The following is a 60,948-nucleotide window of genomic DNA, read 5'->3' as shown; positions in this document are numbered from 1 at the left end:
TCAACATCCATATATGCTGTTAAGGAATGAGAATATCTTGAATAATTTTTAATGCATTTTAAATTAATAAAATGCTATATTGTATTGATTTTTTATTTTTTGTGGTAGCAAACATAAAATAAAAAATAAAATAAAAAATTATGAAAAACATTTTTTTTTTTATAAATAAAATCATAAAAAACAAATGGACATTAAATGTGACTGAAAGAGGTTGAATTAAGTATCTATATTTCCATGATTCCATCCTTATCGAAAATATATATATATATATATACACACACATACATTTCCGTCCAAATACAATGTTATTTACTTAGCCATCATTTGCAAGCTATATAATGCCAAAGTAAAGTAGACATTTAAGACAAATCACCTTTGGACTTGGTTTAACATTGAGCCAATCCTATAACTATCAATCTCCAAAAACATTATCCGTTAAGTTGTCAAAGATTCAGACCATAAACTCACACCGATATTGCCCTCAAGCATTCAAGCATCAAACTTAAGCATCCATCGTTTCATGCAAGTCTAATGTTATTTACCTACAGGGCCATTCCTCAATACTATATGATCAAAGTATTCCTAAATGTCTAAGTACTTACATTAGTCAAAGAAGATTATACTAAAAATTTCAAGGGTAATCTCAATCAAAATTCATTATATTCAATGTAAAAGACCTTAAAATTAGTCTCAATTAAATTATAGAACAAGTTAGTGAATTTTATAAAGGACAAAGTTTAGCTACAAAATTGGTTATAACCTTACTTCATATCTTTTTATTGAATGCGAATTTTGACAAATCCACTATTGGATTACATTTCCTTCTTATATCCTTCATACTTATAAAATTTCTAGAAAATTAAAGATCAATAGATATGTCATCAATAAATTGTTTAAATTGCAAATTTTTGTAATTTAAAATTATGCATAAAATATAATTTTATGGATCATATAGTAAATAATATCTAATTGACACAAAATTTGACATGTGTATTAAGAGTGTAAAGAATATGCAATTCAACAGTTAGATTTTCAAAATATGTAATAATATTTATTTTATTGAGTGAATTTGTAACCTTGGTCTACAACCAATTTTGTAGCTAAACTTTGTCCTTTTATAAGTTACACTATTTGCAAAGGACTAAGTTAGACCTACTCTTAAGAAAAAAGAAGATAATTTGTTGATTTGCAGTGGAAAATCCTTCTTTATGGGTAGTCTTTCTCTTTATATAGATTATAGAAAAAAAAAATGTAGTTTTCTCCGCTAATTTGTAATTAGTTCACAAAGCAATTTGTCCTTTTATAAGTTACACTATTTGCAAAGGACTAAGTTAGACCTACTCTTAAGAAAAAAGAAGATAATTTGTTGATTTGCAGTGGAAAATCCTTCTTTATGGGTAGTCTTTCTCTTTATATAGATTATAGAAGAAAAAAAATGTAGTTTTCTCCGCTAATTTGTAATTAGTTCACAAAGCAATGTGATAGTTTGTTCTTATCATACAACCCCTACACAAGAGAAGTAGTTTTTAATTAACTTCTTAAAGCTAGAGCTACTTCACAATGCGAGGAGAAGGTAATCTTTGCTTGTACAAGGGGAGTTAAACATTTATCTCTCTATAATACTCTGTCATTACTGGAAAATAAAAATTAGTATGTCAATAGCCATTTTGGGAAATGATCCAGCCAAAATGGTGGAATGGTTTCTTGAAAAAAAAAAAAAAAAAGACTAACTTACAAAATCAGTCTTTCTACTTTACACCATATTTTAATTTGGTCTCTAATTTTTCAATTGTGTTAATATGGTCATTAATCTTTTTAGTATTGTGTCAATTTTGTCTTTACTGTTATCTTTTGGATGGAAAAAACTGATGTGTAAAATGAAATAATAAAAAATCATTTTTCAAGCTACGTCAACTGCTAATTGTGCCGTTACGTTAGAAAAAACTCAAATTAAATTGAGACACGTGAGAGGTTTGCTTCTCTCTATTTTGTGATTTCTCTCTCTATATCATTATTTCTCTCTCTCTAGAGATTTTGGAAAGGTCTTGTGCAGTTGTGCACGAATAATTGTGCAGTTGTGCACGAATAATTAAAATAAGGGCTAATATCAGAGCTGCCGTGTAGCCAGTAAAAGAGACCTGAAGTTTTTACAAAGACCAAATTCAAAGGAAAGAAATTGATATCAGAATTGGTCCCAATTATCTGTTAAGAAGTTTAAAGATAGTATAAATAAAAGATGTTACCTGTGAAAAATGTTGTCCTATGTCTTTTTCTCATTACCTTTGGTGCAGTTAGAATTAGATAAATGTTTGATGGATGTAGTGTCAATTCTTTTCATAAGTTTGGTTATCTGCAATGGCATATGGCATATCGGATTAGAAGGAAGGCACTTGACAATTGACATAGCAACCCTTTTGTAAGCAAAGCCTAGAGGTTGCGTAGTTTTTTTTTTTTTTTTTTTTTGAGAAATAATTACAACATGCTGCTAACCCCGTAGCTCGAACCCTTTCCCCCCCCCTAAACCCCCAAGCACTTTGTACATGGGGAGGTTGCGTAGTTTTGAGAATGAATGATCTGGTCTCCCCTTTATTTCTGGTACTTTGCTTATAAATAGAGAAATTTTACCTCATCAGAGATGGAGTAGTGATTTTAGAATCTATTTAGTTTTCCCAAACTTATCTTACGTGGGCAGATTTTAATTTTTTTTTTTAATTGATGTGGTGGCACAGTTAGCAGTTAAGATGACATTAAAAATAAATTTTTATTGTTCCATTTGACACGTCAGTTTTTTCCATCTAATAGATAATTGTAGAAACTAAATTGACATGACACTAAAAAGGGTAAGGATCAAATTGACACAATTGAAAGGTTATGGACTAAATTGAAATATGGTGTAAAAAATAGGAATCAACTTTATAATTTATTCAAAAAATAATTAATTACACGTGAAATAATGCCAACTCAACATTACCTAATAAGCACAACAAGAATGTGACGACTTTCTCCCTTGAAATCGCATTTTCAAAAGATGACTTTACGCACACATAAAAATCCTAAATAACTTGAAAAGAATGTTATTTAACAGAAAAAAAAAAAAAAAAAAAAAAAAAAAAGTTAAAAAAAAAAAAGTATTTTCCTGAAAAAACATATGCTTAAGTGTGTGTGAAGTCAAGCATGCACAAATAAATTTTTTTTTATTTTCCTACTTTTATTTTCCTACTTATATTCTTATGAAAAAGGCAGCAGCTATGGGTGATCTCAGAGGGGTTTCATTATGCCGAAATGGACCTAAACTAACCCATCTTTTATTTGCCGATGATAGTTTTATTTTTTGCAGGGCTGATCAGCATGATTGTCATCACTTATTGGCCATTTTATTAGCTTATGAGAGAGCAACAGGTCAGCAAGTTAATCCGGAAAAAACCTCTCTATTTTTTAGCAAATCCACACCACAACATGTTCAAGAAGCAATCAAAGATAGCATTGGGGTTCAAGTTGTCCACCAGTATGAAAAGTACTTAGGCCTCCCTGCCTTGGTGGGCAGAAACAAAAAAGAGAGCTTTGACAGTATTAAGCAAAAGGTCTAGAAAAAATTACAAGGGTGGGAGGGTTAACTACTTTCACAGGCCGGAAGGGAAGTACTTATCAAAGCCGTGGCACAAGCTTTGCCAACCTACACAATGTCTTGTTTCAAACTACCAGCAGGGTTATGCCAAGATATTGAAGCTCTTATTCGACGTTTCTTTTGGGGACAGAGAGGGGAGAACAGAAAAATCCATTGGGTGAAGTGGAGGGATTTGTGCAAGTCAAAATCTCAAGGGGGCATGAGATTTAAAGATCTCTCAATGTACAATGATGCTATGTTGGATAAACAGGCATGGCGGCTACTCCATGATACAAACTCACTGCTCTATCGGGTGTTCAAGCCTAAATTTTTCCCGGATTGCTCTATAATGGAAGCTAAGGTCCCAAACTCTGCTTCTCATGCTTGGAAAAGCATAATTAAAGGGAGAGAGGTCATTCGAAAGGGTGGACTTTGGAGAATTGGGGATGGGAGGTCAATAAACTTCTGGACTGATAACTGGGTACCACTGAAGTACAAACCAAAGCTAATTTCCCCAGTGCAGAATCAAAACACATCCACTAAGGTGGGTGAGTTTATCTGTCAAGAAACTCAGACCTGGAGAGAAGTTGGACTCATGTTTACTTGAATTTGAAGCAGATGTAGTTAAAAAAATCCCCCTTTGTCATACTCAACAACAAGACATCATCACATGGCCCTTTACTGCAGATGGGGAATATACAGTGAAGTCAGGCTACCAATTTCTCATGAATGAGCTTCACAAGGCAGATTCGGGTCCCTCGAGTACAGTAGCAGCAAAAGAACTTTGGCATGCTGTTTGGCATTTGCAGGTTCCCAGCAAAGTCAAAAATCTGGTATGGAGGGCATGCCGCAACTCCCTGCCCACAAAGATGAACCTGGTTAGGCGCAAAATCATCACAGATGGTACATGTGACCTGTGTCAAACCTTGCAGGAGGATGTACAGCATGCTCTTTATCTCTGCCCAAAGCTTACAGAACTATGGCAGTCAGTTCCTCTCTAGAATCATAGCAAACTAAAACAATGTGCTAATTTTTTAGATTTGCTTGAATGTATATTTGCAGATAACCGGGACCCCAGGCTCTTCTCTATGGTGGTTTGGGCACTTTGGAATAGAAGAAATAACATTCGGTTGGCCAAAGAAGCAATTGCAATAGGACAACTACTTCAACAAGCACAGGAGCGGCTCCAAGAATTTTCAGTGCAGCAACCATCAACACTCCCCACCAGGAACAATGTAGTTGTATCTTGGCATCCCCCAGCCAGATCGTGGTACAAAGTAAATTTTGATTGCGCCCTCTTTGAAAAAGACCAGTGTGCTGGAATAGGTGTGGTGATACGGAACGATCAAGGACTTGTAATGGCATCCCTTTCCCAACGGATACCACTACCATTCACAGTCATTGAAGCTGAAGCACTTGCAGCGCGCAGAGCCATCGAATTTGCTGCAGAAATCGGGTTGGATCAAGTGATAATGGAAGGTGACTCGAAGGTGCTCATTAACACCCTCAGAAGTGAACGTCTGTCTCTAGCTCAGTTTGGTCATATAGTCAAGGACGTGCAGAACATGGCCGCTCATTTCTTCAAGGACTTTAATTTCTCTCATGTCTGTAGGCTTGGTAACAAAGTTGCACATTCATTAGCACGTAGAGCTAATAAGTCTTCTCAATTAAGTCTTCTCAATTAGTAGTCTGGATGGAAGATGTTCAACCAGACGTTGCATCTGTACTTCAGGCTGATTTAGACAGCCTCCCTTAATAATATGACGCTATGTCTTTTCCCTCAGAAAAAAAAATATTGTCCTTGTATAGTAATTATGTGCTGTCCTTGGTTAAAAAAGTTTCCATTGATCCAAATGCAAATTTTATTAACATAGGGTTGTCTGGTTTTGCTTTTGGAGAGGACAGAAAGTGTCTTAAAGGGCGTTAAAACTTTTTTAACTGAAATTGCTTGGCAATTTCATTAAAGAGCTCTTTAATGGTTCTTAAAGTTAAAATTTAAAATTTTTAGGAAAAATTCTGGGACAAAAAAATAGGGGCGTTTGGCAACTTACAAAAACTGAAGTGTTGAGCTTCTAATAAAAGATGAAAAATCTACAATTTACTGTTCATATTTTATAAGATCATAACGACTCACTGTAATTTGTCAAAATACTGAGATACTCGAAACACTTGGAAAACTTTTCAATTAAAGCTCTATATTATTGCAAAAGCACAGCTACTAAGTAAGTGTTTGGATACAACTTATAATTCCTGCATTTGCATTTGTGTTTTTGCGTTTCTTTTTATTTTTATTTTTTGCTTGCCATTATTTTTGACTTTTCAACCCGATTATTGTTCACTTTTCATCAACCCGTGCACTATTCACAGCAAAATAAGCGGTGGAGTGCACACTAGTGGGTCCGTGCACTGTTCACGAACCCACAAATCTAACTTTTCAATCATTTTTTCATTAAAAATGGTCCCACGGTACTATTCACCCATTTAAAAATTATTTTGCTACAGTGTTTTTAGTTTTTGACTTTTCAACCCGTTTATTGTTCACTTTTCATCAACCCGTGCACTGTTCACGGATCCACAAATCTCACTTTTCAACCATTTTTTAATTAAAAATGGGTTTTACGGTACTATTCATCCATTTAAAAATTATTTTGCTACAGTGTTTTCAGTTTTCAACAAAAATAAATTGTATCCAAACAAATCCTAAATATCTACAGTTAAAGGTTGACTTCCAACAACGATGTCAAACGAATAGATTACAATGGCTTTATTTCTAAAACTCTACTGTTAAAGCTATACTTCCTAAGACAATGTCAAATGGTCACATATTGCGGAAGAACTCCATATGCATGGTCCTTACTCCTCAGTAAGGAGATTGTACTATGGTGCAATCTAAAAGGTTAAGGAAAGTGACAAGGCATTATTGCATATGGCATTATATTTATTGGACACATATGTAGGTATACTATGATTCTATGAATGATTAACAAGATGAGGGCATAGTTTATTATGTGTTGTATAATGGCTTTGGGGATGTATGGTATGGTGGGCTTGCCTAGCTGGAAGGAAGTCTTTGGTTGCGTGGCTTGTAGTGGCAAACCATGAGAGGGGACAAAACCGGCAATTTTGTCATCTAGCAAGGAGCCAATGACTTTGTAGTTGTGGACCAATTTTGGGCTGATTCTGGGCCATGCCTGTCTTTAAGATTCCTCTTCGGATTTATAATGTCGAGAGAATTGTACAACCGTTGAGATATAAACAATGTTTGCTTTATATGCTAAACTATTACCAGTATCCTTGAAATTACCCAAATACCCAAAGATCTATTTGATGAATATTTATTTATGGTGATCACCACGTTCTTTTAATATATAGATTGAGCATTAAGTTAGAGAGTTGGGATCCACCTTCAAATACTCAATTTTATTATTTGTTATCGATTATTTATTGCACAAGTTTCTGCATAGAATAGTACTACAATATATATATATATATATATTTGTTTTTTTTCATTACAAACTTCTTTAATAACTAATTATAATTATTGTGTATCTTGTTAATTCAATTAATAAAGGTTCTTGTTGTCAATTAAAAAATTTGAGGTTCAAACTCTCTTACATCATAAAACCAATTGATATTTTGGCTTAATGGTAAAAAACAAGTCTCATAGAACAGATCCATCCTCACTTCCTTCTATTTATCTAAGAAAAAAAAATCTTTGTAATGTCACTTAATGTTTAATTCACTGTAAACCCAATTAATAAAACAACCCAACATGCAAATCAAGATCAAGCTCATGATCATTTTTATTTTATCCTATCCCATGTGATCCAAGCACACTTAAAGGGATCTCTTTAGGGGGAAATTACCCCAATATCCAAGATCTATTGCATGAACATATTTAGGGTTCGTTTGGATACAGCTGAAAACTGAAAACTGAAAACTAAAAAACACTATAGCAAAATAATTTTTAAATGTGTAAATAGTATTATGAGACCCATTTTTAATGAAAAAGTTGTTAAAAAGTGAAATTTGTGGGTCCGTGAACAGTACACGGACCCACATGTGGCTGAAAATCTGTTGAAAAGTCAAACTTTTCGGCAAAAAAAAGAAAAAAGAAAGAAGAAGAAGGCAGAAACGCAAATGCGTCTGGGAAGCGCAAAACGCGCTTCCCAAACGCACTCTTAATTTTGCATGAATGTTTATTCATCACCATTAAATGCTCATCGACATAATCCTCCAAATCCATAACTCCCAGCAACCTACAAATCTATAAGGGAAGCAAAACAATTAACCTCCATAGAATAGATTAACCAGAATCGACTTTGAACCAAACCAATTTCACCTCCTTACGAGACTCATAGCTTAAGACTACAAAAACTCAAAAGTTTTATCAGTTAAGAGTAGCCCCTTAGGAATTTTAGACATCCTAAAAATCTCTATAAAAGTGAAGTAGTTGAAAACAAAGGGGGGGGGGGGGGGGTTTAGGGACCCTCATCTCAGCCTTATTTGTTATGTTGGTTGGATAAAACTCGTACATCAAGGGCGGGTGAGGCGGGTATCCACAGGTGCGAGTTTAAATTACCATCCCTAGTGAAGCTTATTTAAACTTCACTAGGGATGGTAATGTGGCTAGATGGGTACCAACGGGCACCCGCAGGTATCCGCTATAACAGGGCGAAGAAATAAAGTCTACACTGAAGTGGAAGCGGCCGGGGGGGGGGGGTGCTGGGGAATAGGAAACCCGCCTTGTTGCCATTCCTAAGCTTCACTAACCTTAAATATTTTTATTTACTATTGTCTCACAAAATACAACATTTTTGTGCCAAAAATAATAGAAGTTGAAACAAGTTTCTTAGGTTCATGATCACATGTGGAGAATCCTCTTCCTAATCCTCTTCATCTTCACTGTCACATCACTCTAAAATTTTCTCCTTCGGTCATATTTTAAGGCTCGATGCCTTTGCTTATTGTATTCATTGTCTAACCCCATTTTATTTGTAAATTAACGTTTTTGTGTGCATCTCCTAGGATAATACTACTAGCCTTCATCACAATATGTGTTGATGAGAGTAACAAATTCAACCCTCGTCTAAAAGTAGAGTCAATCCAAACACAACACTTGACAATACAAAGAAAAATGCCCCAAAATTAGACAATAAGCTATTGTAAATCTTAATCAAGACTAATCCTCCATTTTATTTTATACTTTTTCCTTTGAGGGGTTTATAAATAAATAAATAAATTAAACCTTAGCTTCTAAAATCAAATGGAAAATTACAAATTTATTGGCTGATTTATTTATTTTTGTTGGCTAATTTGGTTGAGACATAATATTTATTAGGTGACAATAATTTTTTTTTTTTTTTTTGAGAAGGTGACAACCAATCAGTTGAGTTAAAAAACCCTACTAAGTAAATGATACAAAAGTTTAGAACCTGTTTGGTACACATGTTCAAATATATGTTTTCAGTTTTTAAATAACATTACACTTTTTTACCCACACATATTTTCAAAAAAACTGAAAACCGTTTAAAACTCTTAAATGTTGAAATTTTCTTAAAAAAAAAAAAAAATAGATGATGACAAAGTTTGTTAATAAGTCACAATTTGTTTCATTTTAGGCTAAGAAAGTAAAAACCCAAGTAGAGAGAAAAAACAAATCCCACCAACTAGATCCTAGATCCATCATCTATCCTGGGCCTCAAACAAAGAACGCCGCACAACAACATTATAAAATTTCAAAAATCCAAAATCAAAATTTAAACAAAAGTCCAAAAAAAAAAAAAATCGGCACTCTCACTGTCTCACACTTCCCTCTCCCACACACGCAAACGCAAACGCAAACGCAAACAAACACAAACACAAACACAAACACAAACACACAATCCACTTTCCTTCTTCTTCGAACTCTCCGACCACCACTACCACACACAAAAAACCGCAGCGTTTTTCATCGAGCTCCCACATGTCTATACTGTAATAATGACCCGGACCCGTTTGTTCCGTTCTCGGAGCTCCGAAGAAAAAGAAGAAGAACAACAACAACAACATTACAGCAAGCACAATATCACAACAAGCACAGGCATGAGAGTTATAGTGCCTCTACAAGGCGTGGTTCAAGGACGAGGTGGCCTTTTCTTAGGCTCTGTAATTCCTTGCGCTCTCTTTTACTTTTTTCAGCTCTACCTCAAACGCCACCGTTCTCAGCCGAACCCTCCGCCTCCGCAGCCACCGCCGGAGAATTCGGGGGGACAATTGGCTGAGGTGTCTGTGTCCGTGCTGCCACGCTCGCTCTCTCGGGTCCACCTCCCACCGAGGAGCCCCGGTGGACCCGCTTACGTGTCGGGTCGTGCTAATTCAATTGTTAAGGGTGGTGACTCGCCACACGACATCGGTTTGAGGAAGGCCTTGGAGGATCCGTATCACCAGTCGGGTAACCCGGATGGGGTTATCCAGCTTGGCTTGGCTGAAAACAAAGTGGGTTTTGCCCTTTTTTGTTCATTTCAATGATTGCTTGGAAAATTCAATATTGTTTTTTGTAAACTAGTTTTGATTATTGGGGTTTTTTTTTTTTTTTTTCTTAATGTTTTGGTGGGTTATAGCTATCATTGGACTTGGTTGGAGAATGGCTTGCGAAGAATGCTATATTTGGTGAAGAGCTGAGTATTGGTGGGATTGCTAGTTACCAGCCATTTGATGGGTTGATGGAGCTCAAAGTGGTAATTTGATACCTATAAATCTATCTTTGTGATATGAGCTTTTTGTCTCTGTGTAAATTGTAATTGGTTTGAATGTTTTTGGGTTGTTGCATGCAAGGAGTAGAACTGCGGCTGTGTTTTATTTGGCTGGTGATGTTTTTTTTTATTCCAGTTCTGTATTGCTTAGATAGTGTGGTGGAATCCAAGTTTTTATTTGTATGAATTGGTTTTGATTGGAATTTTTACAAAATTGTATTTCTTGGTAAATGTGATTGATTGGCAGTGACAATGTCGTGGACTGTTCTAGGCTGCTGACATAGAAGTTGTGTATTATAGTGATTTTTCTGATTTATAATTGGTAATGTTTTTATGATTTCTGAAGCTGAGTTCAGATCCTGAATTCCATACCTTGCTGAAGGCAATTCATGAGAGAGTTCCATATCCACTACTTAAAAAAAAAAAAAAAAAAAAAAAATCTTAACTAATTCAATGTGTCTGTAAGCACTAAAAGAATTGCACTAAATGAAGTACATGTAATTTTCTTCTTGTAATTGTTGGATATGTCCAGAAACAAGTCCTACTTCACTGGACTAGGATGTATAGCAGGTTTATTAGTCTTAACTCTGTCTAGGGCCTCGGCAGGCTCAACTTTCTGTGGCTGATAAATATTCTCCTATTAATCTAACATTTCAGCTGTGGGTTCCTCATCTATAGATTCCTGGCATCTTGAGAATGACTTGTTTCCAGCCAAAGGAATCTACTAATCCTTTGCAGTTTAAAGCAAATGGATGTTCTTCTAGCTGTTGATCTTAAACAGCCCTGGCAGAGATCATTTTGTGTGCTTGTTCTGTCAAGATAAAACTTAAAGAATGATAGCACTCTCTTTAGGTATTACATAACAGATGCTGAGCCCAATTAAATTTCAGTATGATTAGCTATTATTTGTTGCCATTGCAGCAGTTGACCTTTCAAGCATGCTCTTAGACTAGATTATAGATGGTAGAGTGGAATATACAATATTTTTGAGCTAATTATTGATACCTTCTTGATCTGGTGGCTTCTGTCTTAACTATATCTGATTTGGATTTAACACAGAATGGATGGACAGTTGCTACCATGTTTGGCAATACACAATTATGTTCAAGTATAGATATAAATTGTTCAATGTTTTGTATATTCCCAACTTTTTGTAAAAGTGCCCATTTTAAGTTATTCAAGACTAAGAGCTGACATTCTCTGGCATGACTAGTTGGCCATACAGTACTCTGGGATTTTAGTACTGCCACTTTAGAACTTCGTTTTTGTTTTATGTCATAGTTTATTGTTCACATTATTTCCTATAGATAATTGGAAATTTGAATAATTAGGGTGATGTTTATAACTCTGTGTACTTAATTTACCTATAGAAAAGACACATGATTCCATTTGATTAGAAGAGTTATGTAAGTAATGATTATTAGTTTGGGGCAACCTTTCTCTCCTCTCTTTGATAAAAGCCTGGTTCTCTGGATGGACATTAATCCCTTCATGGATGCCAACATCATATTTTGGCAGAGTTATGACCTTTCATTTATGTGGCACTTAATAATTCAAACATATAGTGCTTTTACTCCCGTGGACTATGTATGTAGCTTTCTTGTATGTGTAGTATAGACTACAATTACTCTTGTTATCTTATCAACATTCTCTTGTTCTGCAGGCAGTGGCAGGGTTCATGTCTCAAGTCATGAAAAAGTCAGTTTTCTTCAACCCCTCGCAAATAATATTAACTGCTGGTGCAACCCCTGCAATTGAGATGCTTAGCTTCTGCCTAGCTGACACTGGAAATGCATTTCTTGTTCCCACCCCATATTACCCTTGGTAATTACTTATTCAGTGTTTCAAAAGTTATCTTTAGGCTGCCAGCTATCCGGTGAGAATACTGAGAATTTGAACATGCTATGCAGTTTTGACAGGGATGTAAAATGGCGAACTGGGGTGGAAATAATACCTGTTCCCTGCCGCAGTGCTGACAATTTCAGCTTAAGTATTACAGCTCTTGATCGAGCATTCAACCAGGCAAAGAAACGTGGTACAAAAGTTCGTGGGATTATCATATCAAACCCCTCAAATCCTGTGGGCAGTCTGCTTGATCGGGAAACACTGTACAGCCTTCTAGACTTTGCTAGAGAGAAGAACATACATATTGTCTCAAATGAATTATTTGCTGGATCCACTCATGGAAATGAAGAGTTCGTGAGCATGGCTGAAATCATTGATTTGGAAGATTTAGACAGGAACAGGGTTCATATTGTATATGGTCTATCAAAAGACCTCTCTCTTCCAGGTTTTAGGGTGGGCATTATCTACTCCTTCAATGATAATGTACTGGCTGCTGCTAAAAAATTGACAAGGTTCTCCTCTATCTCAGCACTATCGCAGCGTTTGCTTGTCTTTATGCTTTCAGATTCAAACTTTATTCAACAACTCATTGAGATCAATCGAGAGAGGCTCCGAAGAATGTACATAAAATTTGTGGCAGGGTTAAAGCAATTGGAAATAGAGTGCATAAAGAGCCATGGGGGTTTCTACTGTTGGGCTGACATGCGTGGGTATATCCCCTCTTACAGTGAGAAAGGGGAGCTTGAGCTCTGGGATAAGTTGTTGAATATAGCTAAGGTTAATGTAACTCCTGGATCTTGTTGTCACTGTATTGAACCTGGATGGTTTCGGTTCTGTTTTACTACATTGACCGAAAAAGATATTCCTGTTGTTATGGATCGAATTCGGAAAATTACCGAAACCTGTAAATCTCATAGTTGAAATATCAAACAGGGTTACATTTAATTTTACAAGCTGTTGCTGTAGCTTTAGGGTCACAGTTGTAGAAGGCAGAAGCATACCTCAACTCTGAATCAACCAAGTGCAATGCAATGGATTAAGTTGCCTTATACTTAATGTGCTGGGACTTGTGCTTAAGATTTGGAATATGGATCTGGAGGTTATTAAAAGAAACTTGGTTACCTGGACTGTGTAGATATAAACAAACCAGGTTCATTGTAAAAATTCTGGCCTCTATGCCCATATTTGCATGGCCCAAAGGAAAAGGCAGAAGGTCACCTTCTATTTTCTGCCACTTGGCATTCTAGAGTGCACTTTTACGCCTTCAATATCAATGATTTGCAGACAGCTAGAAACATTTTTGATTCTTCTTGCGGTTTAGCGGCCCTATTTGAAATGATGCAGCGGTAGTTGTGACTTGTGATTAGACAAACTTGGCTAAAAATGATTCTACAAGGGTACATTTTTAGAAAATTAATCAATGGCAATCCGTGAAAGCTACATGCTTTTCTTTTAAAACATCACAAACTGATTCCTTAAATGTAGTTATAGATACTTCAAACAGAAACTTCCAGGGAGAGGGTCCCCATGGCAATCTTCTTCTGATTGAATTATTTTAGTTTGTACGAATTCAACTCTTAGTGGCCTTCTAGTCACAGGCCACTATAGCTTTACATAATTGAAACACCCTTTCCCCTCTGAAGTCCTTATGGAATCCACTCCATCAAGATTACCCGAGCTGAAAGAAACAATAAGTGGTACACTCAAGAATCTCTCCCAGGCTGTTTCTTGTGGTAGTGTTAAAATGAGTCCCTCCATTGATACACCCTGACATAATGCAGTTTCCTAACCACAGTCATAATAGATTTATAGTAGAAAATAGTAAAAGAGCTGCAGCATATAAGGAGCTTGCTAGCTGCTGCTGCTTGTCTCAGCTTGTCTAAATTTCTTTCCTTCACATTTCCTTTTTTTCTTACTTGATCTTAGTAGCTAATCTACCTACCATTCCACTCAGGTGTGTCCATCAGTGTGTGAGCGCGTGCACATGCGCTGAAGGAAAAAAAAAAAGGTCATATCCAATGTACAAAGATTTTGTGGGGGTATGAGAGAGGTTATGGTAAGTAACCTTACCCCAAATATTTTTTTGAGAGGCTGATTCCTGGGCACATGCACTAAAGAGAAGATTAAAAATTGAGAGAAATGTTTAGTATTGATCTGCAAATGAGATACAATAAACGAATGATTTTATTGCAAAAAATTGTAAGTCATGAACAATTGATGATGGTAACTGGAGAACAAATACAAAAGAATCAATTTCTATTTCTTATATATGTCAAATAAGCAACTCTTTTGTCCCCTCTGCACAACTAAACAATGTCCCCTTTGCAGCTAGACTACTTGCTTTGATCTCTGCTCCAAAAATATACTGCTACTCTAACTTGGAGGCTGTCCAATATATCCTGTAATGTACACATAATCATATTACCCCAATCCATTTCTGATAGACTCAAGAACCTGAACAACCTCTGCCATGCTTGGCCTCCTTGAAGGAACCTCAGATGTACAAATGAGCCCCAACTTCATAACCTGAATAAGCTCATTCTCTGCAAAACCTCGCAAACTTCTATCAAAGCAATCTGAAGCAGAGCCACTTTCCAACAACTCCCGAACATATTCACACAAGACAACCACCTCATTTGCTCTTGGACTCTCTACTGGTTTCCTCCCTGTAACCAACTCTAAAAGGATAACTCCAAAGCTATAAACATCACATTTCTCACTCAGTCTCAAACTTTGAGCTAACTCTGGCGCAACATACCCAACTGCAGTGTGGAATTTAGTTAAACCATAATTATCCAAAATGGGAAGCAGTTTCCCCAACCCATAATCTGACAGCTTAGCCTCATACTTCTCATCTAAGAGTATGTTTGTTGATTTGATGTTGAGATGAAGAATTGGAGGCCGACAGTCATGATGAAGGTAAGCTAGGGCCCTCGCTGTTCCAAGAGCAATGTAAAACCTCCTAGACCAAAACAACGCATTATTGCTGCCACCAGAGCTGGTGCCTTCATAATTAAGTCCATGTAGATTTTCATACAGATTCCCATTTGTGACAAATTCAGATAGAACCAACTGCATTGTTGAGGACCAGTAGTAACCCTGAAAAGCAACCAGATTCGGGTGTTGAAGGTTGCCTAGGCGTCCAATTTCTTGCTCAAATTCATCTTGGCTTCTGATCCTTCCCAGAGTCTCAAGCTTCTTCACTGCAATTGAGATCCCACCTTCAAAGTTAGTCCTGTAGACTGAACCAATGGACCCACCACCAATCAGACACTCCTTGTCAAGCAAAGCTTTGGTGCCAGCTTCCCAATCTTCATACTTGGATGGCAAACTTTTGCTGAAGAGAACCAGCTTCCCAATTATAACATTTGATTCCGTGGAACCTAGTGGTGTGCTCTCAACAACCATTGCTTCATCAACTTTTTTCCTTCTGCTAGCCCTGATGTTCATGATGTATACCACACAAACACCAGCAAAGATCACTGCAGCAGCAACAATTGCGACAATGACAGAATTACTCAGCTCCTTGGTTTTCCTTCGTGTAGAACTTGTACCGTTGCCCTTTGCTGAGCAAGGTGTGTCCAAAGGGGCGCCACAGAGTAGGGGATTGTTAAAAAATGCATATGGACCAAAATGCTGTATGGATGGAGGAATGGTGCCAGAGAGCTTGTTGTAGGAGACGTTTAAATGTGTTAAATTCGTCAGATTTCCAAGAGAAGGGGGGATGGACCCAGAAAGTGAATTATTTGACAAATCCAGAAATTGGATTTTTAAATTGTTCCCTAGGCTCGGAGGAATGCTGCCATTGAGGCGGTTTTGATGCAAGTCAAGAACTTCTAAGGAAGTTATGTTGTAAAGGGTATCAGGAATTTCTCCCTCTAAAGCATTACCAGAAACATCCCTGCATAAACAAATTAGAATTTCTTCAGTTTTGAATTAAAGAAGTTTGATTGGAGTGTAGAATAATTTAAAAAGGCGATTGAACTCACAGCTCACGAAGAAACCTGCAGTTGCTTATATCATCAGGAATATGGCCAACAAGGTGGAGATTGTGCAAATCCAGAATGAGAAGCAGCTCTATGCTTCCCAACTCCTTTGGAATTGTCCCACCTATTGAATTATTACCCAATCGAACCACATTTAGATTCTCCATATTTCCAATCCCTACTGGGATACTCCCATTCAGCTTGTTAAACCCCAAGTCCAAAACCTTGAGACTTCTACAATTTGTAATGCTAAGTGGAATTTCCCCATCCAAATTATTGCCTGAAGCATCAAAAAACTCCATGCTCTCACTACAGGCTATCTCAGGAATCTCCCCATGAAACCCATTATAGGATACATTGAACAAAGAAATATTTTTGGATCCAAGAACCCCAAATGGTGCCAGCCCTGTAAACAAATTGCTAGCAAGGTCCAAAACTATCAAGCTCTGGCATGCTGAAATCTCCTCTTGAACACTTCCTGATAGCACATTGCTTCTTAAAATCAGATACTCTAACATAGGAATACCACAAACCCCCGAAGGAATGCCACCACTAAGATTATTAAAAGAGAAATCAAACCCTGCAAGGTTCCTGCAATTCAAAATTGAGACAGGAATCGAGCCCGAAAGCTTGTTACTAGAGAGAGAAACATACTTGGTTTTATAACAATACTTGAATAAAGCTGATGGTATCTCCCCGGAAAAACCATTCTTTGACAAATCTAGAAACCGAATGCTCGGTAAATCACCAATAAACTCTGGGATTGACCCGGATAATGCATTAGAACTCACATTGATCTTCCACAATGTCTTAATGTTAGCATAATCTTGTGGGATATTGCCTGAAAACCGATTCCCAAACAATGTCAAAATCCTCAAATATTTCAAACCTGACAAGGCCGGTGACAACACCCCACCAAGACTAGTGTTCCACAAAAGAATCCTTTCTACAAATCCAGCCGAGTTACAGAACACACCACTGTAATCTTGGCAAGGGTCAGCACTCAAAACCCATGAATTTAAGCTACTCTTCGGATCACTGGTGATATTTCCCTTGAATTGAAGCAAAATCTCCTTCTCAGTTGCTGGTGACACTGTAGCAATCCCAATAAAGCAGGAAAGAAAGCATAAAAGAGCATGAGAAAGACGAAATTGATAAAGTCTTCTCATGCTCGCAACACTGTGCTGGTCAGAGTGTCTATCCGTTTGGCATTATGGTAGTTGGATCCAATTGACAGAAGATCCGAGCTTTCTAGCTACTGTGCTTTGAATGTAACACTTCTTTTCCAGAATGAAAAAAATACAACAAAAAAATACATTTTTTTTTCTCACTGGAATTGAAAAGGAAAGTACTCTGACAATCTAAACGCATTAATTCAAACAGAAAATGGAAATGCAAGTACCTATTGAAATATCTTCTTCTTTTGCTTCGGGGTTCTCTCAGTCTAGCCTGAACAACAGAGATCTGGGACTTTTTGTGTTCTGGGTTTGCATCAAATCAAATAAAAGTACCAAAAATCTAGGCTTGCAAAGAGAAAGAGAGAGAATGAATGGAGGGCAGGCAGGTAGGCATGGGAGTGATTGCAATGAAAATGGTGAAATAGTGACTGTCTTGGCTGGAAAGAAAGCAGGTGAGAGTGAGTGAGCCAAATTTAATACTTAACTGCTTCAAAAAAAAAAAACCATGTATTAGCAGTTGCCATCAACAGAAGCTGAACCACGTGCATGTGAATCTCTTACACACATACACTATCTCTCTCTCTCTCTCTCTCTTTTGTTTCAAAAACTTTCTTTTTAACAATGATTCATATGCATCAAATATGAAATCCAACCTGTCTTGCTCTTTCTCTTTCTAGTAACTCATATAAGCACCGTGTAGGCCCTTTTGTTTACTCAAACCCAGCATTTACTCTCTCCCACCAACCTCGCCACCACTGCCATAATCAACCACCACCCACAAGACCACCATCACTATCAACTATTTACTACTCTACCACCCAGAACACATAAAGACACATAAAGACAAAGTGTAGTAAAAGGAAAACTAAAAAAAAAAAAAAAAAAGAAGAGGAAGAGAAGCTTTTGCCTTCTTTGTCTGTCTGTACTGTTTGACCAAGAGAGGGGGGCTTTTGCTTTGCTTTGTTTGCTTTTTGGCTTTGAACTTTCTTTCTAGTTTCTATCCGTTTCGATCGTGACTTTGGTTGTTTTATCTATTGTTTTTTATTTATTGAAAGTTTTACTAATATTAATTTCAGCAGATGATACGTCACAGTTTTTTTTTTTTTTTTTCAAAACTTTTCTAAAGCTCTACTCTAACTGAATGAAGAAAAAAAATGTTAAATTTCTTCCAATTCATGATTTGGAAAAGGATTTGACATAGCCATAACTGCTATGAGTTTTTTTCCCCCACATCTAAAGTTAAATCTTGTATTTCCAACCACCCATAAAAAAATACATTTACCTAATCGCTCATTTGTTTTTTTGTCGGTGGGAAATCATTAGCAAAATGTAAAAATATGATATGACTGAGAACTTTCTTGGAAAGCTGAATCCAATTGCCACACATGTTGATCAAGGTAGCATAATTTCTCTCATTTGATTGAGTTGGATGGATAAGACCCTTTCAATTTTGATTTATGCAATTATGCTTAATGTCAATAATCAACATGGCTTTTGTTCGCTTATGTACTTAGCGTGATTATCAGTTTTCTCTTTGATTATGGAAGATGCATGTAACAAGGCTTATGAGGTCACTCTCATAAAACGGTGCCTATTGTTATTTTTTAATTGGAAAATTCTGGTGACACAACTATTGGCACAACTTTGTACACAACTCGTCCACGTGGCGAGTTGTGATTGGTGGAGGGATGACCCACCATCATCCATCCACCAACCACAACTTGCCACGTGGACGAGTTGTGCACAAAGTTGTGCCAATAGTTGTGTCACCAGAACTACTCTTTTTAATTAATCACATAAAAGTATTTAATAAGTATGAAACATCATTTTTTTTAAAATTTATTTTATAATTCAATAGTCATCAAAATGATGATTTGAGCTTTAGATGTCTCCCTTAAAAACAAAGGCCTACAATAAGTTGAGTTAAGCTAAGTAAAAAATAACATTTTTCACACATAATATGTCATGATTAGTGTTTTATAAAAATAATGTTATTAGTAAAACCAAATAAAATTGATGTTTATTTATTTATTAAAAATTCGACAATTTTGGGAGATGATATTTAATTCTTGAGTGTCTCCATTAGAAACACCTGAATGTGTTAATCAGTTGAACTATAAAGTTTTTGACAAATAAAAGTATTGTTATTTCAATCACAACAAAATCATGTTAAAAAGTAATGTTACTATGGTTTTTTAGTGAAGTTTGTGGTGTGCCTTTGTGTTAGAATCTCTTTCCCTCTCCCTTGTGTGTTTTTGTTTATTTCCAAAATAAAAGTAATTGTCTCACATTATTTAAGAGAGTGTGTTGTGTGAACGTAATATAACTTGTCCTACACCTTCTTAAAAGTTACCATGATTTTTTAGTAGAGTTTGTGACGTGCCTTTATGTTAGAATTCATTTCCTTCTCCCTTTTGTGTGTGTGTTTGTTTCTTAAAAAAAAATGTTAATATGGTAAAAAATACTATTTCCCTAATCTATTTTTTCAAACATGATGCGTACAAAATAGTGTACCTAATCTAACTCAAAAGTATTTTATATTTACATTGGTTTTTCATATGTTAGAGCATCCACAGTAGATGTGCCAAATGCCAAATATTTGGCACACCAAACACAAAAAACCCCCCTTTATGAGATGTTCCAAATCTCATAATTTTTATCACATGTAAACAGTACCATTCTATTTTGGAACAGTATGGATAAGAATTATAAAAAAGAAAAAAGTTTTTTATTAATTTCTCTCTTATTCTTTTTTACTTTCTCTCTTCTCTCTCTTTTTTGGTGTTTGGTGGGAGGAGTTAATATATTATTTTAATATGTAGTAAATATTATTTTAATGTATAGAATTGAATGATAAAATATCTGATAAATGAAATGTTGTAAAATAATATGGTAAAATAATAAAGTAGGTTTTTGACGTGTCAAATTTTTTTATAGAATATATGCTGTGATGCTCTTATAGGGTTACACCGACAGGATCATCTAGGTGACTGGGTCTATGACTCTTTTGTGCCCTGAAGGCCAATTGTGTTAAGGGCTATTCCTTTTCATATGTTTTTTTCAAAGGTTTGATTTAGTCTTAAAATTGGGCCGTTTTAACCTTATTTTCCCTTTCAAACTTTTTGTCCGTTTACATTGACTAAAGGGAATAAGAAGAATCAATGGTCAAGAAAAGTACAATAGCAGAAGCCAATAACATTAAGCTATTAATGACCGTCCGATTTATTGCGGCATTACTATCAGAAGGTCCTCATCCAGGTTTCTATGCCGTGTTTGGCTGGTCTATGAAATGCTTTTAATACGTTCATAACAGTTGGCATTTTTATTTGTGGTCCACAAACAGTGACCCATAAGGCCATAACACTATTTATGAATTTTTCTTTTTAATTTTCTCTGCTCCCAATATCAACGTCACAAAGCACTTTTTTAGGCAAAAACACTGCTGCGAAGCACTTTAATATGGCTCCAAAATGGTGCATTGGCCAAGTCTAACTCTAAGTACACGCAACATTAAGGTGCGTGTATATCACCCTCCAGTTAAATATCATTAGTTGTGTGCTAAATAAATTTGGGTCCTATTAAAGGTAAGAGAATTGTTAATAACTTATTTTAAGAAAATTTTGACATTATTTTTATAAAAATGTAAAAAATTTTTAAAAAAATAAACTCATTTTTTCTTTTTTCATAAAATTTTTCTAACTCGATGCTCTTAAAGCATCCATTAATTTTTCTTAACAAATTTAACAGCGCGTGCTAAACATTAATCACAAAATTAGTAGTATGGGTTAATTGTAATCAGCAAGCACTGTACACGATGGTGTGGTAGTTGTGGATTGTTTAGTCTCTCTTGCTTTATGCAGAATCTTTGGTCATGTGCAATTGTTTTGGTATTAAGCCCGAGTCTCTTTCTGTAGCTTTCTAAAGTGAGATAATTTTATAATCTATATGGGGAATCTGGTTTTTAAATTTCAACATTTCGTTAATGAGACAATAACTTGGAGCAAAGTTTTTAAGCAATCCAATCTTTACAATGGAGTGGAAATGCTTCAACTCAAAGATAATAGATTTGGATGAATTTAACCTACCAAAAACTTGTTCAAATAGGGATGTTTCAACTACCAAACAACAAGTCTTTAGACACCCCTTTCAGTTTGGTTTATGAGGTAAGATTGTAACACACTTTGGATGAATATGCCAAGTTTAATAGAACCCAAATGTAGATATTCAGCTGGGTAGGCAATAAAAAATACATGAGGCTTGTTCACATGTTATGTGTATATATGGTAATGATGTCTATTATATATAGACATTATTTTCTTTGAAATTAGTGATAAAATAATGTTTAGGTTTGGCTTGCCTCCAATGTTTAGGGTTTGGTTTGCTTTCAATACTCTTGTGCATTGGAGGTGACACAAACATGACATGTGTTTTAAAATGATCACTTTTAATCCCATATTTTAATTTTATCGAGTGTATAAAAGAACTAAACGAAAATCTTAATATAATATTTAGTGTGTCTATAAGCCAACATATTTGTTTAAAATAGTTTTATATCTATCTTAAAGAGAATAAGTAAGTTCTTCAAAACACAAGCCTAAATAAACACCACAAAATCAAGATGATAGATGTAGTGGGAAAACAAATTAATTAAACTCAATACATTAAAATTATAGTTTTGTTTTTTTTTTTTTTTTATAATTTTTTTATGAGCATTACAAATGAAGCTCAAAGATTACAATTTGATTTAGAATGGTCCAAGAAATACGCCTTTACCACAGTCTCTCCCTTGTAAGGGATGTTCGGTCAAGTATTACTCTCAAATTTCTCACCCTCAAATTGCATACACCATTTCAATCTTTTTCATTCTCTAAGGAATACATTGGTCATGGTCATGAGCTATTGTGCAGATATTCCCCAATTAAGTGGCCATCTTAAGCTGAGGGCCCTTGAACCTGATTGCCTTATCCCCTTTGTAAGGAAATGGGCCTATCCCCCCAAAATAGACATGTTATCAACCAAAGAAAAATATTTTGTTAAAGAGAATATTATTTATTAGAACAAAGCTTAACAATGTGTAACACACACAAAAAACATTGTTTTGTTCCAAGCACAAAGGTCCTTTAAGAGGGGAGGGATGCAACATATTAATGAACGCTTATGCATGACAGAGTTGAAGAGAACTTTAGAGAAGTGACTTTAATTCTGCTACAATCATAACAATTGTTATCATTTAGCTCCATTCTGACATGATTATTATGTTTATCTCTTGTATTTATGGATATCAGACAACTTAAATCTTTTCGAGAACATTATTTTATCTTGGATGTTTTCCTTATTCACAAAAATATTTTCGAAAGAGTTCTTTTTCCAGTAAAACATGATTCGACAAATGGCAGCAAAAATTAATATCTGTAATCATAATATGATGGATGATGCACTTGTGCTAAGAAACAATAACCTCATGGATAATGCACCTATTTTATAAAAGCACAATAATCTCAGTTAATTATAAATAAAATCATCACGTAGAATTGGTAATTGTTGGTTTTCTAAAAAAAAAACGAAAAAAAAAGGGTAATTGTTGCCCAATGAATTAAAACTGAGGTAAAGCCAAACAGGTGACATGGAAATATAATGCATTTTAACTTTTAAGATCGGGGAAAAAAAAAAGTATGTATTGTCAATAAAATTATTTACTATTTACTCTTAAGACTCACCTCATGTAAAATGAGACAATGCGAATCGGCAATCCTGCAAATAAACGTGATGATTTTAAAGAGAGAATCTATTTCATAGTAAAAAATTAAGCTAAATTACAAATTGCACAATCTTCTAAGTTTTAACTTTATTTAATTTGGACCTGTTTAGATATTACTTATTTTGCTGAAATTGAAAACTTATTACTAAAAGTACGGTAAATAAAGGTAAAAATTAGTTGAAATAGTACCGTAGGGCTCATGAATTGTACCAAAAAGTACAATGAGACTCATGATTGTAGTAAAAATAAGCTGAATAGTAAAATAATTTATAATTTTCATCCAAATCCAAACGCACTAGGGTGTGTTTGGATACCGCTAATTTCACTGAAATTAAAAAATTATTACTTAAAGTACTGTAGATAAAGATAAAAATTAGTTGAAATAGTATAATGAAGTCATAAATAATACCAAAAAATGGAATAAGACTCATAAATAGTATCAAAAATAAACTGAATAATAAAATAATTTTAATTTATAATTCCTTCCCAAACGCACGCTTAGTTGTCCACTTCTGATAGAGGATTATTGTTAAGTGTCCCAAAAACGTCGTCAATTTTTTATATTTTATTTTTTATTTTTAAATTTGAAGAGATCCACCTAACAAATAAAAAAGCATATAAAAAAATTGGTTAAAAAGAAAAACAAGTAGTTTTAATTTTTGGGGGATACGAATAAAAATCACTCTTAATTAGATTTTCTTGGCATTGTTTGCACCCATACTCAGTCTAAAGGCAGCAGCAATACAACAAAGTAACTGATATAAATAAATAACACCAACAACTTCTATAGAGCATTATATACATGCTACGTCAATGTTTACAGTCAAGAATCTTACTGCAATAATCCAAATACTGTTTACATTCAATTTTTACAGTCAAGAATCTTGCCTAAGTCCAATCACTGCTTTTGAAGCAGACTATTAAATCATTTACAAATGAGAGATCTTGAGAGAGAGAACACAATTTTTTAAGCAAAAAAATGATGGTGTTAACATATATATGTCAGTTATGTTAGACGTGTTTGTCTTGGCTTCCTCTCTGTCGCCACCTACCAGAGTGCTTACATAGCAGCACCATTTTATCTTATGGATGAAGCCGTTTAAATAAATAAAACCTCATCCAGTCATGCACCATGTTTCACATGCAACCCAGAGCTAACTCCCGGAAGCTGGTGTTCCCCCAAAGTAGAACCAGAAGCTTACTGCAATAATAGCTCGTCTTCATTTTGCAATACCTTGAGCTGCCTCTTTGCATACATTGTGAACAAAATAGTGGTAGCCACAGTCGCAGAGAAGCCCACAATGTTGAAGACAATCTGTGGGGCTGAAAGGGAGTGTCGCTCGTCGGCCAAAGTCTTTATGAACAACCCACTGAAATGAAACAAAGTGACCATGAGTTGAGGAGACTATCAAATACAGATACACCATTTAAATCCCATCTTTTCCAATCAGTATCTGTACAGCTACACAAGGAAAGAATAGAAGTAATTCGGAAAATTTGTAATATGAAAGAAATATGACCAACTGCAATGCCATTAAGTTAATAACCAACTTCCAGGCAAGAAAAAAGAACGTAGGAGAAAATTGACATCAAACATATTTTTGCTGACCAAACACCCTCATGCTTTTTGAATTTTTTTCTAATTAAACACAAATTGTAATTTTTGCTCATGACCACCCTAAAACTATGAACAAGATTAAAATGACTAAGAAGCTAAAAGGTGATTGCAATATAGATTGTCATAAGGGGAAAGTAGTGAGAGTTCTTTCAGCTAGAGCAGCTATGGGAATGACAAAAGTCTCCCTTACTCAAGAAGGAATCAGTAGGATGAACAAGAGAATCAACAGGTGACTAGTTGACAATGAGGCCAAAGCAAACTGACAGATGACCTGACATTTGATTCATGCGCAATCACCAATCAGCCACACTACTAGCCTTTCAGTAGACAAAAGCCTGCAAATTGATAGGTAAGCGTAAACCATGTGCCAAGTGACAGTTGACACAGGGACAGAACTCTGAACTCTCTCCTTTTGCTTAAGAGTAGAAGGGAGAAACGAACAGGTGAAATTGTCCAACCCAAGTAATTATACTGTTGACAGATTGAAATTCCCATATTTAACTACGCAAAATATCCACTAGCATTAAAAGTAGAGGCATACTTTAGAAATTAGCTGAAAGGTGCTAACACAGTAAACACTCTTATGGCCTGTTTGGAAGTTTAGAGAGGGAGGAGAGTAGTGGGGGGGAGAGTAGAGGGGAATGGTTTCCTTCTATCTTGTTTGGATGTTTTTAAGATTAGTAAGGGGGAAGGAAGTAATTAGCCCTTCCCTTTGTTTGGATGTTTTAAAAATTAGGATGGAGAGGAGAGGAAATAATTAAAATGGACAAATTTACCCCTATTTGAAAATGGATTTGCAACATTGGTCTATGATTAATTTATTCTAAGATTTTTTTCAATCTTAGAATATGTTAGTGAATTTTTTTCATTACAATTTCAAAATGTTAAGAACCCTAAAAATTATTCACGCTAAATATAAAAATCAACAAATTTCCTCTGAATCATTAGTACCAAGGATTTAACAATAAGTATACATGGCCAATTAGTGTAAGTAAAAGCATAGAGTCTACGACTGCAAGATTACATAATAAAATTAAACCATGTTCATCTAGACAACGCAAAATTAGAGGTAATTAAACAAAATCAAATTGAAGAATACAAATAACCCATAACACAATTTTTGTAAAGCTTAAAGAGAGTACCTAGGAAAGAAGGGGAAGACCCAGAAAGGAAGAGAGAATCAAGAGGCTCAGAAGCATAAGCACCCTTTTGATTCTGAAACAAAACACTCAAATTGGAACCACTATTACCACCAGTACCACTGCTATAGACTCTGCCACCAGCCATAGTATTTTAACAAGACCTGATCAGTTTTTTCTTTTTTATTTTTTGTTATTTTGTTATTGTTTTTTGTATGTTAATCAAGCAGCCATGACAGCTAGATTACGCTGATCCACCTTTTGTGTGAGAATCTATGGTTTGTGGTGGAAGAAGCTGGTGATGATGATCTCGATGATGTGAGAAGTATGGGAACAACGGCTACTAAAGAAGAACACAAAAAAAAAAAAAAAAAAAAAAAATTTCCTCTGTTTTCTCAGCAACGAAACAGAGGCCAAGTAATGAGAAACGGCACGTAAACACAAAAACTTCCAATTTGGTTTTGTGAATGGCACTACCGGAGGAAGTTGCAATTGTCAATTGATAAACACAGGTTGTCATTTTTTTTTTTTTTTTTTTGTAGTATTTCTTTGTAAACGTAAAGTTCAAAAGTCAACAACCAGTTTAGAAAGTTCTGTGCCATGATCAACACAACAAGAAGTCAACAACACGTGCTGACTCCGTGTTGGGCTTCGAATTTGTAGGCTCTGATGCTGTGGCTTTTTCCCTAGCTAGTGAGATTCAATTTTTTTTTTCATTTACCTTAATTTTCTCAGGAAACAAACAAAGATTATTTATATAATAGTTTGTAATTTTGTTAATTTAGAAAGGATAAATTAGAGAATTCATTTGTTCAATAATTTATTTACTCTACTCTCCCTCCAAATCTCTCCAATTTGGGGGAATTAAAAATGAGGGGTTAGAGGTAGTTGAAACCCCTCCAAATCCCTCCAAACCCCTCCCCCTCCTTCCTTAAAAAACTTCCAAACAAAGTAATTGAATTACTCTCCCTCCCTCTACTCTACTCCCCCTCCTTTTTTTAACATCCAAACAGGCCATTAGTTACCTTGATCAAGCAAACAGGTCCTTAAATAAGGAAAATTCTACAGCCTGGATTTGGCTTATGTGACCTAAGATATTGCAAAGAGTTCTTTTAACCTTCATCAGACAACAGGTAGTTACCACAACAATAATTATTGAGAGCTGAAACTTCTGCAGGACTTGATTTACCATAAATCAAATAAAAGAAGAATACATAAACCACCTTTCAACATAACCCAAGGCCCCATCACCACTATAACTGTCCAAGTTTTGCACAAAGATTGGAAAACATTGTACCAAATTCTATAAGATAATGAATTTGCCTCACATTTGGAACCACTTCAAAATGAAGTAATTGGGTTTCTCCAAGGCATTTTACAATAATAAAGAGCCTGAGCATGCTACAATCAGAACTAGCTTCAATCTATTGTCTTCAGGGGCATATATACCTCTAGAGTCTTTGGAGGTCTTGCTATATTTATAGTTCTCAAGGACTGAAGATTAGTTTCCAGTTAGTTTGCTCATTCTTGTTGCCACCGTCAACCTCAATTGATATTGTCAAAGTAACTTTTATGAGGGTTGTTACTTAGTTATCTGGCATGACAGCTTATGGAAGGAATTTTCAACAAAACCAGGACCATAAGGCCTTCAACAGACCTCATGAACATGGAGAAGCAACCAAATGGAATTAAGAGCTCTCTTGATTGATTTGGAGTAATAGCCAAAGATTTAATAATGAGCCATTGTAAAGTATAACTCACTTAAAAAGATTTATGAGTCCTGGAAATATCTAACTCAATAAACTTTAGAGTCACACCACCCCCCCCTTTTTTTTTCTCTCTTAGAAGTGCCACTTAAAGGTTTAATTTGATGTAGAATTTTAGCCTCCTAATTTGGGCCTCCTTATTAGTTGTTCTAGTAGTTAAATGTATGTAAGAGTTCCTCAACCAAATATCTACTTCTCATGGTCTCTCAATCAAAGTCGTTTCCTATGTGAGAGAGAGAGAGAGAGAGAATAGAGATGGGGAGAAGAAGGGGGGGGGGGGGGGACAAAAGACTCCAACTAATTAACCTTAAAAATCTGTTTAACTCAAAATCTGAAGCATGTTATTATCAAAACAAGTTTTGAAATGGATAGGGGAGCTTAAGGAAACACATGGCCTTTTGAGCATGCACGTGTGTATATTATCTTCCCCTCAAACCACCATAGAAGTTCCGTATAGCATAGGTCATTCTCAAGCTACACCAGGTCTAAGCAACAGGGAAATTCACAGTCCGAGGAATTTAAAGATTAAATGCAAGCATTGGAAATACATGCAAAAAGACATGAAAATATGCAAAATTAAAATTCAGAGAGAGAGAGAGAGTTCTTACGTGTAGATTGCAACAAAAATTTCTGGCACAATCCCCACCAAAGATCCCATGATGTAAGGACCATACTTCACATTGGTCGCCACAGCACAGTAGTTATATATGATATAAGGGAATGGAGAAATCCTGATTAATGCCACAGCTCGAAACTGATGGAACCAATTTCCTTCACCAGCTGCTCTTAGAATAGAAGCTCTCTTCGGATACTTTTCTAACCACCCCTGCATTAGAATCAACAAATGTTGGATTACATTAAATGTGCATTTCACATGCACATGCACACAATCAAATGTGGACATACACACTCACAATCAGAGAGAGAGAGAGAGAAAGAGATGTTAGCAATAGATAATGAAAACAGCAGACAGACACACCTGAATTTTATGATAGAAAAGAGAGCCAACGAAATATGGAAGTGATACACCAACAGCCATCCCAGAAAAGATTAACAAAAATCCATAGCCATAACCAAAGGTCATCCCTGCAACCCACATTGATGGCGAAGATGGAAAAAGTAGGGTGGGAAATAATGCCAAAGAAGCAAAAACCAGAACCGCCAGAACAGGAGTACTGAATGTTGATGTTTCCCAATTTAGAATAGGAATAATCTCCTGCATAATACTATCTCATTATTAAGGTAGTAAGAGATACCAAAAAATTTATATAAATGCCAGCATTTCCGCAATACACATGCAAACTTTTTCACCAAACTGGTGGTATCAGAAAGTAGTGATACCCCGATCTATCAGAAATTGGGTTAATTTTGTTTGCTTTGGAAGACAGCAATTAATCAGCCACAAGGCCCACAACTCACAATCCCCTTAAAAATAAACCTGAAAGTTTGTGTTGAAGAATCAATTGCTTTTGATAAACAGTATCATTTAACGAATAAGCTGGTACATCACCTCAAGTATCCATAGTGAATTTTAACAACTCAGAGAAACCATTAAAAATACATGAGGATTGAAGAGTAACAATTTTAAAGGGAACCAAATCTATTTAAAAGAGCATACTTCAATGCTTATTATAATTGCCACATGGTTTATTTAGACATCAACATGGCCAAGTTTCAACATTCCCCAAAAAAAAAAAAAAAAAACCAAAAATCAACAAGTAAAGAACTATTTTATCAAAACTAACTACTACACATTAATTTTCGCTGCCCCTATAAAGCAATATGCAGCTATTCCCCATAAAAGAGCCATCCTAGAGCTGTCCACATTGTTAAAATCATATTTCAATTATTGTTATTATTATAAATAAATAAAAAAGGCTTACAGACCCTATAAGCAAATACTAAACACAAAAACAAAAATCTCCCAGGAAATTCAACAATCATGCCCGCCCTTTCTTTTCAAGTAATAAAGTTCTTATTAGAACAACAATCGAAATTCAAAAGAGACATAATTTTCTCATCCTTGGCCATTTACACACATTATAAAAGCACAAAAATTAAAAAATAAAAATAAAAATTGCACGTGAATAAGTAACTTTTTTCCATGAATTTTAATTCAACCCACAAAACACCCAACCAAACGGTAATTGAACAAAAACCCATTACGCAAAACACCCAATTGTTCAACTCTAAGACGACTATTAGTCTATTACCACAAAAAGCAATCAACTTTAAAGAACAAAAATCGACCTTATCCATGAAAAACGGCCCGACCCATTTGATAAAAACCGCAGCCAACAACGCCAAGAAGATACAAAGCACAACCAACTTGAACCACTTCCACAAACACCCTTCTGTTCTCGGAGACGAAGGCTCCGCAACCACACCAATCGCCTGCTCCTCCTCACAATCTCTCGGACCTTCACTCAATTTCACGTATCCCCCAACCCCATTGTTATCTTCGCCCCCAATTCTCAGACTCAGTTCCGGCACAACCTCAACACCATCTTCCTCGTAATACGTCATCCCAAGAATTGTCGGGGGCACAGATAACCCTCCTACCACCCCCCCCGTGAGAATAGCAAATTTTTTTTGGTTCCAATTGCAATTTTTGTAAAGAATTGGGAACCCTAGCAAAATGCCATGTAAAGAACAGTAGAGAGAGAGGAACAAAAACAACGATGCGATGCAAAGAAAGACCGGTAGATGCGTAGGTGGTTACCACTTGCCAATGCATTGTACAACTTATAAATAAAACCTCTTATTAAAAACGTTTTTTTTTTTTTTTTTTTCAAATCACAATTTGACCCCAAACCCCAAAAGATTTTAAATTAAATCTGCATTTTATGAAAATTTAAATTGAACCCTATATTAAAAAAAAAAAATGCTTCAATTCAAGCATTAAAAAAAAATTGCTTAAACAAAAATAAAATGTACAGTATAATTAATATATTTGCTATAAGATTCAATTTGCTTTACTCGTAGAGTCTTTTGTAGTTTAATAAAATATTTTGAATCAATTTTCACTTACTTGAAAAAAAAAATTTATATAAATGTCGTGGCTTTATTTAATGGTAAAGAGCGATCATTATAAATTTTTTTTTTTTTTTTTGATCTCAATCATTACAAAGTTATATGAAGTACTTAAATTTTATTTTCACGTCAATTTTGATTAAATCATATAAAAAAGTCATTATGACTATTTTATATGAACATTACAAGTTCCATTGTATAATTTTTTATTAAAATTTTAAACTCTCAATCATTTTATGCAAACAATATTAACAAAAATATTAGTCTCTTTGTACACTCTACACATATGCAAATAATATTTTACCTCATATCCTTTTTTATTTTATTCCAATCTGTCCTTCAATCATTCACCCTTTTTGTTTGGCTCTTGTGTTTTTGGGAAATAATAACAGTTTTACATTTTTTTTCAAAACATATGGTTCAATTTGAAATATCTAAAAGTATGGGTTAAATATAAAATCTAATTTAATTAACGGTTCTTTTTTTAAATTATTCTCAGAATCTTCGCATATTTTATGGGTTTGCACTTTGCAGTTCGGCATTGAAGAGACGCTGTCGTTTTGAGGCTTTTACTTATAAAGTGGCTGAAGGGAAGCGCAATTGTGTGACAGGTGGTGATGTCTTTTGAGTAATGGGGTGGTGCTGCGTCATTGGTTTGTCGTGGCTTCACCGTCACGAAAGTTATGCTTTTGGGGTTTCCTTACTTTTTCTTTTCCTTCTTTACCGAGTTACTGAGTGAGAGAGAGAGAGAGAGAGAGCTACTACTGAGCTGGTCCAAGATGGGTTGACTCGGTCCCTATTGGGATTTTTTGATTTCGAACGTTAACACTAGTGAAGTTGACATCTCTGAGGTTTTTTCCTTTTGTTGTTTCAGCTGGGGTTTGGACTTTCTGGACCGACATGTGTGGATGATATTTGTGACCATCCAATAGTGTCTTGACACGTGTAATCGAAGCTTGTAGCAGCAATTATAGAATAAGTTGGATTGGACTCGCACAAGTAGACTCGTTTTTTATTATTATCCCATGTTTTTCAACTCAAATTATTGTCTGATTTTTTCTTTTCTTTTCCATTTGACAATAAAGAATTCAAAGCAACCACGAAATCCAGTGAAAGCACACCAATGTATCTTCAACGATATATTGGTGTGCCTTCTAAGCTTAATTTTTTTTTTTTTTAAACAAACAAGACAATTTGGGATACTAAATCAAGCAATATATAATATCTCCTTATTTTGGAAACATAATTGGTGCAAGCATGAGACTATTGAGTGTAGGTTTAGGTTTCTCTCAAAACTTCAATGCTTAATGGAGGCAGACCTTTATCTACCATTCATCGTTTGGACAGCCTTACACATTTTATCATGTTGATGATGAGCCAATAATCTAATTGCCATGTTAGGCCAAATATTTAATTCGTTGGAAGACAATCAGGACAATTATCTTGAATGGCTTTAATTTAATGAACGCATGAGAAGCAAATTGGGGTAACGGTTAGTGTAGAAGTTTGTTTTGTTTTTTCTGTTTTTATTTATTATTATTATTATTTTGTATTTAAGTGTAGAAGTTGCTAAAGAACTTATTACAAATTATTAAACAAATGGAAAAAAGACCAGTTGAAACATGTAACCATCGGACATTGCTGACACGTTCCTTAAATGCACTGAATAATTTCAAGCAAAATGCAAGATACAGTTTATTATATAGCACTTAAATTTTTCTAAAATAAAAAAATAAAATATTTATAATCAAATTCATTCATGAATTAAAAGAGACCAACACAAAATAATAATAATAAAAAATTCTCTATATAATAATTTTCTTAAAATGTTTTTACTTATAAGAGCATCCACAGCAGTGGAGTTAAATTTTTAGCAATTTAGCTCCACTAAAAGTTACTTTATTTATTTTACCTACACACATGCTACAGCAGTGGATCTATTTTAACTTTCAACACAATAAAATAATATATTCATCACAATAAAATAATATTTCTACTACAATAAAATAATAATATCTCTACTTTAATAAAATAACATATCACCACCACCACACAGCACAAACATCCTCCACCACCACCACACAGCACAAACATCCACCACCACCACCAGCAGGCCACAACAAAGAAAAAAAAAAAAAAATCAAGGCTCAAGCAAACACCAGTCCACAGCAAAAAAAAAAAAAAAAAAAAACCCAAATCAAGGCTCAAGCAAACGACGCGAATTCATCGCTCCGGCGCTCGGTTTCGCCGGCGGTTTCACTCTCCACCGCCACTCCAAGGATTGGCTGAGACATCGAGGCGATTCCGATGTCGGGGAGTGGATTCTCTTCACCAGTCCGACGCCGTTTAGCCGATTCGTATTCTTGCAGTGCCCTCCGGTGTCGTTCACCGGAGGCGAGGACGTGAACAAAGGAAGAATGGTGGTGAGGAGCGACGGCGACGACGTGGGCTGGGACGGTTGAGACGGAGAGCTTAAGAGAGATGAGAGCTTGAGAGAGGTGAAAGTTGGGAGATGAGTTGGAGAGTCCACGGTGAGAGAACTGAGAGAACTGGGTTTTTATTATTTTAATTGGGAGTAGGATTAAAAAATTACTTTTTTTTTTAGATGAGTGCTACAGTGCACATCTATAGATAGATGTGCACTGTAGCAAATAAGCTAAATTTTATGGGTTTAGCTCCACTGCTGCAAGCTTATTTTGCTATATTAGTGGAGCTAAAAATAGCATTATAGCTTTTTAGCTCCACTGCTGCAAATGCTCTAATATTTACAAATTTATAATTTCTTAAAAAAAAAAATGTACGAAGCACGGGATAACAACTAGACTCATAAAACCTTTGTAAACTATACTCAACTTGTAACCTCATCAAGTGATGTATTTGCCTCTCACTATAATGGTCTTAGAACTCTGAAATTGTTATATAAAGTTTCCTCCATGATTGAAATATTCTCCACATGAATTTGGAACTCCTATACTACAAAGAATTCTTTAAAGGATTTTTTCCTATGAAGTCACTAGTAAAGGTTCTAGAATACCTAATGATGTGAAACTCACAACAAGAAACTCAAAGAGAAGCCTATTAAGAGAAAATCAAAGATAAAATATTGAGGAGGTAATCCGATAGTTTAGGCTCAAGGAGTTAAAGCTTTCTCAATGTGATTGAAACAACTACCTCTTCTTATGAAAAAAAAGTGCAAATTGGGGCTTTTTACAGGTTTGTTAATATATGGACTTGATAAGACAATAAATAGGTAAGGGAAAAATTGTTGCAAATTTGGAATTATTGGAGACAGTACAACCATGCCAACTTTTTTTTTTTGGAAGAGACAACTATATCAACTTCAAATGGTTAAATCTCATTCATTTTAAATTTAAATTGAGTAATTTTTTTGTCAATTTTAAAGTCCCAAATGTCTCATTTCCAAATAAATTTCACTAAAAAATACGTTACGATGTAAAAGATAAAGGAAAAATATAATTAGTTTATCATCTTTGAATATATCATAATCTACTATCTTTGAACAACTTTTGAACCATACTCAACCTCAACACAAACTTTTAACACTTGCTAAAAGTAATTATTGTTTTGGATATGTCACGACATATACACACAAACACACAATTATAAAAGTAGATCCTAGAATGGATAGACCTCGGTGGTCCCCAAAAAAATTGATATCTCCCATATCCCATGGTCTATAATAACATTTTCAAGAAAGTATATAAATGATCTTTTAAGATTATACATTATATCATATTATATCATATCATATTATATATAATAAAAGTTGGGCTTAGAAGCCGTGGTTGCGCCAAGTGGCTTTACCAAATTGCAGAAATTTTTGTAAATTTTTAGATTTTTTTTATAAAAAAATTTTCTATAATTTCTAAGTTGTTAAAAATCTTAATTTGATTACAATCCAAATTCTTCATTTAATCCTTATTTTCCAAGTGTAGTGTATTTTTAATTACTACACGTACACTACGTGTTTATATATATAAATAAAAAAACAAAGGTAATGTGGTGATTTTCAAATACCACTTCATCTAATTTATCTAATCCATTTTTTAATACACTACATGTTTATATATATAAAACGTAATGTGGTGATTCTCAAATACCACTTTCAAAAACTAAATAGATAATCCTAAGCCAAATAAAAAAATAAAATAAAAAAGAATTTGATCACAATTGGAATACAGAATATTAATCCGCATCAAATACCACTTTTTAACTATTATGTATTCTTCAAACGAGATCTCTCTCATTCTGTTTATCAAAAAAATAGTCTCTCTTTCTCTCTCACAAAAGAAAAAGATGATTCAGACTTGACTCTGAATCACAGCAGAAGATTACTCAATACTGAAAGCGTATTTTCAAGACTCGCTTAAATCAGGTTTTATCATTATACTCTACTTTTGCATGCTTTTCCATGTTATATTTGGTTGAGGGGATTGTTGCCATACCACATATTTAGGAGAGGCTGTTCATCATTTAATATAGGTAACTTAGGTTCAGATTGAAATAATCTACCACACGTCCACACTCTCCACTGTCATTAAATATCAACATTAAGTATATACGTCATTGTTTACTATATCTTGATATTATGTCAGTATTTTTTTTTTTCTTTTTAATGACTTCTTTACCATCTCGAAATTATATTTGTTTTCATTTTAGAATGATTTGAGTTTGGAAAAATTTATTTAGTTTTAAGCTATTGTAACACGCTAATTCAGTTTAAATTAAGTTTAAAGTTTTATTTGGGATAGGTTGACTTTAGTTTATTGTACACGTTTTGGGTGTTGCGTTCTTTTTTTGACAAATGTGTTAATATGCTAATTTTTTTTCATGGATATTTCCATTCATGTGCAGAGAAATGCTAAAATAACATCGAACTAGATGAAAACAAAATAATGAAATTACATTCCATGTTGGATCCTCATTTACATTATCCCAAAAAAAAAAAAAAAAAGATGTACTTTCAAATTTGCTATTTGCACAGAAGTGCAAAATAATGTAACCTCAATTACATTCCATGTTGACTCCTCATTTACATTATCGAAAAAAATTGTACTTTCGAATTTGCTATTTGCTGAAATTAAAAGTGCATATATCACTATCGAAATTAAGAATATGTCTAAGAATCAAATGAAACACATTAGAAAAAGAGAGATAGAGAAAACGTAAATAGTATTGTATTTATCAAAATATTTTCATTAAATCATAAAAGGAAATAACATAGGTTTTTGTAGGGACACAATTTTAGTTGGCCTGATCCTGGATGGTCAGGCCTTGGCCCAAAAGGTCCCACACAATGAATTTTTGTAGAGTGTGGGCTGAAGAACTTGGTTCCAGTTGGCTTAAACGGTTCGTTGCATGAGCTCAGGAGATATAGAAACAAGAATGAAGAAAGTGAATGTGAAAGGGGGAATTTTATTCACGGGCATGCATTCGTACAGTGAAATTTTGCTCCTCTGTTCCTTCTCTTTTTTTTTTTTTTCTCTGTCCCCCTCTCTTGGGGGACTCTTACATATTATATAGGCCATCTTTTATCATCTGGGCCTTACACTTGTTGATCATCCAAACCTCTACTTGAGCACCTGTCCCATCAAATACCCTTATCAGTTCTTTGTGAGTTGCAGTGACCAAGGTAGCACTGTTCAGGGGTTTTCTCTTCATTAATGCGGTCAGGAGAGTAGCTGTGGTGCATTTAATGTGGTGGTGACAGCCTTTGCTGAGATATTTTTGGACTCCTTTCTTTTTACGTGCTTAGAGGGAGGACTACAGTAGTTGGGATGCACCTTTGACCTGGATTTTGGAACGTCTGAGGAGGAATTACTCCTTGGACGTGTTCTCTTTGCTCCAGTGGGCCCAAGCATGGATTCTGGGCCCCGACGTCTCCTCGGACAGAATGGTCCTCGGACGGGCCCAGGGCCCAGCCAACCTATTATTCTGGGCCGGTCCCCATAGTTTTCATTTTTAAATCGTGTAAAAATTTTATTAAATTTTTAGATTTCTAAAGAACTAAAAAGGAATATTATACTACCAGGACTTTAATTCATTTTTATCATTAAGTAGTTTATCTCTTTAAAAAAATAAAAAAATAAAAAACTGCTTCATGTCTGCTTCATGTAAGATTATATATATATATATATATATATATATATATTAATATTAGATTAATCAAAAAAATATTATATAGTAAGCGTAAAATAAAAACTGCTTCATGTAAGATTGTAGGTAAATTAATATTAGATTAATTAGGACTCTAATTTATTCTTATCTCTAATTCATTGTTATCATAAAGTAATTGTATCTCTAAAAAAAAATGAAATAAAAAACTGCAGATTAATATTAGAATAATCAGGACTCTAATTCATTCATATCTCAAATTCAAAAAATCAGGACTCTAATTCATTGTTATCATAAAGTAAGTGTATTTCTATAAAAAAAAAAATACTGCTTCACATAAGGTTTTTTTTTTTTTTTGGTATTAACTTTAACGTAAAAAAAAAAAAAAAAAGAAAAAAAAAGAAAAAAAAAAGAAATCTAATAACAATCTAGCTAATAACGTTAACTATTTTTTGAGGATAAAGTATTTTAAAAAAACTAATATGTAATTAACCTAAACTTCTTGATTAGGTAACTTTAAGAAGTTTAGAGTATTTGATTTTTACTTGGACTCCTTTTCTAGGTAGAGTATGTATATATATACACACCGTTAGTTGGTGTAGTTTTTCATTCTCCAACTTATTGTACAATTTTTTTATTTAGGCTTCCATATATCTACCTACAATCATGTAGATATGTATTTTTTACACTAATTTTTTTATCATAATCAATTAAATACGTTTTATGTATTTGTTGCCTTTTGTTTAAGCAAATTTCCTTATGTTTTTCTTTTTTTGAGGGGGTAATTTCCTTATGTTTGATCTAATTTATATGTTAATGGTTTGATCCAATTTAATTATTTTGTTGTCCAATATATATGTAAGTTGTCGTAGTAAATTCCAATCATAGACTATTAAATTTACATACAATTTTTCAATCCATATAGAACTTAGTTTTATTTATTTATTTTTAACTCTATTTAATTTTCTTCTTGATTTTTTTTTTCCAGGTTTGTCAAAAAAGATTTCAAGCATCCTAAGAAAGGTTTGTAATCTAGATGTAGAACTTTGCATCCTCAAATAGTTCTATCATTAAAAAGTAGTTAATTTTATGTTACTTTGTCTAAAGAGTTTAATCATTAATATTATTGTTAACAATACTGCAAATCACTTATATTGTAGATTCATTAGATATAAAATTCATATGCGAATAGTTTGATACATATAACTACAAATGATATTATAGCACAATTGGTATGTTAGAAGATAATTTTGTATTAAGGTGCTATCATTTTATGTTTGATGGTTGTTATACCAATGCAATTTATTCGTTTCGTTACAATAATTACTTATTTGGTTAAATAATAATACATTTTCTACAAGTTTTAACATAAAACCGTGCAACGCACGGCGTGGTTGCGCCATGTGGCTTCACCAAATTGCAGAAATTTTATTAAAATTTTATATTTTTAAAGAACTAAAAAAGAATAGTATACTACAAGGATTCTAATTCATTCTTATCATTAAATAATTAGATTAACATTATTTTTTTTATTTGTTAGGATATATTTCTTAACTTAAAGGATAATATTTAACATACAAATATTTAATTTAGATAATATTTATCATCTAATTAACATTATTTTTTTATTTGTTAGGATATATTTCTTAAATTAGGAGATAATATTTAACATTCAAAAATTTAATTTAGATAATATTTATCATCTAAATTTTCAAAATTTTAATATTACTAAATTAATATTATTTTATTAGAAGATCAAGCTACAAAACTTGATTATTAAGGGATAAGTACAATCCAAATTCTTTAAGAGGTGATTAATATAAATCTATTCCAAGAAACAGTATATATTTCCAATAATTTGATAATCTTTATTTATTCAAAAAAACAATATATATCTCCATTAATTTGATAATTTCTACGTTGATGACATTTAATTTATATATATATATATATATATATTTATATATCAAAATTCCTTATAGTTATCAACCACGTTCTCTTTCTTTTTTTTTTTAATTTTTAATTTTTTATATGTTATGTTATGTTGAATCAACTTTTTTTTTATTCTATTCATATGACCTTTTTTTAATTCCAATTTTTATGGGATAAAAATAAACACATTGATTAGATATCTTTAATTTCAATAAGATTTAAATGAATTATATTTCAAATGGAACTCCACCAATATATATAACCCTATATATCCTTTTTGGAGTGAAATTTATTTCAATATGTGAATGCATAAATCCTATGACAATGCAGGTATGCATTCTTTCTTCTTTTATTATTATTATTATTTTCATTTTGTTTATTTTCTTTAGTGTTATTATTGGTTTTTTGTCTTCATGTGATTTTAATTAATGAATTTAAAACATTCGAAAACATTGTCAAGTTTCTAAAGGCTCCTTCTTCATTTTTGTATTTTGTTTTTATTAAATTGATTAGGTTTTGTGTATTGGTTGCCTTTTGTTTAAACTAATTTTCTTAGCTTTGATCTAATTTATATGCTTAGGGTTAGGGTCTTAGAATTAATGAATAAATATGGTTAGAATTAATAGATTAATTTTAACAATTTTCTTATTTGATTTTTATGTTACATCAAATTATCAAGATGTTCTACACGTGTATTCTTGAATTATTAACTTTATTTTTAATTTATAATATTATCAAGATTATATTAATTTTAGATTTATCAATTGTTTAGTACTTTTTTTTAAAAATAATTATCAATTTAAAATTCAATTTCGAATTATCAATTTAATTTAGTTTTAGGAAGAAATCTTAACCCTTATTTTAGTGAGATAATTATTTAAACTTGATAATTTTTTCTTTTATCTTGATTGAATCTATTAAAATATATAATTATTTATAAATTTATTTTATAAGTTTTTTCATAAAACCGTGCAACGCACAGGTCTATAACTAGTATATATATATATATATATATATATAGATGAGTTCAAATTACACTTGGTGTAACTCTTATAAAGTTACACATTTTTTACACCATAGATTCATAAAAGATCTAATGGTTCAAAAAATTATCATTAAATATTATTGGTTTACACCTCATTCATAATTAATAGTAGCATTTTCTCTCTCTTTTTATTTATTGTTATCCACTTGATTAAAGAGCATATTGCCATTTTTAACAACATGCAAAGATTTTTCCTTAAAATCTTCCATTTATATATACAGGAATCATAATCCGCATCAAAACCCCTGTCACTACATCAAGAAAATGTTGACATTTTCTGCACCAATTTCTTTGCTTTGTAAACTGGGGATTTTTTAGAAAATAACTACAAAACCCAAACAATATTATTAGTTAGGAAACGTTTCAAACTAATTTGGATTCTAGCAATTTGAGTTCAGAGGACTCGATTTGTGGTTTGTTAGACTGGCCAGAAATCGAGTCCATTGGACTCGGTTTGTCTCTAAGCATAGAAACCGAGTTCGTTGGACTCGATTTCTAAGCAAAGAAATCGAGTCTACTGGACTCGATTTTCATTCATGGAAACCGAGCCCAATGGACTCGATTTAGCAACGCAGTGGTGAGAATTTCCAGCAACCTAGAGAGTTCAAAAACGAAGAAGAAAGAAGCAACAAATGAACCCAGGCGCCGATTCTGACCAAACCCAGCCGGCAAAAGCTTCAGGCGATGCAAAACGCCTCATCGGATGTGTCTCGCCGCCGCGACGATGCAAAAACGATGAAACCCAGGCGTCGATCTGACCAAACCCAGGCGGCGAAAGCTTCAAGCGATGCAAAACACCTCATCGTTTTTGCATCGTCGCGGCGGCGAGACACGTCCGATGAGGCGTTTTGCATCGCCTGAAGCTTTCGTCGGCTGGGTTTGGTCATATCGACGCCTGGGTTCATTTGTTGCTTCTTTCTTCTTCGTTTTTGAACTCTCTGGGTTGCTGGAAATTCTCACCACTGCGTTGCTAAATCGAGTCCATTGGGCTCGGTTTCCATGAACGAAAATCGAGTCCAGTAGACTCGATTTCTTTGCTTAGAAACCGAGTTCTCTTGCTTAGAAACCGAGTCCAATGGACTCGATTTCTGGCCAGTCTAACAAACACAAATCGAGTCCTCTGAACTCGAATTGCTAGAATCCAAATTAGTTTGAAACGTTTCCTAACTAATGATATTGTTTGGGTTTTGTAGTTATTTTTTAAAATGTAGTTATTTTTTTTAAAATCCCTTGTAAACTGCCTCCTCAAGTGAAATTTAGGACCAAAGATAAGTGAAGAAAACCAGGATCAGTCCAGATGAAACTTTCAGAATACCCCAAAAATGGTCCAGCGTTGGGATCTTTGTAAGCCCAGGATTTCGATTTTAAATCAAACCCAAAGATAGTCACAGTGGATAAATTCCTTGCCTCCCGAAATACGATGGATGCCCAATAGGCCTTAGTACCACCTGAGAGAGACCCTTCCACCTGAGAAATATTCGATATCACAGTGAGTTTTGAGTCACAAACTTCACAACTCACAAGCAACAAACCTTGTCAATTCCCCCCCCCCCCCAAAAAAAAAAAAAAAAATCCTTCTCTTATTTTTTGTTTTCAAAATGAATTCAGTAAGTAGCAGTAGCCAGTTGAAGATCCACATTCCACATTTCTCGGAGCCCCACTCACGAAATGTCTCCGATACACGAAAACTTCAGCTCCCATTTTCTTCTTCTTCATTTCCAACTCTGTATTTCTCGCGGTCTCTAGGGTTTCCATTTCGCTCTGATTTTAATTTCGCACGTGGGTTTTTTATATTACTGTTTATTTCTCTCTAAAAATTTTATATGTATTGGGTGTTTATTTTTTTGCACATTGTTTTTATAATATCAGATTGGAGCAGCACAAGGTTTGTAATCAGCAAGTGTGTAAATGGGAAATCTTCGGATCCTCTGGAACCGGGTTCGGGTCTAAACGATGCAACCGGACCAGCTCAGGTGTGTACCATTTTTATCTTTTGGTAAGTTTATAAGAACGAAAAAAAAGTACTATTGAGTTGTTTAAATTGGAAAACTAATAAAAAAAAAGTGTTATAGTACATCCTAGTCGAGGTTTATAGGAAATTGTGTGTAGTTTTAGCTAAGGATATTGATGCAAACTATATGGTTTGTTTAAAAGAATGGGCGTGCTCTCAAGCCTTCATCTTGTTGTTAAAATGGTACAAATTTGTGTGTGTATCATATATATGTTCTGGACCAAGTTACATCACATGTAATATTTTTTTTTTAATGGGGATAACTTTTAATTGGATTTAATTTTTGAAAATCCCAGCATCAGATTCTACACTCTCTCTGTTCTTAACATGCCAATTTCATTTTAATTGCAAGTTATTTACCATCCAATCCATGTACTTTTAGTGTATAATTTTAAAGTGCAAAGACTTGAAATTTAAGCATTTTACATTGTAATCCAATTGTGGATTTGTCAAAAAATAAGCTGAGATTTGTGTGCATGTATGTATTTGGATTGGTAATCTTGAAGCCACAACCATAACCTCCACCCCATTCTTATGGGGTTAGGAGGAGGTGTCATTTGAGCTAGGGGTATATATTTACTCATACAAAATCAGAAATTGTATTAGGAGCAGTATGTTTGCTGATTTTTAGCTGGTGTTTAAGGGACACCAGAGGTCATGCAACCTTTTTTTTGGATAACATCCACCAATTGGCCTTTGATCATGGTGAAGAATAGGGATGGAAAACATTCTCCTCCCCACTTAACCCATTCTACCCCACACAGGTTTTCCCCGCCCTAAAGAGGGAATAGGATGAGGATATTGCCTCAGCCTGAGTTGCCCTGAGTGTGTGTGTATTTACACACACACATATATATTTATATATATCTATGTAAATAATGTAGTGTTTTTATACATATCCTATTTACGATTTAATTTGTGTACATATTCTATTTTCATCTCCTAAACACACTTGTCTTTTCCTCTCCTCCCTTTTCTTTCTCATCTCTATCTCTTCAGTGATAGAACTATGTAATTAAGGATGGCAACATGTCTCCACCCTTCATCCAGCCCTGACCCGCCCTGTGCAGGTTTTTCTTGCCCTGAATAGGCAAATGGGGTGGGGATGGGGCACCCATGATCTGACCCCACCCCATCCTGCTACCATCCCTGAAAACTTTTACGTGTCATGCAAGTCAATTATTCTCATGGTGTGTTGGTGAAACAACCAATTATTTAAAGGTGGGTGTAGTGTTTGCTTGAAGCAATAACAATCTTCAACATTGTTAAGACAAATATGATCATATATACTAATTCCCACTGACTTAATTAGACAAAGGCAATAACAGTCTCCAACTTAATCAGACAAGGGACGGAATTTGAATTCCTCCAAAAAGAAGAGATGGTTTAAGCAACCCAAACAATAATTTAGAGTCATCAGATTTTTCAATCTTTGCTATCCTCTTTCTACGAGCCATCAGCTAGAATTGTTCAAATAAAGACATACCAGAGGAGAACTTAGATTGGGCTCAGTCTTATCCTGATCACAACCATATTAACACTTTCTATACTGTGGATGGGTAGATTACAAGACTATGTTGCTAAAATCTCATATTAAATAAATGCATTTTTAATAAAAGGATGTTTTGTTTGTGAAACAAAGGGAAAATGACTAATTACTCTCTAATCCTAGCATACACTCAGTTTCACTATAAAACGTTTGTGTATGTTTGTGTTTTTTATGTACTGGTTATGAAGTTTCACCAGTTTCAGTGATATATACAACTGATTTGCAGAGTTATTTTAGGCCACATTAACCACACTGCTGTATGTCTTTGTTTCAGGTGCCTAAACAAAAGGACATTTCTATTGTGAAGGTCTTGAAGGAATCAAATTCCCTTTTGCCTCATGTAGTCCTTGCTAGTACACTGTTGGCTCTTGTCTATCCGCCTTCTTTTACATGGTTTACCACCAGGTTGTTGAACACTCTTGAGATGAATTGGATGGTTTAACATATGCCTAAATACATAAAGGGTTGTATTTATAAGAGCAACTTCAAGGAAGAATGAGAAGCCATTGCATATTGATTTCCTTTGCTATCTAAAAAGTAAAGCAGGGGTTAAATTTCGCTAAGGTTTTGCACTCATTGAAAAATGTATCCAAATCATCATTAAGCATTTATCCATTTAAACTAGTCTAAACTAGGATGAGCTCTCATTCTTGATCTATTGAACTTTTTTGCTCTGCCATATTCTTGGGTACAACCATTGAGTGATAGAAGTTAAAAATTTGGATTAGTTCATCTGAACATAAATGTTGATTTGCAATAAAAGGATATTAAAATGTTTATCCAAATCATATGTTTGTAATTCGTAATTTATATTCCAGGTACTATGCACCTGCATTGGGGGTTCTAATGTTTGCAGTAGGGGTTAATTCCAGAGAGAATGATTTCCTTGAAGCATTCAAGAGACCAGCAGCTCTTTTTGCTGGTTATGTTGGCCAATTTGTTGTTAAACCTCTGCTAGGATATTTTTTTGGCATTATCTCAGTCACACTTTTTGGTCTTCCAACCTCCATTGGTCAGGAGATCTCTCTCTCTCCCCCCTTTTTGATTGGTAGGATCAGTCACTGTGCTAACATTTTCAGTCTTATCATGTATCAGGTGCTGGGATTATGTTGGTTTCTTGTGTTAGTGGGGCTCAGCTCTCAAGTTATGCTACTTTTCTCACAGACCCACAAATGGCCCCTCTAAGCATTATTATGACATCATTGTCTACTGCTACTGCAGTATTTGTCACACCAATGTTATCACTCTTGCTCATTGGAAAAAGACTTCCTGTTGATGTAAAAGGAATGGTGTTTAGCATTACGCAGATTGTAGTTGCACCCATTGCTGCAGGCTTGCTATTGAATCGGTAATATATTGATTCCTGATGATAACATATCAAACTCTTTTAGAGGTCCTTGCCTGCCTCTTATATTTGTGCTTACAGGTTCTTCCCCAAGATCTGTAATGCTATTCGGCCATTTTTGCCTCCACTATCAGTATTAGTGACAGCTCTTTGTGTTGGAGCCCCACTTGCGATTAACATCAAGTCTGTTCTATCTCCTTTCGGAGCAACCATTTTGTTCCTCATTGTTGCATTCCATTTGTCAGCATTCATAGCTGGTTATGTCTTTACTGGTTTAGTGTTCCATAAGGCTCCTGATGTGAAAGAGCTGCAAAGAACACTTTCCTATGAGACAGGTTCTGCCATTATTGATTATCATCAAAATATAGTACCTGGCAACATAATATTCTGGCTAACTGATATTTTTTCTTTTTCAGGTATGCAAAGCAGTCTTCTGGCCCTCGCACTTGCAAATAGGTTCTTCCAAGATCCACTTGTGAGTGTGCCTCCCGCAGTCTCGGTGAGTCCATACTGTTGCTTTTTTATCAATCATTTTATATTTTTTCCTCCAAACACAAAACTGCAAATCTAGTCAGCCTTCTTACTAGGAGCAGGTTTATTTTATTTTATTTTTTATTATTTATTATTTTTAATAAAATGATATTAACTCTCTATGTAGCAACTCCATCTCCAAATAGTTTGACTGCAATGGATCAAAATCTAGTTTTTTCTACTACTAATGGAGGCAATTATTTTGGGACATAAACATGGTATATCTGTCGTGGTGCTATAATGGGTTTGATGACTTTCGGGTATCCCTATTTTTTGTCACCGATATATCCAGTTTTTTTAATTTTATGGGTACATATTAGACATACATCATGTATCAAATGTGCATCTCTTTCTGCAGCTATATTATCATCTCAAATTCCATAAGCAATATAACAAATATATGAAGAATTCTGAAAGTAAGAACAGGCACATCCGCATGGTCACCTTTCTGCAGCTATATTATCATTTCAAATTCCATAAGCAATATAACAAATATATGAAGAATTCTGAAAGTAAGAACAGGCACATCTGCATGGGAATCTAATGTGACCATGCAGAGCATGTCAGACTTGTATTGAATTTGTTGTTGAAATTTTGATATTACCCTATAAATAGTTACAAATGAGCTTCTTCTTGCTTGTGACTTCAATTTGCATGTTCAATGCCTGATGAGATCTACTTATAAAATAGATCTTGAAATTAGCCTTAATGACTTGCACGTGACTGCATTTCTGCTATAGCATTCTCATCCCTCTTGGATTTTGCACACTTTTTCATCTATTGTGCTCTCCCCATTGGAATAACTGTTGTAGCTACTCACACCAGAATCTAAAAGCTTTGTATTTCCGAGTTATCTTGTTAGAATTATGTTTAAGTGATTAAATTCACCATTTCCTAACAAATTAAACTTTTGGGGGAATCAATAATTTATTATGGTATCAGAGTAGAAGATCCTAATTTTGATCCTTGCCTCCACTATACCTCCCAATTAAAATGTTAAAAATCCCATGTGTTGGGCCTCACTTATTAAGGGAGAGTTTGGGTCCACACATGAGGGGGGAGTGATTAAATTTGCCATTTCCTTATAATTTAAACTTTTGGGAGAATCGGTAATTTATTATATTCATTGGCTATAATGACCTGTTGTTGTTTGATTTGCTAGAAATATGTTTATAGCCAATATAGAATCGTAGCATATATCACATGATAAGAAAATCTTGCTGAAGATTTACCAAACTACATCAATTTTTATTTTTATTTATTTTTTATTTTATTGATTTGTAAGATTACACATACATGTTATGGGTTTTGAACTCATGATCTCACCCTACACTACAATCTTTAACGGAGGGAGGAAACTCTAATTGAGCTAAAGATCATTGACAAAATTCCACCAAAATTTATTCAAAGCTGTCTTTTTCGCTCTTACTTATACATACATAATGTACACATATACTCACACACACACACACACACAACACCTCTTTTGAATTAGGTTGCATTAGGTGTTGAATATTAGTCTGCGGGGGATTTTGAGGAATATCCACATTGTTTCTATGATTTGCAGACTGTAATCATGTCTTTAATGGGCTTCTCTCTTGTGATGATTTGGGCTAAGAGGAAAGAATAACAGTATGATAAAACAGAACTATGAGCGACGTATTGGAACTTTGTCCATCCGTCATCCTCAAGTGAATGGGCAGTGTAGAAGCTGTCATGGAGCACTTGAAGATGGGACCTTCCACTAGCTTTTGTGCTGGCTACAGGAGGATCTAAGAAGGAATTGATTTTAGAAAATATGGATTGGCACTTTGGTTTGTTCGAATCAGATTCTGATTTTAGGCAGTTGCAGAGCAGTTTCTTTCTCCAATTGTTAGGAGCCTTTTGTAGTTATTTTGTGAAGACCCTGGGAAAAGCTTCATTCTTAAGGATGAGCATATCAAATTGCTTTGTGAAGACATTGGGGTAATTCTTTGTGCTTAAAAGAGCATATCAGTGTCAGCTGTGCGTGTGTGCAGGTGTGTCGGTGTTATGGACTTTTTGCTAGTTTCTCCATAAACATCGATTTAGAGTAACTTTTGTCAATATTACTTCACTTAATAACTTTATATAATTTTAATTTTTAATTTTTATAATCATATAATTGTATTGTTGAATTACGATGTCACTTTATACTTGCTTGCATAAGATCAAAATGATCAGCAATCAATACTCTTTTATTTATACATATTTAAATTTCAAGTTGTTTTTTTTTTTTTTTTTTTTTTTTTTTTTTTTTTTTTTGAAATAATACACAAAGGAAAAGTTTAGCTCCAATCTGGTTTGGAGCTATCTTTATCTAAGCTATTATGTAGCGATTGAAGACACTGTTTATGTGTAATTTTAATTACATGACTTTTTTAATGAGTCATATAATTTATTTAAATAATATACTTGGATGAAGAAAGTTTGTCTCCAAATTTGTTTGAAAAAAACTTACTCCAACTAAGTGTTGGTTAAAAAGAGCATCCATGCGGAGCTTTAGTCGTATTACATTTTTAAAAAGTTGTATAATTTTTTTTAGTGGACTAAAAGGTTTTATAACTTGTTTAAATAATACATGTAGATAGTTTTAGAAATCATCACGTGTTGTGTTAAAAGAGATTCCTCTAAATTAGTTTGGAGAAAACACTTGTCTTACATGAATGGTCTTATAAATTGCCATGTATAGGGTTAGAGAAGATTTCTTCAAACTGGATTGGAATTAATCTTTGTCTATACACAAAATATGAATTTATGAATTGAAGGACAATTTTTATTTTTATTTTTATTGAATTGAATGATTTTGAGCTGTTTGAGATGATGACGACGACGACAAATAGTCTATAAAGAGAGGAGGCTAAGGAATTATAGGTGATACTATCAGCAGTAGAGAAGAGACGAGTAGGTGGGCATATAAAGAGAGGAAATGAGTTGCGTAGTTAGATTTGCCTACACCATAAGCGGTAAAGAGTAGATAAAAGGTGGGTATACAATTTTAACATCATGTTTTGCCATTGCCAGCTACTTTGAGAGTTGAGTGTACATTGATTGTAGAGAGTAATTATGGTCTCACACAACTTATCTGAACCTTTCAAATGTTAACAATTATGGCATCTGTCTTTTATATCCAATTTTTATATTTAAATGTGGATATCACATTTTCACTCTTTAAAATGTGTAAATTAATGTGTACAATTGTAAATATTATGTAAAAAATTGTGTAAAGTGAGTACAAAAGAATAATCACCATGACTTTTTAAGCTTTTTTTTATTGTTTATCTGGAGTATGCTCTTTCTCAACACATGTTAAAAGGAGTACTTCACGAAAATAATTTACATATATATATATATATATATATATATTTAAAACTAACATCTTTATAAGCGTTCTTTCTCTTTACCCAAAATACTCTCAGGAGGCATTGGGTAATATTTTAAGATTCTCAAGAATGTTGGAAGATTCTATATCATTCTCATATTTGGTTGCAAATTGCACAAGAAAATCAAATGTTTGGGGGAATTTGGATTCTCACTTAACTCCCTTTTTGTAGAGATGTTGATTCCCTTCAAAACATATAGATATTTGCATTCCCATGTGAGAAAAAAAAGTTACATTGATTTTTTCTAAATTGACAATTTTACTCATATTCCCTTAATTACCCTTTAACCAATAGAAATAAAACCAAAGAATAATAATTATAAAATTGACAATTTAAATAATTATTTTTGTATTATATATGCTATTCAAACAATGTTATACTATAGTCTCATGAATTTGTCATCATTTATAGTGTATATTTTATTTGTCATTATTTATTTGGAGGGAAAAAAAAAATTGTCTTTAAAACCATAGGATATTTTGTGAAAAATAAATAATTTTTATAAGATTCTTAGGAATAAGTCAGATATAAAATCTTAGAATTCTAATAAAATCAAACATATATAGAAAAAAGTTACAATTTTAAGCATCCAAATTGTGGAATATATCACATTTCGAGAAATCTAGAGGCTAAGAATAATATTGATTCCACCAAACCAAATGCCCCTTAAGGTTTTTATTTGCTAAGAGGATAATTTGAGAAGGAAAAGAGGGAATGGATGACGCTCGCAAGCATAAGAGTCAAGTTCATTTCAATAGGATTGCTCTAATAACTTCCAAAGTTGCTTGGACACTTGTAATTCAATATCTTTGAGACTCTTCATAGCAGTTGAAGCTTTTATTTTTTGGTTGTAAATTAATATTTGAGAAGGAGAAAAGGAAAGGATTTTTATTTTTGGTTTACTTTAACTATGTCCTTATTTTTTAAACCCAGATTTTTTTTTTTTTGAGTAAATACTATCTCTGAGTAGAGAATTTTGAACTCTGATTTACAAAACAAATTATTTTGATGAGATGATAAATTTGTTCTTAATTTTCTCTTGAAACATGTACATTTCTTTCCTCTTATGCAACCAATTTTTAATGCATATAATTAATTCTTTTATCCTCCAATTTCCAAGATATATATATATATATATATATATATATATATATTGCTTCCAAAAGGCAAAAATACAAAATTGGAGATGCAACACACACGTATTGTTTGCAAAGATGTTGTACACATAATTTCCAAGTGAAACGTACAAATAGTCTCAGCTTGTTTCATTACCATCGGAAATATTAAAGCAAAACAAGAAGGGATTGATTCTTTCATTGGCACCACCACACATCCTTCGTATGATGGTCACTCGCTTCACAAGTATAAATGCTTGTGGAGTGTGGAGGACAAATGCCGGGGTTCAAGTCTTTAGGAAGGAGTTTCACATACATATACACTTAGATTAGGCTAGAGTAGAATTATATCTTGTATAAAAAAAGAAGATGATTTTTTCATTGGCCAAGTGGCCTATTCTTTGAGGAAGCATCCGTTGATGACATGCATTTGTCTTCTGTCACGCGTTCACTGTCAAGGGAAAGAGAAATGAGAATGCTTGAAGGTTAAAGGTCGGCCTTGCAGCCAAAATTGTAAAAAATGGCTAGATTCAAAACATGTTTCATTTTGTAGTGAAAGTGCATTTATACATAACCAAAAGGTCATATTTGTAGCCAAATCTAAAGCAATTTACAAGTGATAATTATTGCTTCCAAAGAGAAGAAAAAAATGGGGGTAGGGGGAGGAAGAGTTACGACAGATCAATATTGTTTGCAAATTGCAATGATGTTACATACAGAATTTCCAAGTGAGTTGGTAAATATACTCTAGGGTTTGTTTCATGAACATCAGACATATCAAAGAAAACCAGAAGAATTGTATTAATTTGTCTCTTCCATTGGCTCTCTTCTTTGTAGAATCAACCGCTGGTTACATGCATTCTTGTCTTTTTTCATGCGTCACAGAGAAACGAATATACCAGTTGCCAAAAGTGACAAAGTAGCTAGATAGATTGAAACAAAGGGCTATTTTATTATAAGATACATTGAAAGTGCATAAGCTCACACACATAACAGAAAAGTAGGAAATGGATTCCAAAACTTTAGGAGTTGATAAGCCTCATGCAGTTTGTATTCCATACCCAGTTCAGAGCCACATAAAAGCAATGTTGAAGTTTTCAAAACTTCTCCACCATAAAGGTTTTCACATAACCTTTATTAACACTGAGTTCAACCACCAACGTTTTCTGAAATCTAGAGGCCCCAACTCCTTAGATGGCTTGACTGACTTCTGATTCGAAACCATTCCAGACAGTTCCCCTCCATCGGACCCCAATGCCACCCAAGACATTCCTTCTCTTTGTGTTTCCATTACGAAAAACTTCTTGGCCTCATTTTCCAACCTCCTTGTAAAACTCAATAGTGGTACTTCAAGTATTCCCCCATTGACTTGCATTATCTCAGATGGTTTCATGCAATTCACTATCACCGCTGCTCAAGAACTTGGAATCCCAATTGTAATGTTCTTCATTATCGCTCCTTGCAACTTGATGGGTTTCATACTTTCATGCAGATTCCTCATCTCAAGGATAAAGGCATCATTCCGCTTAAAGGTCTAACGAAATATGCAAAACTGCACTGAAATCTTGCATTATTTTATTATGATTAACATCAAATCATTAAGTTAAAAGGCCTTCTTTGTTTTTGCAGATGAGAGTTATATAACCAATGGATATTTGGACACAGTTATAGATTGGATTCCAGGCATGAGAGACGGGAGACATTCGTCTGAAGGATCTCCCAAGCTTTGTTCGAACTATAGATCCAAATGATATTATCTTTAAATATGTGATCGAAACAGTAGAGAGAGCTCCTATGGCTTCAGGAATTGTTGTTCAAACATTTGACACGTTAGAGCAAGATGTTTTGGATGGTTTCTTGCCCATGTTTCCTCATGTATATGCCATTGGTCCTCTCCAATCATTACTCATTCACTTATCCAATGATCCTTTGAAATCAATTGGATATAGTTTATGGGAGGAAGAAACTAAATGCCTTCATTGGCTTAACTCTAAGGCACCCAATTCAGTGGTATATGTGAATTTTGGTAGTATAACTATCATGACACTATCACAATTGGTTGAATTTGGTTGGGGACTTGCAAATTGTAAATATATATTTTCGTGGATAATTAGGCCTGATTTAGTTGTTGGTGAATTAGTGATATTGCCACTTGAGTTCAAGTTTGAAACTAAAGAAAGAGGTCTAATAGCTAGTTGGTGCCTTCAAGAGGAAGTGTTGAACCACCCATCAATTGGAGGGTTCTTAACACATAGTGGGTGGAATTCAAGTATTGAAAGTGTGTGTGCAGGAGTGCCAATACTTTGTTGGCCATTCTTTGCAGATCAACAAACAAATTGCAAGTATACTTGTAATGATTGGTGCATTGGCATGGAGATTGATAATGATGTGAAGAGAGAGGATGTGGAGAAGATTGTGAGAGAATTAATGGAAAGAGAAAAGGGTAAGAAAATGAAGAAAAAGGTCATGGAGTGGAAAAAGCTGGCCGAAGAGGCCATTGAGCCACTTGGTTCGTCATCCATTAACTTGAACAATTTGGTGAATGAAGTGCTTTTATCAAAAGGATAGTTGTTTTAGAAAAAAAGTGACAATAAAAAACCTTTCTCTATTTGATAGGGAGAATAGAAAAATAGAAAAGATATGAAATATTAGAATAATGTATAAGCTCTCTATCGTGTGTGTTTTGTAAAAGGGGTGTAAAAACAAAAGGATAAAAAGGGGTTTTACATTTCACTTGGTTAGTTAAGAAGTTCTTTTTTTTTTTTTTTTTTTTGATTCTATTAAGAGCATGAAACTTAGAGCAATGAGGTCTTAGATGACCAAAAGCACCACAATGGTGACAAATAATGTGTTTAGGTCCACCAGACTTTTTAGGGAGGGATCTAGTAACATGGTTTTGTTCTCTCTTCAACTTATGACATTGAGGTCTTATGTGACCAATCACACCATAATGATGACAAGTTGGAACAAACTTAGATCCATCCAAAACCTTAGGTTGAGACCTAAACGAAGGCTTTGATTTAATAGCCTTTCTCTCCACCTTTTGATTTCTTTTGTGTGGAGGAATGTACATTGATTTGTCCTTTAAGTTAGAATACACAATAGACACAAAATTGGGTACCACAACATGATTGCAACAAATATTTTCATTCTTTTTAGCAATAGGTTCAGCAATCAAACACTCGGCATGTATCTTAAGAGATTCATTTTCACATTTTAGCTCATCAACAAGTTTGTTAGACAAAACAAATTTAGCATCCAAGTTCATATTCAAACATTCAAACTCTTTTAGCTTTTCAAGAGAATTTTCAGCAAGTTTCTTATATTTTTCAACCAATTTGTTGGATTCATTAAGCTTAGCAATCAAATCATCATTTTTCACAAAATAACTTGCTCAAATTCTTATGAAACTTAGCATTTTTCTTCAAGAGTTTGACGTTAGGAATATTAACAACACCCAAAGATTCATGTAACATAGCATCACAATCATGAGGATTATCACTTATAGAGGCATTTTCACAAACACGTGGCATATTACATTCATCAACATCCAAAACATGCATAGAGGCATACAAAACACTATCCATGGCAAATAAACACAAGGGGTTAAGGATCACACTTAGGTATTTAAACCATAATAAGTGTACCTGCTCTAATACTAATTGAAAGTTTAAATAGTGTGTAAAACACCAATGAACGTTTAGACCTCCAAATACAAAAATACCAACACAAGCTTATAATCAAACAATATATTTTCGGAATATGAAATATAAGCTAAACCCAAATTGGTAAAACACTCTAATCCATAATTAATCATAGCCACAGTAGCAATTAAATAATAAAGATTAAGGGAAGAAGGATGCAAACACAAAGATAACATGCCGATGTGTTATCGAAGAGGAAACCGAAGTACTCGGCGAAAAACCTCTCTGTTGTCCTCTAGGCGGTCAATAATCTGAAAGTTCAAATAGTGTGTAAAACACCTATGAACGTTTCGACCCCTAATTTACAAATTACCAACACAAGCTTATAATCAAACAATGTATGTGCGGAATATGAAAATAAGTTAAAACAGAATTGGTAAAACAATCTAAACTGAAATTAATCACAACCACAACAGTAATTAAAAGGAAAAGATTAAGGAAAGAGAGATGGAAACACAAAGACAACACAGCGATGTGTTATCAAAGAGGAAACCGAAGTCCTCAGTGAAAAATCTTTCCACCGCCCTCCAAGTGGTCAATAATCCATTAGAGAATAAAGTTGGGATACATAAATAGCAGAGGACCTTCCAAGCCTAATCTACCCAGTGCACCGAAATCCTCTAAACTTCTTGCTCTAATAGGGTTACGTCGAACCTTGTCTTCTCTAACTTATCGGATCCCGCAATAACCCATTACATAAACCAAAATGAATTGGTCCCTTCCGAACTGCTTCTTAAGTACCAAAAATGCCTCCTCACAGATATGAGTATGGTGAGATAATGATTTGACTAATATACCTCTTAAGGATGTATCAATGAAGAGGGTGAGAGTAGAGGAATTTGGAGAATCAAAGGATGAAGATTGTGGATGAGTCAATTTTGTTTTTCTTTAGGGTTTCTTTCTCAAAATTCTCTTTGAAAGCTCTCTACATTTCGTGGGTATAAGGGTATTTATACTAGGGTGAGTGAGGAATGCGAATAGTCAGTTTTCATCAAACAGGGCATTCTAGCTACTCGAGCTTACGACTGGAACGAGTTGTGAATTTGAGTTGCGAGCTAACTGCCTGGCTAATCTGGAAGTTTTGTCTTGTAGTGCTCTAGCTGGTGTAACCCTTCAGCTTTCCTGCATGCTTCACATGTGTACCACCTTTGGCAACTCGCCAGTCACGAGATCTAGTCGTGAGGCACTTCTTGAGTGCACACTCTTGAACTTTTCTTACACTCTTTCACACACTACCCTTACATGATTCTCATCTAAATACAGGGTTTTAAATGCTGAATTACAAGTAAATTTGGCATGAAATAAATCCAACAAAATGATTGAATAAATTCAACCTTACATAATCCACTAGAGAATAAAGTTGGGATACATGAATAACAGAAGACCCTTCAAGCCTAATTTACCCAGTGCACCTAAGCCCTCCAAGCTTCTTACTCCAACAGGGTTATGTCGAACCTTGTCTTCTCTAGCTTACCGAATCTCGTAATCGCCCATTGTATCAACCAAAATGAATTGGTCTTTTTTGAACTACTTCCTAAGCACCAAAATACCTCCTCATTGATATGAGTATGGTGAGATAGGGATTTGGCTAAATGTACCTCTCAAGGATATGTTAATGGAGAGGGTGAGAGTAGAGGAATTTGGAGAATCAAAGGATGAAGATTGTGGATGAGTCAATCTTGTTTTTTTTATAGGATCTCTCTCTCAAAATTCTCTCTGGAAACTCTCTACATTTTGTGGGTTTATAGTAGGGTGAATGAGGAATGCGAAGAGTCAGTTACAACCAAATAGGGCATTTTGGTGACTCGACCTCGCGACTGGAATGAGTCGCGAGTTTAAGTCGCGAGCTAATTGCCTGGCTAGACTGGAAGTTTTATCTTGTAGTGCTATAGCTGGTGTGACCCTTCAGCTCCTTCTGCATGCTTCACACATGTGCCATTCTGGTGACTTGCCAGTTGCAAGCCAGTTGCAAGATCCAGTCACGAGGCTCTTCTTGAGTGCACACTTCTTGAGCTTTCTTCACACTCTCTCACACACTATCCTTACATAATTTCCACCTAAATATAGGGTATCTAATTACTAAATTACAAGCAAATTTGGTACGGAATAAAGCCAACACATGATTGAATAAATTCAACCTTACATAGTTCATGGACTCGGAGTTGTCACGTGGTCGTAGTAGTAAGTTTTTTACTCGAGGTAGCAATATGATGTTAGTGGTTTAAGTTGTTATTATAATACTTCAATTCTTTCATAGTGGATCTGTTTTACCTTGAGGATAGTTAGGTTAAATCTTCCCCAGGTTTTTTTTATTAGTTTGGTTTTTCTGGGTTATCATATCGTTGTGTTATTTATTTTTCGCATTGTTTACATGATATGATATACTTGTGTTAACCTAATTTTGAATAATTTACCTAAATAATCACTTGGCTAAATATCTAGGTTAATCAACTTGTGTTTTAAGGGGTCTAAAATCATACAAAAACAAAGTTCCACTCACAGACTAATAATAAAAGCTAAGCTGCATAGAACCCATACAAATCCTTGCGCCACTCATCCAAGAGAGCTAAGAACCAAACCAAATACTAATGGCCGCACTATATGTCTCTCCTGAATACACAATACATTGTGATTGGTGTAACTTTAAGTGAAACAAAAAAAAAATACAAAAAATAGAACAAAGAATTTGCATTCCCACAATAACCGATTTGTGGCACACCCTTACTAAGCAATAATAATTAATTAAAAGGAAAAACTTTACGAAAACCTTAAAAACGATGAGGTACATCTAGACTAAAATTCAAACCATACACAGTAAAACGATATAACCGAGCCTGTGGCATTATTCCAAGTGGCGTTATTTCAAGCCACATGTCTTCAAGTGGCCTATTCTTTGAAGAAGCAGCCGCTGGGTACTTGCACTTGGCCTATGAAAGAGATATAGACATATGATGTGCCTTGAATAATGTTTGGGCTAAATATATCAAAAAGTGTCCGTTGAACTAGTCTAATATTTGGGCTAAATATATTTGTCGCTGTGTATGGTTTGAATTAGTTTAGATGTCCCTCATTTTTTAAGGTTTTTGTAATGTTTTGCCTTTTAATTAATTAATTAATTATTATTGCTTAATGTGTGTTTGGCAAAAATTAAAAAATCAGTTTATTTTACTATTTAGCTTATTTTTGCTACTATTTATGAGTTCTACTGCACTTTTTGGTACTATTTATGGGTTACACTGTTTTAGTTAACTTTTACTTTTATCTACAGTACTTTCAACAAAAAGTTTTCAGTTTCAGTAAAATAAGTGGATCCCAAACAGACTCTTAATAAGGGTGTGCCGCAAATTAATTAGTGCGAGACGGGAACGCAAATTCTTTATTCTATTTTTTGTGTTCCACTTAATGTTCTACCAAACACAATGATGTCGCCATTAGTATTTGGTATGGTTCTTAGCTCTCTTGGATGTGTGGCGTAAGGGTTTGTGTGGTTTCTATGCAGAGCTTGGCTTTTATCATTAGTATGTGGGCCAAAATGGGCAAATGCCCTTTTTGCGCAAAAAACTAGCATTCTACCCCATTTCCCAAACTAATTAGGGAAATTCCCATTTTTTGTAACTCAATAATATGAGGGTCGAGTTTTTATGAAAAACTCAATATCTCTATGATCGAGTTAGTCTGACCATTGTGCCACGTTGGCGCAGCAGACGTGGCTTTTTCCCAATAAAAAAATGCTCGTGTAGTTATTCACAACTCAGCAAGTGTAAAATCGAGTTTTCTTTAGTGATTTGAATCCCTAAGACCCTAATGTCTCACAACGCCTATTCACTCACTCTCTCCCTTGTACACTCTCCCTCGCTCTCTGCCATCACTCTCCCTCGCTCACTCTGTGATCAGGCTTCCCCACTCTCCCCCACTCTCCATCAGTCTCACTTTCCCTATCCAGTCTCCATTAGTCTTACTCTCCATCAGTCGTCGTTGCTTCCCGCTGCTGTTGATTACAGGTACGTTGCTCTCCTCTAATATCTTTTCTGATTTTGGTTAATATTAGGTTGTGTTTTATGTGGGATTTTGATTATTTTGTTGAAACATATTAAAAGTGGTAAATTTACTAATCAAGATGAGAATTTTGTTGTCTTTTATATGCTGCGATGATGATGATCTAAAGTATTTCTTTCTATATGGTTATGTCTGTGTTATTTTCTCATTAATGAGAATTTTGTTGTCTTTTACATGCTGCAATGATTATTTTCCGATTAATGAGTTTAAATGTGCTTGGGGTTTTGATGGGGGGTTTTTGGCAAATTGAGTGGTGGTGTTTCAGTGATGTCTTTGGGTTTGTGTAAAATGTGTCTTTTCCTATAGTGGACATGATTTTTTATAGTTGTTGTAAATGGTGTCAAACTAATTACGTTTGAGTCTAAATAGTTGTTGTAAATGGTGTAAAATGTGTCTCATGCCTTTAGCAGCAACTGTTAGCTCTGAAGCAGAACCCATCTCGTAAATATGCCTTATTGTGTTGGACAAAGATTGGTTCTATTGGGTACATAGGTTAAGAAAAAAATGATGAAAACTTTGAGACTCTAGTTGTTTGAAGCAATCTTCAGTAAATCCAAGATGTTCTGCCCATAATGACATCCTATATCCATAAATCTATGAAATACACATTCACATGAAATAGAAAGTCAATTATTGTAAGTCCAGTTAAAAACCAGTACGAGTGATGAAATAGTAGCATTTAGTACAGCAACAAACAAATTAAGTTCTTTCATATCCCTTAAAAGTTTTACTACTCATTGTTTTTGGTATATCTAGGTTTTTATAAATTTCGTTATTTTTTTGTGGCAGTACCACATTTCTTGGAATTGACACTACTTTTGTTTTGCATATCAGTCCAATCTAGAAAATTTTAAGTAACTTTACTTAAAAAAAAAAAAAAAAAAAATTCATTGGTACCCTCAGCTTTGGAGAAAATTCTTGGCTAGGAATTACCTTATTGAAAGATGTATTATTTCGTGGATTGGTCTTATATGTGCAAATGTATGGCTGGAGAAGCTGATATAGCAAGCATAGAAGTTCTTTTGCTTGCAATACAGCTCCTCTTTGTTTAAAATTGACCATATGGAGGGAGAGGAATAATTGAACATTCAGTGGTGTGGAGCTCTTTGTTATTGGGTTGAAGTCGTTGAATTTGAGATTGTTGTTCGAGTGGTCCTACACCCTTTGGTGAAAATGACACGCATTATGCTGCAAATTCTATTGATTTTCTCTCTTTGCGATTATAATCTTTTGATTATGTAATTTTTTTTAGGAGAATCCTCTGTAATTTTTTACCCTCTGGTTAAACAAGAAATGATATTCATTGGACATCAAACTGCTCAAGTAACTTCAAGAAAAAGATGAATGCATTTACTCTAGGAAACAGTATTCACTCCATCAAGAAAAAGATGAATGCATTTACTCTAGGAAACAGTATTCACTCCATCAGTGTGGTTTAATAAGTTTGGTAGATTCTCAAAAAAAAAAAAAAAAAAAAAAAGTTTGGTACATTTTGATTGAAATCACAATGTCACAACTGAAACTTTTTCGAGGTGTGCCAGCGTAGGTTCTCTAAAAGAGAAATTTTTTAAGAAATGTCTATGGTTAAATAAACCATTGATTATGTACCTAATTGGAAAATCATATCACACTGTTTAAAGATTGAAGCTTGATTAAATTTTTTGGATGTAGGCCTTCTTGCTTCCCCTAGATCTTATGTCCATGTGATCATGTAACTTGCATAGTAACTGAACTACTAAATTATTTTTTTGATATTTTTACATTTTAAACAGCAAAAAATTATCTTTTACTTTCAAGAAAACTAAAATTTTAAGCTGTTCCCGGTTAATTCCAAAATATTTCCAGTTCCATGCAATAGAAAATGAAGAGCCAAAAGGTTTCCAAATTTTTTTTTGAAGAGCCAAAATTATATCAGCTTAGGATACAACAATAAAATAAACGATTCTGTTGAGTGTTCAATTACGCTTAAAGATGGTCCTAAAGTTTGAGATCCCATGCTGACATGAAATTGTTGTATTTCAATGTTTCTGTTACCATGAATACTTTTCTGGTATTGCAATTTTTGTAGAAAGTTAATAAAGGGTTTGAAAGTTATTCATAACATCTAGGAACTACGTAAACTACTACATGTAAAAGAAGCAGTTCTTTTTATCAACACGAATAGCAAATCAGAAGCTGCTGAATGAGCTTGTCTCCGATATCTTTCTATTTCAACCAAACAACATTCCAGTGGAAAACATAATCAGTTTATATCTATATCTAAACTTTCGGACAAAAAGATATACCCTTCCCCTGAAAAACCTTGGAAATGAATCTTCCTATCCTTTTTATGGCGAAGAGGAAAGATTTTATTTGCTTTTCCCAGAATTTGTTTAAAGTGAAATGCTCTTTCTTTTTTATTTTCCTTTTTTTTTAATTTTTTTTTTCTTTTGAGAAAGGGAGGGGGGGTGGCGACCCCATTTTTGTATTTTGAGAGAGAGAGAGAGCTTCTCTTTTGCTGTCTTTTATTAGGCAAAGCAAAAGGAGGGGTGTGAAAGAGCTCAAGGAAGAGGAGAGAATTTAAAGGGGAGGATTTGGGCGGCATAGTCAAACGTGTATAGTGTGTAGTGTTTGGGTGTGTGTGAGCGTGGGGGTGTGTGTTGGATCTTCTTTTTGGCTCACCTTTTTGTGTTCCAACGTTGATAAAATAAAAGTCACAAGAAAGTGAAAGATTTTACATATGGAGCTATGTTATTGCTATTTCAAGCTATTGTAGGACCAAAGGACTGTCTTCTTTGTCATGAAGATGACTGTATATATTGTATGAATGCACTCTTGTCAGAGTTTCTACAGTAGGTTCCATTTTTTGATCATAGAGTGAACATCGGGCTGGCCCCTAGTAAGTTTCTTTACTGTTAGAATGGGGTTCTTGGGAAGGGTATGTTTTGTGGCTTAGGTTTCTCTCTTGGACCTACACTTCAATAATTTCAAGTGAACACTCAAAGCTTATTATGTTATAATTAAGCATATTAAAATAAGAAGAAAAGACTTACTATTTGAAGGCAGTTTCTTAGTTGATGAAGTAGATTAATCATGATTGCAACCCTTTAATAATGTCAAATTCTTTGGTAAGTTGGCAAAATAAGAAGTCAAACTTCCTAACAACAATACCATAATGGATGAGCATTTTATCAACCTAGATTAGTTTGGAAATGCTAAGGAAACAAAATTAGTTTCTCACCATTACCACTTCCTTTTTCCTTGTCTTTCTTCCTAATATCTAAAAACATGACTTGGCTCTATTTTTAGATTTGGTGAAAGCTTGACACAGTTGTTAAGGACATATTTTGTGTAATTGGCTAATCTTTTGACAAAATGCATTTTACTTGTAATTGGATAATTCTAGGATGTGTTCAAATACTTCAAGAAACAAGGTTTCAAGATCAAGTGTTAAAGTCATCAAGTCTGTCCAAAAAACAAGTGA

At 34.2% G+C, this 60,948-nt stretch overlaps 4 protein-coding genes and 1 pseudogene across 9 annotated transcripts; 3 read left to right on the top strand and 2 right to left on the bottom strand.

The window, feature by feature from the left end:
- Window positions 1-9,361: 9,361 nt before the first annotated feature.
- LOC115971768 (probable aminotransferase ACS10) lies at window positions 9,362-13,133 on the top strand. Its single transcript, XM_031091798.1, has 4 exons — window positions 9,362-10,081; window positions 10,207-10,323; window positions 12,002-12,162; window positions 12,249-13,133. The coding sequence occupies exons 1-4, from the start codon at window positions 9,587-9,589 to the stop codon at window positions 13,102-13,104; spliced, it is 1,629 nt and encodes a 542-aa protein (XP_030947658.1). The 5' UTR covers window positions 9,362-9,586; the 3' UTR covers window positions 13,105-13,133.
- Window positions 13,134-14,330: 1,197 nt separating this feature from the next.
- On the bottom strand, window positions 14,331-18,164 carry LOC115971511 (probable LRR receptor-like serine/threonine-protein kinase At1g12460). Its single transcript, XM_031091476.1, has 2 exons — window positions 16,173-18,164; window positions 14,331-16,084 (listed from the first exon to the last, which is right to left on the bottom strand). The coding sequence occupies exons 1-2, from the start codon at window positions 17,336-17,338 to the stop codon at window positions 14,605-14,607; spliced, it is 2,646 nt and encodes an 881-aa protein (XP_030947336.1). The 5' UTR covers window positions 17,339-18,164; the 3' UTR covers window positions 14,331-14,604.
- Window positions 18,165-23,866: 5,702 nt separating this feature from the next.
- Window positions 23,867-30,361, bottom strand: LOC115971507 (TVP38/TMEM64 family membrane protein YtxB). The gene is made up of 4 exons (XM_031091471.1): window positions 29,879-30,361; window positions 28,608-28,844; window positions 28,237-28,454; window positions 23,867-24,475 (listed from the first exon to the last, which is right to left on the bottom strand). Exons 1-4 carry the CDS (start codon window positions 30,152-30,154, stop codon window positions 24,304-24,306), a joined length of 903 nt encoding a protein of 300 aa, XP_030947331.1. The 5' UTR covers window positions 30,155-30,361; the 3' UTR covers window positions 23,867-24,303.
- Window positions 30,362-41,010: 10,649 nt separating this feature from the next.
- Window positions 41,011-47,347, top strand: LOC115971474 (probable sodium/metabolite cotransporter BASS6, chloroplastic). 6 transcript variants are annotated; one of them, XM_031091419.1, is made up of 8 exons: window positions 41,011-41,117; window positions 41,643-41,746; window positions 43,608-43,738; window positions 44,152-44,345; window positions 44,429-44,681; window positions 44,760-45,013; window positions 45,095-45,177; window positions 46,777-47,347. In XM_031091419.1, the coding sequence occupies exons 1-8, from the start codon at window positions 41,096-41,098 to the stop codon at window positions 46,837-46,839; spliced, it is 1,104 nt and encodes a 367-aa protein (XP_030947279.1). In that variant the 5' UTR covers window positions 41,011-41,095; the 3' UTR covers window positions 46,840-47,347. The 6 variants fall into 6 exon arrangements, with proteins under 6 accessions (XP_030947279.1, XP_030947280.1, XP_030947276.1 ...); XM_031091420.1 differs by having other exon boundaries at window positions 41,024-41,262; XM_031091416.1 differs by having other exon boundaries at window positions 41,024-41,499; window positions 41,643-41,769.
- Window positions 47,348-50,732: 3,385 nt separating this feature from the next.
- On the top strand, window positions 50,733-52,293 carry LOC115971473 (annotated as a pseudogene).
- Window positions 52,294-60,948: the final 8,655 nt, after the last annotated feature.

Source organism: Quercus lobata, chromosome 12 (genome assembly GCF_001633185.2).
Source record: "Quercus lobata isolate SW786 chromosome 12, ValleyOak3.0 Primary Assembly, whole genome shotgun sequence".
Classification (NCBI taxonomy): Eukaryota; Viridiplantae; Streptophyta; class Magnoliopsida; order Fagales; family Fagaceae; genus Quercus; species Quercus lobata.
This window is presented reverse-complemented; position numbering and strand designations above follow the sequence as displayed.

What these genes read in the sequence shown, in the direction of transcription:
- LOC115971768 (XM_031091798.1), top strand. Translation starts at nt 9,587, where the DNA reads ATGACCCGGACCCGTTTGTTCCGTTCTCGGAGCTCCGAAGAAAAAGAA. An exon ending in GGTTGATGGAGCTCAAAGTG is followed by an intron (nt 10,324 to 12,001) that starts GTAATTTGATAC and finishes CTTGTTCTGCAG; the next exon opens with GCAGTGGCAGGGTTCATGTC. An exon ending in CCCACCCCATATTACCCTTG is followed by an intron (nt 12,163 to 12,248) that starts GTAATTACTTAT and finishes CATGCTATGCAG; the next exon opens with TTTTGACAGGGATGTAAAAT.
- LOC115971511 (XM_031091476.1), bottom strand. Translation starts at nt 17,338, where the DNA reads ATGAGAAGACTTTATCAATTTCGTCTTTCTCATGCTCTTTTATGCTTT. An exon ending in TGCAGGTTTCTTCGTGAGCT is followed by an intron (nt 16,085 to 16,172) that starts GTGAGTTCAATC and finishes TTGTTTATGCAG; the next exon opens with GGATGTTTCTGGTAATGCTT.
- LOC115971474 (XM_031091415.1), top strand. Translation starts at nt 41,372, where the DNA reads ATGAATTCAGTAAGTAGCAGTAGCCAGTTGAAGATCCACATTCCACAT. An exon ending in TTTACATGGTTTACCACCAG is followed by an intron (nt 43,739 to 44,151) that starts GTTGTTGAACAC and finishes TTTATATTCCAG; the next exon opens with GTACTATGCACCTGCATTGG. An exon ending in AACACTTTCCTATGAGACAG is followed by an intron (nt 45,014 to 45,094) that starts GTTCTGCCATTA and finishes TTTCTTTTTCAG; the next exon opens with GTATGCAAAGCAGTCTTCTG.
- LOC115971507 (XM_031091471.1), bottom strand. Translation starts at nt 30,154, where the DNA reads ATGACGTATTACGAGGAAGATGGTGTTGAGGTTGTGCCGGAACTGAGT. An exon ending in TTTTCTATCATAAAATTCAG is followed by an intron (nt 28,455 to 28,607) that starts GTGTGTCTGTCT and finishes ATTCTAATGCAG; the next exon opens with GGGTGGTTAGAAAAGTATCC. An exon ending in ATTTTTGTTGCAATCTACAC is followed by an intron (nt 24,476 to 28,236) that starts GTAAGAACTCTC and finishes GTTTCATTTCAG; the next exon opens with TGGGTTGTTCATAAAGACTT.